The sequence below is a fragment of the Oncorhynchus masou genome, chromosome 18 (assembly GCF_036934945.1).
Source record: "Oncorhynchus masou masou isolate Uvic2021 chromosome 18, UVic_Omas_1.1, whole genome shotgun sequence".
In the NCBI taxonomy this organism is placed as follows: domain Eukaryota; kingdom Metazoa; phylum Chordata; class Actinopteri; order Salmoniformes; family Salmonidae; genus Oncorhynchus; species Oncorhynchus masou.
The window spans coordinates 69616348-69684115 of NC_088229.1; the positions used below are offsets into that span (position 1 = coordinate 69616348).

The window sequence follows — 67768 nt, forward strand, 5'->3', positions numbered from 1 at the left end:
GTGCTGCCAGTAATTTACTGTAATTCAGGACCACCCCACAGAATAAGGTACCATACTTTATTTTTGGAATCTAAAAACCTTTTCCTCTAAATGTACAGTCATTTACTGCCTACTAAGGTCACAAGTAATGTATTGTAATTCCATTCCACCCTTACAGAATATAGTAACACACTGTAATTTTGGAGAGCCAAAAACCTTTTTGGGGCTGCATGTTATTGTTGTGGCTCATTAACACATTTTGAGGTGTGCCTTGTAAGAGGCTATACTTGTTGCATCCATTAGTGAGAGTGCTGTACCAATTTAAGTGATATGTGGTAGTGGTTCCCTAACAAATACATGCAGATAGGGAGCAGATCAGAGTGGATGCAAGTCTCAAACCTTTAATGGTTGTGTTTTTAGTAGGGGCGGGAAACTTTCTGAAGGCTTCGGGGCTTTCACCAAATTGTGCTGACAAATTGTTAATTACTCAGAGCTTCGTTATTAGGTTCACAATGCCAATGTGACATTTGCTGTTCAGCAATACATAGCAGCATGTGATTATCAGATATGTGTTTATTTTCTCCACTGTTTTCAGAACTCTGTGGTGCAGCGCTACGTCGTTGGCTTCAGTAACCTCTTATCAGTTGGAATACCAGGTTCACATCATGCGTCCTGTTTTTGCATTCAAGTTAATTATTTTTCTTAAACCAAATCTTTTATTTAGCCATTATTTAGGATGCTTAAGACAGAAGTTTATACTATACTAAATAAAACAAATTATTTGAACAACAGTACAGAAAGTGTGGTTTCACATAAAACTATTTTCAAAATGATGTGCCTTCAACAGGATTTGACCCTCACATCCCTGAATGATTCATAGTTCCCTACACTACCTGCTAAGCTACCGGTCAAGTGTATTACCGGTCAAGTGCTGCTGCTCTAATTCTCTTTCTTTCTTTCTCTCGGAGGACCTGAGCCCTAGGACCATGCCCCAGGAATACCTGACACGATGACTCCTTGCTGTCCCCAGTCCACCTGGCTGTGCTGCTGCTCCAGTTTCAACTGTTCTGCCTTATTATTATTCGACCATGCTGGTCATTTATGAACATTTGAACATCTTGGCCATGTTCTGTTATAATCTCTACCCGGCACAGCCAGAAGAGGACTGGCCACCCCACATAGCCTGGTTCCTCTCTAGGTTTCTTCCTAGGTTTTGGCCTTTCTAGGGAGTTTTTCCTAACCACTGTGCTTCTACACCTGCATTGCTTGCTGTTTGGGGTTTTAGGCTGGGTTTCTGTACAGCACTTTGAGATATCAGCTGATGTACGAAGGGCTATATAAATACATTTGATTTGATTTTGATTTGAAAAAGTCAGGAATCTTCCCACTCGTCATGATTAGCTGAGATAATGGATGGGCTGGACATTCTGAGAGATGAGTTCAGATTGGTCTGCCATGGAGCACACTGTCTATAACATGAGATGCTCAGTATGTTTAGGTAATCCTTTCTAATGCAGCTATTTTTTAAGATATCATGAAGAACTGCACAAGTGTTGCTAAGGCTCTCCCCTTTTGGAGGATGATGGTGCCATAGTGACTCTGACTCTGAAAATGAATCAGACAATGAAATTCCTGATTTAGTTCAAAACATTTTCATTCAACCAGACATACAGTTTTCTGAAACGGTGATCAACAATGTTATTGTCACGAAAGAGTTTTGAAATCAGCGGAATGCCCGGTGGAAGCAGAGTATGAAAGCTAAGGAGATGGAGAAAATTATTCCGTATGATTGCAAATATGCGGAGGGAGTCCAAAAGTCAACAAACAGAAGACTGTTGAATTAAACATCTGTCTCTGGGTTTACATCTTCAAATTTATAATAGTGAAGAGAACAAAACGAAGAAAAAACACATATGGAATCATGTAGTAACCAAAAAAAGTGTTAAACAAATCAAAATATGTTTTATATTTGAGATTCTTCAAAGAAGCCACCCTTTGCCTTGATGACAGCCTTGAACATTCTTGGCATTCTGAGGTGGTCTCCTGAGGTAGTCTCCTGAGGTGGTCTCCTGAGGTGGTCTCATGAGGTGGTCTCCTGAGGTGGTCTCCTGAGGTGGTCTCCTGTGCGGTCTCCTGAGGCGGTCTCCTGAGGTGGTCTCCTGAGGTGGTCTCCTGAGGTGGTCTCCTGAGGTGGTCTCCTGAGGTGGTCTCATGAGGTGGTCTCATGAGGCGGTCTCATGAGGTGGTCTCCTGAGGCGGTCTCCTGAAGTGGTCTCCTGAGGTGGTCTCCTGAGGTGGTCTCATGAGGTGGTCTCCTGAGGTGGTCTCCTGAGGTGGTCTCCTGAGGTGGTCTCCTTAGGTGCATTTCAATAACAGGTGTGCCTTGTTAAAACGTCTATGGCTGCAGGGGGCAGTATTGAGTAGCTTGGATGAAAAGGTGCAAATTGTAAACGGCCAGCTCCTCAGTCTCAGTTGCTAATATCTTATTATTATTAGTAGTAGTAGTATTGGATAGAAAACACTCTAAAGTTTCCAAAACTGTCAAAATATTGTCTGTGAGTATAACAGAACTGATATTGCAGGCAAAACCCTGAGGAAAATCAAAGCAGGAAGTGGCTTCTATGTTGAAAACTCCATGTTCCATAGCCTCCCTTTGCTCCATTTAAAGGGATATGAACCAGATTCCTTTTCCTATCGCTTCCTCAAGGTATCAACAGCCTTCAGACATAGTTTCAGGCTTTTATTTTAAAAATGAGCCAGAACGATAACGTTGTGTCAAGTGGTCACATGAGTTTTGCTCACGCAACAGAGATTGGATAGGTAATGCTTTTCCCTCTCCTACTGTGAAAGACATTTGCGGTTGATATATTATTGATTATATATTTTAAAAACAACCTGATGATTGATTATAAAAAACGTTTGACATGTTTCTGTGGACATTATGGAAACTATTTGGAATTTGTCTGCGTTGTCGTGACCGCTCTTTCCTGTGGATTTCTGAACATAATGGGACAAACCAACGGAGGTATTTTGGATCTGAAAAATGTTTATGGAACAAAAGGAACATTTGTTGTGTAACTGGGAGTCTCGTGAGTTAAAACATCCGAAGATCATCAAGGTAAAGGATTAGTTTGATTGCTTTTCTGATTTTCGTGACCAATCTACCTAATGCTAAGTGTACTTAATGTTTTATCGTGAGATCGATAAACTTACACAAACACTTGGATTGCTTTCGCTGTAAAGTATAATTTCAAAATCTGACATGACAGGTGGATTAACTAAAACCTAAACTGTGTTTTCCTGTATTGCACTTGTGATTTCATGAATATAAATATTTATAGTAATATTTGTTGTATGTAGCGCTATGCTATTCAGCGGTTGTTGATGACACGTATCCCGATATTGGGATTGCAGCCATAACAAGTTTAAAGTTAACCTCTTGAAACTCCCCATCCCGGATCCGGGATTGTGACTAAGCCTCAGGCTCATTAGCATAACGCAAGGTTAACGATTTCTGAAAATCGCAAATAAAATTAAAATAATGCGTTTGCTCTCAAGCTTAGCCTTTTCTTAACAACACTGTCATCTCAGATTTTCAAAATATGCTTTTGAACCATAGAAATTGACTAATTTGTGTAAGAGTATGCTAAGCTAGCATAGCATTTTGTGTAGCATGTAGCACGCAACATTTTCACAAAAGCCAGATAACCAAATAAATAAAATCATTTACCTTTGAAGAGCTTCTGATGTTTTCAATGAGGAGACTCCCAGCCACATACCAGATGCGCAGTGTTTCCTGAAATCGTTCCGTTTTCTACATTGCGCCTGGCTACCGAAACGAACCGAAAATGCAGTCACCTACAACGTGAAACTTTTTCCGGATTAACTACATAATATCGACCGAAACATGGCAAACGTTGTTTGGAATCAATCCTCAAGGTGTTTTTTCACATATCTCTTCATTGACATGCAGTTCGTGGAAGCTTGCTTCTCTCTCTGTGCCCCATGGAAAAATACTGGCAGGTGACTTTTGCGCACCAATTTCGGCGCAGGACACCGGGCGGACACGTGGTAAATGTGGTCTCTTATGGTCAATCTTCCAATGATCTGCCTACAAATACGTCACAATGCTGCAGACACCTTGGGGAAACGACAGAAAGGGCAGACTCATTCCTCTTGCGTTCACAGCCATATAAGGAGATCATGAAAGACAGAGCCTCAAAAATCCTTGTCATTTCCTGGATGCCAAGTCATCTTGGTTTTGCCTGAAGCTCACGTTAAAGGGCACGCACAGAGAAGATATTTGTATTTCTGGACACGTCAGAGTGTTTTCTTTCGAACAGTAGCAATTATATGCATAGTCGAGCATCTTTTTGTGACAAAATATCTTGTTTAAAACGGGAACGTTTTTCTTCCAAAAATGAAATAGCGCCACCATAGGTGTAAGAGGTTAATTTGTGGAATTGATTTCCTTCTTAATCCATTTGAGACAATCAGTCGTGTTGTGACAAGGCAGGGGTGGTATACAGAACATAGCCCTATTTGGTAAAAGACAGAGTCCATGTTGTGGAAAGATCAGCTCAAACAAGAAAAAACAACAGTCCATCATTACTTTAAAACATGAAGGTCAGTCAATCCATTTCCAGAACTTTTAAAGTTTCTTTAAGTGCAGTCTCAAAAACCATCAGGTGATGATGATGATGAAACTGGTTCCAATGAGGACCGCTACAGGAAAGGACGACCCAGAGTTACCTCTGCTCATTAGAATTAATTAGAATTACCAGCCTCAGAAATTGCAGCCCAAATAAATACTTCACAGATTTCACGTAACAGACACATCTCAACATCAACTGTTCAGAGGAGACTGTGTGAATCAGGCCTTCATGGTCGAATTGCTGCAAAGAAACCACAACTAAAGAACACCAATAATAAGAAGAGACTTGCTTGGTCAAAGAAACAAGAGCAATGGAGATTAGACCAGTGGAAATCTGTCCTTTGGTCTGATGAGTCCAAATTTGAGATTTTTGGTTCAAGAGCTCAGCATATGTGGGAACTTCTTCAAGACTGTTGGAAAATATTGTGGGAGGTAAAAGAATCGCTGGCTCATTTACATATTTGAAGGTGTGCCTTGCAATGTTCAATCAAAAAACAGTTAGGGGGCCTCCCGGGTGGCGCAGTAGTTAAGGGCGCTGTACTGAAGCGCCAGCTGTGTCATCAGAGTCCCTGGGAGGTCCGTGGGCAACGCACAATTGGCCTAGCGTCTCATCGCTACAACTCCTGTACGGGCTCGGGAGGGATGTCCTTGTCTCATCGCGCACCAGCGACTCCTGTGGTGGGCCGGGCACAGTGTGCGCTAACCAAGGTTGCCAGGTGCACTGTGATTCCTCCGACACATTGGTGCGACTGGCTTCCGGGTTGGATGCGCGCTGTGTTAAGAAGCAGTGCGGCTTGGTTGGGTTGTGTATCGGAGGACGCATGACTTTCAACCTTCGTCTCTCCCGAGCCCGTACAGGAGTTGTAGCGATGAGACAAGATAGTAGCTACTACAACAATTGGATACCATGAAATTGGGGAGAAAACAGGGGGTAAAAAAATAAATAAAAAACAATTAGGCACTGAGCACATTTTTCATGTCTGCTGAGCGCAAGCTTGAACTTTGTTTCAATTCTGTGTAACTTCCAGCACGAATTTACTGTGAACACTGAGGCTGTGCCCATTTTAAGTTACAGTTTCAGATAGTGGGTAAGTAGGCTGCTATGTCTATTTGATCATAATGTCGGCCTACCAGAGTGGCCTACCAAAACAATGGGGAAAATCCATCCCATAACATTTCAACATGGAAATAGATGTTCTATCATTCAGCTTACAAAAAACGCCGCACTCACTTTTCAAAGATGTCTATAAATGTAATGTGTTATGCTCTTGTAGGACGCAATCACTCCCCCATTGCTGACTACAAATTATCTATAACTTGGCTAATAACTCACTAACTAGCAAAGGCTATGAACAATTGTTCAAACGTGGCTACATGGCTACATGCATCTATCGCTTTGATCTTAAACAAGCACATCTACTCACAACCGCCTACTGCAGCTCTGATTGGTTATGCCGTGCTGGAATGTGTATAGTATGGGCTGAGTTGTGTGTGTCAATCCAATAGAATCCTACTGCAATGTCTTCTGCCTACAACACAATTTCTTGCATAGTCAGTTTTGCATACTAAGTCTTGCAAAGTTTGTTTTCTCTCGATTTGTTGCATTGAAAGTGACTAATATTGCATTGATTCAATCACAATTCCCACAGTGAAGGGAAACATTGACCGTGTTAACTGTAGAAAGTTGAGTGAAGTTCAATCTAGTGCTTCTCTGTGCAGGCTGATATTTCTTCTGGCAGTCCTAGGGGAGCTGTGTACCTGCACACTTGCGCAGCTTAGAGTGAACATTGGTGCCTTGTATAGTAAGTGGCTATATTGTTTGCACGAGTTAGTGAGAGTCCTGTATCAATGTGAGTGATAGGTGTTAGTAGTTCCCTAACAATTAAATATATATAGGGAACAGATCAGAGTGATAGTGGATCTTAAACCTTTCATGGTTGAATATTTACCCATGTCCATATGATCTGTTCTGCCCTGTAATCTAAGCCAGTTTGGAATCTTTTCTTTGTATTTATTATGAATCCCCATTAGTTCCTGCCAAGGCAGCAGCTACTCTTCCTGGGGTTCATTAGTTCCTGCCAAGGCAGCAGCTACTCTTCTTGGGGTTCATTAGTTCCTGCCAAGGCAGCAGCTACTCTTCTTGGGGTTCATTAGTTCCTGCCAAGGCAGCAGCTACTCTTCCTGGGGTTCATTAGTTCCTGCCAAGGCAGCAGCTACTCTTCCTGGGGTTCATTAGTTCCTGCCAAAGCAGCAGCTACTCTTCTTGGGGTTCATTAGTTCCTGCCAAGGCAGCAGCTACTCTTCTTGGGGTTCATTAGTTCCTGCCAAGGCAGCAGCTACTCTTCTTGGGGTTCATTAGTTCCTGCCAAGGCAGCAGCTACTCTTCTTGGGGTTCATTAGTTCCTGCCAAGGCAGCAGCTACTCTTCTTGGGGTTCATTAGTTCCTGCCAAGGCAGCAGCTAAACTTCTTGGGGTTCATTAGTTCCTGCCAAGGCAGCAGCTAAACTTCTTGGGGTTCATTAGTTCCTGCCAAGGCAGCAGCTACACTTCTTGGGGTTCGTTAGTTGCTGCCAATGCAACAGCTACTCTTCTTGGGGTTCATTAGTTCCTGCCAAGGCAGCAGCTACTCTTCTTGGGGTCCAGCAACATTAAGGCAGTTATATACAGTTCAAAATATTACTTGACATTACATAACACTTTCACAACACATTAAGTGTGTTCCCTCGGGCCATTGCTTTATTACAACATATCGACGATACACAATCCATGTGTTCGTGTGTGTAGCATGCGTGTTTTATCATGTGCCTGTGTGTGTGTGTCTCTTCACAGTCCCCGTTGTTCCATAAGGAGTATTTTTTTAGCGATTTTTAAAATCTGATTTCTACTGCTTACATCAGTTACCTGATGTGGAATAGAGTTCCATGTAGTCATGTGTCACGCCCTGTTCTGTTTCACCTGTCTTTGTGACTGTCTCCACCCACCTCCAGGTGTCACCTGTTTTCCCATTGGGTACTTATTCCTGTGTTTCCTTTGTTTGTTGCTAGTCCGTCTTGTTGTGTCAAGTCAACCAGCGTGTTTTTCCGTGCTCCTGCTTTTTCCTTTTCTCTGATTTTGCTAGTCCTCCCAGTTTTGACCCTTGCCCTTCTTGACCCTGACCCTGACCCTTCTGCCTGCCCTGACCTTGAGCCTGCCTGCCACCCTGTACCTCCTGGACTCTGACCTTGTTATGATCTTTTGCCAGTCCACAACCATTCTCTTGCCTGCCCCTTGGATTATAATAAATATCAGAGACTCAAACCATCTGCCTCCCTTGTCTGCATCTGGGTCTCGCCCAGTGCCATTATAGTCATGGCTCTACGTAGTACTGTGCACCTCTCATAGTCTGTTCTGGACTTGGGGATTGTGAAGAGACCTCTGGTGACATGTCTTGTGGGGTGTGCATGGGTGTCTGAGCTGTGTGCTAGTAGTTTAAACAGACACCTTGGTGCATTCAGCATGTCAACACTTCTTACAAAAACATGTAGGTCTCTAGAAGTGCAAGTGATATAAAACACCTAGTATTTATTAATGTCATGTACTATGCAAATGACTACAACAAACCTGCTTGCTCTAATCCCTTGAAAATACAGTAAAATACTATATAAATAATTTTCTTGTGATTTAATATTCACTTTTACTGTGTTTCATTGCTCTGGCATTTAAGTTAACTTGAATATCTCAGTATTGTATTGGCACTATACAGAGATGGTCAGAGATTTATCATAAGATGTATATTTTGAAGACCAATGTATCCCAAACTACAGTAACATTTGACATGCTATGACGTGTTTTTTTTATTTGATCAACCTTGGTTGAATGCACTGACTGTAAAGTTGCTAAGGAGAAGTAAGTAAGTTGCCTTGCCTTTTGCAATCTGGAATGGATCATAGGAGCAGGAGCCCATCTCCTGTTTCTGTAGCATGAGGCAGCTTGATGTAATTACATCCCCCTGAACAGGATACTAGTCAATCACAGGGACTTATCACCAATCGATCTACTTAATGCTGAGTGCCAAGATGCACTGGGTCCCATGTTTACAGTCGGTTTCATTTTTACAGTCTTGGTATGACTCAGCCAACCTCCCAATATCAGGGCAGGAACTCTAACCACAAGGCCACAGTTGGACAAGAGTGACCACTAAATGACCTAAGAGTGATTGAGTGAGTGACAATCCTGTTTCCTTGTTAACTGGTTTGTATGCAGCATGTTATTCCCTCTCGTTCTCCCTCTCACTTCTCTCTCTCCCAATCTAACCTTTTTATAGTCTTTCACTCTCTCAGTCTCCATGTTACACTTCACATCCCTATTCTTTCTCCCTCTCACTTCTCTCTCTCCCAATATAACCTTTTTATAGTCTTTCACTCTCTCAGTCTCCATGTTACACTTCACATCCCTATTCTTTCTCCCTCTCACTTCTCTCTCTCCCAATCTAACCTTCTTATAGTCTTTCACTCTCTCAGTCTCCATGTTCCACTTCACATCCCTACTCTTTCTCTTTCTCCCTCTCACTTCTCTCTCTCCCAATCTAACCTTCTTATAGTCTTTCACTCTCTCAGTCTCCATGTTCCACTTCACATCCCTATTCTTTCTCCCTCTCACTTCTCTCTCTCCCAATCTAACCTTCTTATAGTCTTTCACTCTCTCAGTCTCCATGTTCCACTTCACATCCCTATTCTTTCTCCCTTTCACTTCTCTCTCTCCCAATCTAACCTTCTTATAGTCTTTCACTCTCTCAGTCTCCATGTTCCACTTCACATCCCTACTCTTTCTCTCTCTCACTTCTCTATCTCCCAATCTAACCTTCTTATAGTCTTTCACTCTCTGTCTCCATGTTCCACTTCACATCCCTACTCTTTCTCTTTCTCCCTCTCACTTCTCTCTCTCCCAATCTAACCTTCTTATAGTCTTTCACTCTCTCAGTCTCCATGTTCCACTTCACATCCCTACTCTTTTATTCCTCACACAACCACACTCTCTAGTTCAACCGTCCATCATCAAAGATTCACCTTATTTCTCTTTTTCTACCTATCCTTTCCACTTTCATCCCTTCTCTTGTTCTCGCTCTGCCTGTCTCCCTCTTTCTGCCTGTCTGTCTCTGTCTCCGTCTCTCTGCCTGTCTGTCTCTGTCTCCCTCGCTCTGCCTGTCTCCCTCTCTCTGCCTGTCTCTGTCTCCCTCGCTCTCTCTGCCTGTCTCCCTTTCTCTGCCTGTCTCTGTCTCCCTCGCTCTCTCTGCCTGTCTCACTCTCTCTGCCTGTCTCTGTCTCCCTCGCTCTCTCTGCCTGTCTCCCTCTCTCTGCCTGTCTAACTCTCTCTGCCTGTCTCTGTCTCCCTCGCTCTCTCTGCCTGTCTCCCTCTCTCTGCCTGTCTCTGTCTCCCTCCCTCTCTCTGCCTGTCTCTGTCTCCCTCGCTCTCTCTGCATGTCTCCCTCTCTCTGCCTGTCTCTGTCTCCCTCGCTCTCTCTGCCTGTCTCCCTCTCTCTGCCTGTCTAACTCTCTCTGCCTGTCTCTGTCTCCCTCGCTCTCTCTGCCTGTCTCCCTCTCTCTGCCTGTCTAACTCTCTCTGCCTGTCTCTGTCTCCCTCGCTCTCTCTGCCTGTCTCCCTCTCTCTGCCTGTCTAACTCTCTCTGCCTGTCTCTGTCTCCCTCGCTCTCTCTGCCTGTCTACCTCTCTCTGCCTGTCTCTGTCTCCCTCGCTCTCTCTGCCTGTCTCCCTCTCTCTGCCTGTCTAACTCTCTCTCTGCCTGTCTCTGTCTCCCTCCCTCTCTCTGCTTGTCTCGCTCTCTCTGCCTGTCTCGCTCTCTCTGTCTCCCTCGCTCTCTCTGCCTGTCTCGCTCTCTCTGCCTGTCTCGCTCTCTCTGCCTGTCTCCCTCTCTCTGCCTGTCTCCCTCTCTCTGCCTGTCTCCCTCTCTCTGCCTGTCTCCCTCTCTCTCTCTGCCTGTCTCCCTCTCTCTGCCTGTCTCGCTCTGCTTGTCTCCCTCTCTCTGCCTGTCTCCCTCTCTCTGCCTGTCTCGCTCTGCCTGTCTCCCTCTCTCTGCCTGTCTCCCTCTCTCTGCCTGTCTACCTCTCTCTGACTGTCTCCCTCTCTCTGCCTGTCTCGCTCTGCCTGTCTCCCTCTCTCTGCCTGTCTCCCTCTCTCTGCCTGTCTCGCTCTCTCTGCCTGTCTCGCTCTCTCTGTCTCTCTCTGTCTCCCTCGCTCTCTTCTTCTTCTTCTTTGTCTTCCTCTTCTTTTTCTTTGGGATTGGGTTGGCGTATCGAACCAACTATAAGGTGCACACACCTCACACCTACTGTACTGGAGTGTGTGGCCAGTCACTGCCTACCTACATTAAATGATCTTCATTACGTTACATTTTGTGATACAAAAATGTAAAGGAAATGGGAAAAGGGAAAACTAAAAAATAATAATTGCACCAACAACTAACCCAAGACCTATTTTAAACTATTTCATAAAAATAAAAGTCACCACCCCATTCTACTACTTTGACTCTAACTGATCTTCCACCAGGCCGGCGGCCTGGGAGGACGGGACTCTTCTGTTCATCAACCGTGTAACTCTTCTGCAGTAAAACATCTGTTTTCTGTGATTTACATTCTCTTTCTGCGGTACAGTTGATAACCATGGCAATGAATGCTAAGAAGCCAACCTTACTGAAACACCAATTCATATCACTCGGTACTACTCACAATAGACCCATAATCCTCTATTCACTGCCTCTGCATACGACACCTTCTATTCTACTCCAACCATTGTAATATCAACCCATCTCTCCTGCACAGAACACTTCTGATTCACAGGTTTTTCCCCATCGATACGACACATTCCTTCATCCCTTGTCCTCCTGCACATCTTGGAATCTCCCTCCTACACACTGCTGCAACATGACCTTAAGCTTGGCATCTGAAACACCTGAGTGGGTTAAGGCACAAAAGCTGTTACTTGATAACCAACATATGTTAACGTAACTTTATCAGGTAAAGTCTCTGCTTCAAAACTCAAAAGGATAGGCAATTTCTCCTCAGTTTCACCACACTTTCCCCGGGTCTGCATTGCACCAGACGACGGTCATCACAGGCGCAATTGTCCACTTCAGTTGCCTCACCTCATCACATAGTCCCACCCCAGTAACCACTCCTTTCAAAGCCGTCCTGCACCAGAGAGAAAAGTAAATCACAGATCTTGTCCTTAGTCAGGTGATGCAAAGCACCCGCTCCTTCTGGATGGAGGAAATACAGAAAATCATCACAAGTCCACTTCCTTCACCAACTTAACATTACCCAACTCCTTTCTCACCCACCCTGAAAGCACAAATGTATCAGCCAATAGACAAAGGGCCACGTTCTCCAAAAATGTCACTCCTACTAGGCCAGATTCATCTTTATTATGTCTGGAGCCATTCTTCCTCAACACACTCAGCTCTTCTCTTCCTGTCCATAACCACGTCTATCCGTACACCATGCTCTTGTTGTGCCTTCATCTGCTGTATTGTTTGCAGAGCACTCACTGATGGCATTTGTCCAAAACCCAACTTCTGTTCCTTAGCCCCCTTACGATACTGGCTATCTCTTCCCTCTCCATGCTTCCTTCACAACCGCCCTCCCACCTAGTCTATGATCTCTCCAAATCATTACACTTTACTGCTCAAAATGGTAGAGAAAAAGAACGGTTGTCACTAGTTACCACATCCACAAAGTCATAAACCTCTCTCTCTCTCTCAACTGGGAAGCCGTGGCTCGGCCACTGCCAGCTGCGAAGTATCCTGTGCTGCCGTTAATCGTACACACACACACACACACACACACACACACACACACACACACACACACACACACACACACACACACACACACACACACACACACACACACAAAAAAGCTCTCACAGTCTCACTTCAGATTCCGACGTTTGTCCATAAACATCAAATTTAAAAGGTTATGTTAAGAGTTAATGTTTCGGAGAGCATTAAAACAACAAAAAACTGTACCTAGCACTGCGCTGGAACAAGTGACATCGGAACCGGAGCTCCAGGCTTAAGCCCATCGTTCATCCCCGTCCACAATGCCCTATCAATTCATAAGCCTACTTGATGATAATATTGCTAACCGTTGTCCCTAGTGGCCAGTTAAGTAATTTTCCGACGTCTTGGGTACCTGGACGAACATCGAATTTCCTCTTGGATCTTGAGCGACCTGGCTGCACAAACAAACACAGAGATACACAGACACACACACGCACACGCACACGCACACGCACACACACACACACACACACACACACACACACACATCCAACTGTCAGGTTTTACAGGTTGGAAACGTTGAGCCATAAACCTGAATATCGAACAGAGCCAGTGGAATGTAACACACACGGCTGACTATAATTCTAGAAAGACTCACCTTCAACCTTCTTCAAGTATCCTTCAATTCTCCTTCAACTCTTCTTTCAACCTCTTCAATTCTCCTTCAGCTCTCTTCAACTCTCCTTCAAACCTCTTCAACTCCCCTTCAAATCTCTTCAAGCCTCTTCAACTCTCCTTCAAACCTCTTCAACTCTCCTTCAAGCCTCTTCAACTCTCCTTCAATCCTCGTCAACTCTCCTTCAACCTTCAACTCTCGAGCTTCCCTTGTCCCCTCTCCTTCAACCCTCTCCAACTCTCCATCTTCTCTTCTCCACTCTCCTTCAACCCTCTCCAACTCTCCTTCAACCCTCCCCAACTCTCCTTCAACCCTCTCCAAATCTCCTTCAACCCTCTCCAACTCTCCTTCAGCCCTCTACAACTCTCCTTCAACCCTCTCCAACTCTCCTTCAACCCTCTCCAACTCTCCTTCAACCCTCTCCAATGCCCCTTCAACCCTCTCCAACTCTCCTTCAACCCTCTCCAACTTTCCTTCAACCCTCTCCAACTCTCCTTCAACCCTCTCCAATGCTCCATCTTCTCTTGTCCACTCTCCTTCAACCCTCTCCAATGCTTCTTCAACCCTCTCCAACTCTCCTTCAACCCTCTCCAACTCTCCTTCAACCCTCTCCAACTCTCCTTCAACCCTCTCCAATGCTCCAGCTTCCCTTGTCCACTCTCCTTCAACCCTCTCCAACTCTCCAGCTTCCTTTGTCTACTCTCCTTCAACCCTCTCCAACTCTCCTTCAACCCTCTCCAACGCTCCAGCTTCCCTTGTCCACTCTCCTTCAACCCTCTCCAACTCTCCAGCTTCCCTTGTCTGCTCTCCTTCAACCCTCTCCAACTCTCCTTCAACCCTCTCCAACTCTCCTTCAACCCTCTCCAACTCTCCTTCAACCCTCCCCAACTCTCCTTCAACCCTCTCCAACTCTCCTTCAGCCCTCTCCAACTCTCCTTCAACCCTCTCCAACTCTCCTTCAACCCTCTCCAACCCTCCTTCAACCCTCTCCAACTCTCCTTCAACCCTCTCCAACTCTCCTTCAACCCTCTCCAATGCTCCATCTTCCCTTGTCCACTCTCCTTCAACCCTTTCCAACTCTCCTTCAACCCTCTCCAACTCTCCAGCTTCCCTTGTCTGCTCTCCTTCAACCCTCTCCAACTCTCCTTCAACCCTCCCCAACTCTCCTTCAACCCTCTCCAAATCTCCTTCAACCCTCTCCAACTCTCCTTCAGCCCTCTCCAACTCTCCTTCAACCCTCTCCAACTCTCCTTCAACCCTCTCCAACTCTCCTTCAACCCTCTCCAATGCCCCTTCAACCCTCTCCAACTCTCCTTCAACCCTCTCCAACTTTCCTTCAACCCTCGCCAACTCTCCTTCAACCCTCTCCAATGCTCCATCTTCTCTTGTCCACTCTCCTTCAACCCTCTCCAACTCTCCTTCAACCCTCTCCAATGCTTCTTCAACCCTCTCCAACTCTCCTTCAACCCTCTCCAACTCTCCTTCAACCCTCTCCAACTCTCCTTCAACCCTCTCCAATGCTCCAGCTTCCCTTGTCCACTCTCCTTCAACCCTCTCCAACTCTCCAGCTTCCCTTGTCTGCTCTCCTTCAACCCTCTCCAACTCTCCTTCAACCCTCTCCAACGCTCCAGCTTCCCTTGTCCACTCTCCTTCAACCCTCTCCAACTCTCCAGCTTCCCTTGTCTTCCCTTCAACCCTCTCCAACTCTCCTTCAACCCTCTCCAACTCTCCTTCAACCCTCTCCAACTCTCCTTCAACCCTCCCCAACTCTCCTTCAACCCTCTCCAACTCTCCTTCAGCCCTCTCCAACTCTCCTTCAACCCTCTCCAACTCTCCTTCAACCCTCTCCAACTCTCCTTCAACCCTCTCCAACTCTCCTTCAACCCTCTCCAACTCTCCTTCAACCCTCTCCAATGCTCCATCTTCCCTTGTCCACTCTCCTTCAACCCTTTCCAACTCTCCTTCAACCCTCTCCAACTCTCCAGCTTCCCTTGTCTGCTCTCCTTCAACCCTCTCCAACTCTCCTTCAACCCTCTCCAACGCTCCATCTTCTCTTCTCCACAATCAACCAAGCCAAGTTGTTACTCCAACCCACCACTAACACACCTGAATCAACTAATCTAGCTGGAAGACCATGATTACTGTTATTTGACCGAGACCTATTGCACTCCCTGCACTGCAATTAGAGCTGCATTAATGCTCTCATCACATCACACAGCTGCGGTCAAGTGAGGACTCGATCAGCCATTCAACAGCTAGGTATTCAGATCGGCCTTTTGCTCAGCTCTTAGACTAAAATAGACTGAAAGTGACTGAAAATAATTTTTCCAATCCCACGCGTATCCTTCAGATAGTGTTAAACCTCAGTGATTCATACACATAACGTAGAATGAGAGATCGCGTCTTAGAAACAATAGATGCGCCAGAAGGAAAGGAGGTCGTATTAATGTGTTCTTTGGTTCAATAGGTAAGATTTTTACTCTCTGACTTGACAGGGAAACATATCTAACTCTAATTTGTCTTCATCTGGGCTGATCGCCTCCTCCTGCTGTCTTTCATGCTACAGTTTACAGCATCCCGTGTTCGAGTCATCCAGTGTGTCTCGGCTGAAATGTTCCCTGTGGCCTTTATACTACACTCCCTTCTGCCTTCTGCCTTCTACCTACAGTGGATAACACAGTGACACATTTTGTTGTTGTTTTGGCTCTGTACTCCTGCACTTTGTATTTGAAATGATAAATGAGGTAAAGTTCAGCATGTCAACTTTACTTTGAGGGTATTTTAATCCATATGGTGAGAGGCTAGCATGTCTTGGGACTATGATATTTGTGTGTCACTCATCATTATTCACAATTAATTCAGAATTATCCATAAATACTTTACTTGTGACTACGTTAATAAACATACAGCTCCTTTCCCCTTGAGTTTTTCCACATTTTTGGTTACAGCCTTATTATAAAAATGTAACCTGCTGAGTGTAGGGGGCAGTATTTTGATGTTTGGATGAAAAACGTACCCAAATGAAACTGCCGATTTCTCAGGCCCCGAAACTAGAATATGCATATAATTGTCAGATTGGGATGGAAAACACTCTAACGTTTCCAAAACTGTAAAAATATTGTCTGTGAGTATAACAGAACTGATATTGCAGGCGAAAACCTGAAGAAAATCTATTCTATTTTGAAACCTCCCTGTTCCATTGCATGCCTTCCCTCCATTTAAAGGGATATCAACCATATTCCTATTACTATGGCTTCCACATGGTGTGAACAGTCTTTAGACATAGTTTCAGGCTTTTATTCTGAAAAATGAGTGAGAAAGATCACATCGGTCGCATCTACACTTCGGTCCGCAGGTAGTATAACTTTTCATTACATTTCATTATAGTACAACGGTTTGATTTGTCTAATCTTAGCAATTTCTTCTTAGCTAGCTACATAGCCGTCTTTGTATCAAAGATAATTGCGTAATTATCGTATTTCGTCGTCCTAACGTAGTCTACACTGCTTTCTGCCCTGCAGCTAGCTAACGTCCACTAGCACAGCAGCTAGCTAACGTCCACTAGCACTGTAGAAACTATTACACTCAACGACTCGATTAGTGTAGTGTTAGCTAGCTACATAGTTGTCTTTGCTGTCTTCGTATCCAAGGTAATTGTGTAGTTTAGAGTGTGTAGACTTAGAGTGATTATCTTAATTTACCGAGGTTAGCTAGCCAACTATTTGTCGTCCTTAACGTAGGAGTCACTGCTAGCTAGCTAGCCAACAGCTAGCCAACGTCTTCCGAATTGAACTTGAACAACCCGGTCAACATTCCGCCTCGCTCCACAGGTAGTATCACATTTTCATTTCACTTCATTACAGTCCAACGGTTTGATTTGTTTGATCGTAGCTAGCTAGCTACATAGCCGTCTTTGTATCTAAGACAATTGTGTAGTCTGGAGCGATTTTCTAGGTTAGCTAGCCAGCTATTGTCGTTCTTTTAACGTAACGTTACGTAATCAACACTGCTAGCTAGCCAGCTAGCCCCGAATAGCAGCACTGTAGAAACTATTACACTCGACGGAACGACTTGATTAGTGTAGTGTCAACAACGTAGCCACTGCCAGCTAGCCTACTCCAGCAGTACTGTATCATTTCAATCATTTTAGTCAATAAGATTCTTGCTACGTAAGCTTAACGTTCTGAACATTCGATAAGTGTAGTCCACTTGTCATTCCAATCTCCTTTGCATTAGCGTAGCCTCTTCTGTCGCCTGTCAACTATGTGTCTATCTATCCCTGTTCTCTCCTCTCTGCACAGACCATACAAACGCTCCACACCGCGTGGCCGCGGCCACCCTAATCTGGTGGTCCCAGCGCGCACGACCCACGTGGAGTTCCAGGTCTCCGGTAGCCTCTGGAACTGCCGATCTGCGGCCAACAAGGCAGAGTTCATCTCAGCCTATGCCTCCCTCCAGTCCCTCGACTTCTTGGCACTGACGGAAACATGGATCACCACAGACAACACTGCTACTCCTACTGCTCTCTCTTCGTCCGCCCACGTGTTCTCGCACACCCCGAGAGCTTCTGGTCAGCGGGGTGGTGGCACCGGGATCCTCATCTCTCCCAAGTGGTCATTCTCTCTCTCTCCCCTTACCCATCTGTCTATCGCCTCCTTTGAATTCCATGCTGTCACAGTTACCAGCCCTTTCAAGCTTAACATCCTTATCATTTATCGCCCTCCAGGTTCCCTCGGAGAGTTCATCAATGAGCTTGATGCCTTGATAAGCTCCTTTCCTGAGGACGGCTCACCTCTCACAGTCCTGGGCGACTTTAACCTCCCCACGTCTACCTTTGACTCATTCCTCTCTGCCTCCTTCTTTCCACTCCTCTCCTCTTTTGACCTCACCCTCTCACCTTCCCCCTACTCACAAGGCAGGCAATACGCTCGACCTCATCTTTACTAGATGCTGTTCTTCCACTAACCTCATTGCAACTCCCTTCCAAGTCTCCGACCACTACCTTGTATCCTTTTCCCTCTCGCTCTCATCCAACACTTCCCACACTGCCCCTACTCTGATGGTATCGCGCCGTCCCAACCTTCGCTCTCTCTCCCCGCTACTCTCTCCTCTTCCATCCTATCATCTCTACCCTCTGCTCATACCTTCTCCAACCTATCTCCTGATTCTGCCTCCTCAACCCTCCTCTCTTCCCTTTCTGCATCCTTTGACTCTCTATGTCCCCTATCCTCCAGGCCGGCTCGGTCCTCCTCCCGCTCCGTGGCTCGACGACTCATTGCGAGCTCACAGAACAGTGCTCCGGGCAGCCGAGCGGAAATGGAGGAAAACTCCCCCCTGCGGACCTGGCATCCTTTCACTCCCTCCTCTCTACATTTTCCTCCTCTGTCTCTGCTGCTAAAGCCACTTTCTTCCACTCTAAATTCCAAGCATCTGCCTCTAACCCTAGGAAGCTCTTTGCCACCTTCTCCTCCCTTCTGAATCCTCCTCCCCCTCCCCCCTCCTCCCTCTCTGCAGATGACTTCGTCAACCATTTTGAAAAGAAGGTCGACGACATCCGATCCTCGTTTGCTAAGTCAAACGACACCGCTGGTTCTGCTCACACTGCCCTACCCTGTGCTCTGACCTCTTTCTCCCTCTCTCTCCAGATGAAATCTCGCTTCTTGTGACGGCCGGCCGCCCAACAACCTGCCCGCTTGACCCTATCCTCCTCTCTTCTCCAGACCATTTCCGGAGACCTTCTCCCTTACCTCACCTCGCTCATCAACTCATCCCTGACCGCTGGCTACGTCCCTTCCGTCTTCAAGAGAGCGAGAGTTGCACCCCTTCTGAAAAAACCTACACTCGATCCCTCCGATGTCAACAACTACAGACCAGTATCCCTTCTTTCTTTTCTCTCCAAAACTCTTGAACGTGCCGTCCTTGGCCAGCTCTCCCGCTATCTCTCTCAGAATGACCTTCTTGATCCAAATCAGTCAGGTTTCAAGACTAGTCATTCAACTGAGACTGCACTTCTCTGTATCACGGAGGCGCTCCGCACTGCTAAAGCTAACTCTCTCTCCTCTGCTCTCATCCTTCTAGACCTATCGGCTGCCTTCGACACTGTGAACCATCAGATCCTCCTCTCCACCCACTCCGAGTTGGGCATCTCCGGTGCGGCCCACGCTTGGATTGCGTCCTACCTGACAGGTCGCTCCTACCAGGTGGCGTGGCGAGAATCTGTCTCCTCGCCACGCGCTCTCACCACTGGTGTCCCCCAGGGCTCTGTTCTAGGCCCTCTCCTATTCTCGCTATACACCAAGTCACTTGGCTCTGTCATAACCTCACATGGTCTCTCCTATCATTGCTATGCAGACGACACACAATTAATCTTCTCCTTTCCCCCTTCTGATGACCAGGTGGCGAATCGCATCTCTGCATGTCTGGCAGACATATCAGTGTGGATGACGGATCACCACCTCAAGCTGAACCTCGGCAAGACGGAGCTGCTCTTCCTCCCGGGGAAGGACTGCCCGTTCCATGATCTCGCCATCACGGTTGACAACTCCATTGTTTCCTCCTCCCAGAGCGCTAAGAACCTTGGCGTGATCCTGGACAACACCCTGTCGTTCTCAACTAACATCAAGGCGGTGGCCCGTTCCTGTAGGTTCATGCTCTACAACATCCGCAGAGTACGCCCCTGCCTCACACAGGAAGCGGCGCAGGTCCTAATCCAGGCACTTGTCATCTCCCGTCTGGATTACTGCAACTCGCTGTTGGCTGGGCTCCCTGCCTGTGCCATTAAACCCCTACAACTCATCCAGAACGCCGCAGCCCGTCTGGTGTTCAACCTTCCCAAGTTCTCTCACGTCACCCCGCTCCTCCGCTCTCTCCACTGGCTTCCAGTTGAAGCTCGCATCCGCTACAAGACCATGGTGCTTGCCTACGGAGCTGTGAGGGGAACGGCACCGCAGTACCTCCAGGCTCTGATCAGGCCCTACACCCAAACAAGGGCACTGCGTTCATCCACCTCTGGCCTGCTCGCCTCCCTACCACTGAGGAAGTACAGTTCCCGCTCAGCCCAGTCAAAACTGTTCGCTGCTCTGGCCCCCCAATGGTGGAACAAACTCCTCACGACGCCAGGACAGCGGAGTCAATCACCACCTTCCGGAGACACCTGAAACCCCACCTCTTCAAGGAATACCTAGGATAGGATAAAGCAATCCTTCTCACCCCCTCCCCCCTTAAATGATTTAGATGCACTATTGTAAAGTGGCTGTTCCACTGATGTCAGAAGGTGAATTCACCAATTTGTAAGTCGCTCTGGATAAGAGCGTCTGCTAAATGACTTAAATGTAACTGTAAATGTAAATCACATCGCGTCAGTGGATGGCTGGGTGCCAGCAGCGTTTTGCATGCGCCAACAGAGTGGAGCAGACATTTTCTCTCTCTCCTATTGTAGAAGCTACGGTCCGGTTGATTATTTATTGTAAAAATAACCTGAGGATTGATTATAAAAAACGTTTGACATGTTTCTACTAACTTTATGGATACCATTTGGCATTTTCGTCTGCCCCGTCATGACCACTCGAGCTTGTGGATTTCTGAACATAACGCGACCAACCAAATGGAGGAGTTTTGGATATAAAAATAATCTTTATGGAACAAAAGGAACATTTATTGTGTAACTGAGAGTCTCGTGAATGCAAACATCCGAAGATCATCAAAGGTAAGCGATTCATTTTATTGCTTTTCTGACTTTTGTGACCAATCTACTTTGCTGCTAGCTGTTTGTAATGTGTGCTGAGAGAGATGTCCTAACATAAACGCTTGGATACATTTTGCCAAAAAGCTTTTTTGAATTCTGACATACCAGTTGGATTAACAACAGGCTACGCTGTGTTTTGCTATATTGCACTTGTGATTTCATGAAAATTAAATATTTTTAGTAATTTAATTTGAATTTGGCTCTCTGCAATTCAGCGGATGTTGACGGAAATGATCCCGCTAACAGGATGGGTGCACCAAGAAGTTAATAGAATAATATTTTTCTTCATCAATCTATAAACAATACCCCATAATGACAAAGCTAATTTATTAATTATTCAGACCCTTTACTCAGTACTTTGTTGAAGTACCTTTGGCAGTGATTACAGCCTCAAGTCTTCTTGGGTATGACGCTACAAGCATGGCAGACCTGTATTTGAGGAGTTTCTCCCAGTCTTCTCTGCAGATATTCTCAAGCTCTGTCGGCTTGGATAGGGAGCGTTGCTGCACAGCTATTTTCAGGTCTCTCCAGAGATGTTAGATAGGGTTCAAGTCTGGGCTGTGGCTGGGCCACTCAAGGGCATTCAGAGACTTGTACCCAAGCAACTCCTGCATTGTCTTGGCTGTGTGCTAGGGTCATTTTCCTTTTGGAAGGTGAAAAATCGCCCCAGTTTAAGGTCCTGAGCGCTGTGGAGCAAGTTTTCATCAAGAACCTCTCTGTACTTTGCTCAGTTCATCGTTCCCTCGATCCTGAGTAGTCTCCCAGTCCCTGCCACTGAAAAACATCCCCTCAGCATGATGCTGCCACCACCATGCTTCACCGTAGGGATGGTGCCAGATTTCCTCCAGACGTGACGCTTGGCATTCATGCCAAACAGTTCAATCTTGGTTTCATCTGACCAGAGAATCTTGTTTCTCGTGGTCTGAGAGTCTGAGAGTGAAACCTTTTGGCAAACTCCAAGCAGGCCGTCATGTGCCTTTTACTGAGGAGTGGCTTCAATCTGACCACTCTATCATAAAGGACCGATTGGTGGAGTGCTGCAGAGATGGTTGTCCTTCTGGAAGGTTCTCCCATCTCTACAGAGGAACTCTGGAGCTCTATCAGAGTGACTATTGGGTTCTTGGTAACCTCCCTGAACAAGGCCCTTCTCCCCCGATGGCTCAGTTTGGCCGGGCAGCCAGCTCTAGGAAGAGTCAAGGGTGGTTCCAACCTTCTTCCATTTAAGAGTGATGCAGGCCACTGTGTTCTTGGGTACCTTCAATGCTGAAAAAATGTTTGGTATCCTTCCCCAGAACTGTGCCTTGACACAATCCTGTCTTGGAGCTCTATGGACAATTCCTTCAACCTCATGGTTTAGTTTTTGCTCTGACATGCACTGTTAACTGTGGGAACTTATATAGACAGGTGTGTGCCTTTCCAAATCATGACCAATCAATTGAATTTATTATATGTGGACTCCACTCAAGTTGTAGAAACATCTCAAGGATGACCGATGGAAACTGGATGCACCTGAGCTCAATTTTGAGTCTCATAGCAAAGAGACTGAATACTTATGTAAATAAGGTATTTTAATTTTAATAAAGCTGAAAAAATGTCTAAAACCTGTTTTCGCTTTGTCATTATGGAATATTGTGTGTAGATTGCTGAGGAGATATTCATTTTTTTAATCAATTTTAGAATAAGGCTGTAATGTAACAAATATGGAAAAAGTCAAGGGGTCTGAATTCACTGTATATATATACATATTTTATTTTTTTCTCTCACTAATACACTGACTGTAAATTGTTCTGGATAAGAGCTTCTGCTAAATTACCAAAATGTAAATGTGAAAAATTAACACTTGCAAAGCAGATGCCTGGGAAAAATTCGAATGACCTCCGCCCCAAAACAAGGCCAAATTTGATCAATAATACAATTAAAAAGTTTACTGCTGGGGCTACTGGAGGACAACACTTCCAGTAAGGTGCAGTAAAATGCAGAGCAGTGACATAGTACAGTAACCTAAAATGTACCTACTATACTGTAAGAAATAACGCTGTAATAGTGTTGATTTCTTTACTGTAATTACATGGTACAGGTGCAAGCAGGTTGGCTGCTAAGCAGTTTTGATAAATGCAAAGTGTTTCATATCCCTTGTACATCCAGAGGCCTAAATAAAGACTTCCATGCTGGTCGTGATTACAGGGCAAAACAGATCAAAAGACAACGGTTTAATATTCATTCTGATCTAACCAGTTTCTGGATGGGAGACCAGATGCTGCTGGAAGTGGCGTTTGGAGGGCCAGTAGGAGGCACTCTTTTCTCTGGTCTAAAAAAAAATATCCCAATGCCCCAGGGCAGTGATTGGGGACACTGCCCGGTGTAGGGTGCCGTCTTTCGGATGGGACGTTAAATGGGTGTCCGGACTCTCTGAAGTCATTAAAGATCCCATGGCACTTATCGTAAGGGTAGGGGTGTTAACCCTGGTGTCCTGGCTAAATTCCCAATCTGGCCCTCAAACCATCACGGTCACCTAATAATCCCCAGTTTACAATCGTTCCATTAATCCCCTGTAACTATTCCCCAGGTCGTTGCTGCAAATGAGAACGTGTTCTCAGTCATCTTACCTGGTAAAATAATGGATAAATAAAATAAATAAATAAAATATACATGTTATTAGGGTACTACTACCACATATCAGTTCAATTGGTACAGCATTATCACTAACAGGTGCAACAAATATAGCCACTTACAAAGCAGGCTTTAAAATGTGTTAATTAGCCAGCGAATCTTTCCTCTCACACAAAAATGTATAGTTAAATTGTATTGTAATAAAATGACAGAAATTGCTAACATTGAATATGTAATTATACATTAAATGTTACAGCATACCAATCAATATTTGGTGTTTAATATCAGTTGCACTTGTAAAGGCCTATACAAAGGCTTCTAAACTGTGTGCCATTACAGTGTGAAAGAGACCAAAAGGACATGGCTCAGCACTGGTGACTTTACGTTGGACTGAAGCTCAGAGGCATGCGTCAAAATTGCCGAAGCTGCTAACTTTGAAGCAGTGTGCTGATGTGTGTATCACTTTATCAGAAGTACATCATAAATGACATCTGAAACTTTGTTTGATCATGTACTTTTTCAAACCGTTTGTTGCAAAAATGCCAGATTGACTTTTCCTTGGTTTCCTGTGGTTTTTTCGATACAAAGCTATTTTCAAACACCTCTACTGGACACCGTACTTACAAATATAGTTAGGATTTTGTACTTGTTAATAATATCAAATCAAATCAAATGTATTTATATAGCCCTTCGTACATCAGCTGATATCTCAAAGTGCTGTACAGAAACCCAGCCTAAAACCCCAAACAGCAAGCAATGCAGGTGTAGAAGCACGGTGGTTAGGAAAAAATCCCTAGAAAGGCCAAAACCTAGGAAGAAACCTAGAGAGGAACCAGGCTATGTGGGGTGGCCAGTCCTCTTCTGGCTGTGCCGGGTAGAGATTATAACAGAACATGGCCAAGATGTTCAAATGTTCATAAATGACCAGCATGGACTGGGGACAGCAAGGAGTCATCGTGTCAGGTAGTCCTGGGGCATAAGGCAGAACAGTTGAAACTGGAAGATGCAGCAGCACTTGACATAATAAGGCAGAACAGTTGAAACTGGAGCACAGCACTTAATACACTTGACCGGTAGCTTAGCAGGTAGTGTAGGGAACTATGAATCATTCAGTGATGTGAGGGTCAAATCCTGTTGAAGGCACATCATTTTGAAAATAGTTTTATGTGAAACCACACTTTCTGTACTGTTGTTCAAATAATTTGTTTTATTTAGTATAGTATAAACTTCTGTCTTAAGCATCCTAAATAATGGCTAAATAAAAGATTCAGTTTAAGAAAAATAATCAACTTGAAGGCAAAAACAGGACGCATGATGTGAACCTGGTATTCCAACTGATAAGAGGTTACTGAAGCCAACGACGTAGCGCTGCACCACAGAGTTCTGAAAACAGTGGAGAAAATAAACACATAACTGATAATCACATAATGCTATGTATTGCTGAACAGCAAATGTCACATTGGCATTGTGAACCTAATAACGAAGCTCTGAGTAATTAACAATTTTTCAGCACAATTTGGTGAAAGCCCCGAAGCCTTCAGAAAGTTTCCCGCCCCTACTAAAAACACAACCATTAAAGGTTTGAGACTTGCATCCACTCTGATCTGCTCCCTATCTGCATGTATTTGTTAGGGAACCACTACCACATATCACTTAAATTGGTACAGCACTCTCACTAATGGATGCAACAAGTATAGCCTCTTACAAGGCACACCTCAAAATGTGTTAATGAGCCACAACAATAACATGCAGCCCCAAAAAGGTTTTTGGCTCTCCAAAATTACAGTGTGTTACTATATTCTGTAAGGGTGGTATGGAATTACAATACATTACTGGCGACCTTAGTAGGCAGTAAATGACTGTACATTTAGAGGAAAAGGTTTTTAGATTCCAAAAATAAAGTATGGTACCTTATTCTGTGGGGTGGTCTTGAATTACAGTAAATTACTGGCAGCACAGTAGCCATTAAGTTGCTGTAGATCAACAAGACAAATATATATATATATTTAATGTTATTGCATTGTATTCTGTGGGTACAACATTCTCAATAATGGTGCAACAAATATAGCTTCTTACAAGGCTTGTCTCAAAATACGTTAATGAGCCAGAGCCTCTTTTACTGTCCACAAAATTTTCCCACAATGCACTGTAATTCACAGTATGGTGCTGTAAATATACAGCAAAACAGGTAATACAGTACTTTACTGTCAAATTGTATTGTAAAATTACAGCAATACATTACGCCATTGAGCCCTCATAATGCTTCTCCTTCTGCTATTCTTCACACCCTCTCTTCCTCTCCTCTATGCCCCTAACTTCCCCTTCCTTACTCCACAGCTCCTCTCTTGAGATCTTGAGTCATCTCCTCTCTCTAACCCTGCAACCCTCTCTCTGTCCGTTCTTTGTCTCTCTCTCCTCCCATCGACCTGCGTCCATCCCCGCTATCCTACTGGTGACCCTAGCCAGCCACACTCCCTTACCCATCACAGGAACTGTCATTGCCCTTCAGCCAAAGATATTACACCAGGAGCAGAGGGGTTGAAGGGAGGGAGAGAAAAACCTCCTCCTTGGTAGCATTGACAGATGAGCATAGACTCAAGTCCTGTCCAGCTCTCATTGTCGATGTCGGTTTGTGTTTCCACAGCCTGTTCTTTTGGGGGGTTTCTTCCCTGCTTTCTCTACAAGCACAGAACCGTGTGAGTCCTACCTGCAGGTCGCTGTTCTGCTAAGACAATTAGACATCAACATTGCTGTCCTGAGCCGCACAACAGCTGGAAATGGGATGTAATCTGGAAACAAATTAATTAAGGACATTGAGACCAGGGAGTGAGATAGGAGAAAGCAAAAAAATATATACTATTTCTTAGAATACAAAACACATTAGTCTAAAACCAAACATTACTTTACTCTTGTTAATCAGAATGAATCTATCCCCTTATAGGATTTGCCCAACTGACAAGCAACATTTATCAAGTTCATCATTGCCAAGCGAGGGGACATCATAGTTACTCAGTAGGCTAGAAATACTGTATATATATTACAACCATCAGAGACAGCTGCTTGAGCCCCTAAAACTGCCCTGCCACTACCCTGATACTACCCTGATATTGCCCTGATACTACCCTGATACTACCCTGATACTACCCTGATACTACCCTGATACTACCCTGATATTGCCCTGATACTACCCTGATACTACCCTGATACTACCCTGATACTACCCTGATACTGCCCTGATACTACCCTGATACTACCCTGATACTACCCTGACATTGCCCTGCTACTAACCTGCCACTACCCTGATACTACCCTGATACTACCCTGATACTACCCTGATACTACCCTGATACCCTGATACCCTGATACTACCCTGATACTTGCCCTGATACTACCCTGATACTGCCCTGATACTACCCTGATACTACCCTGATACTACCCTGATACTACCCTGATATTGGCCTGATACTACCCTGATATTGCCCTGATACTACCCTGATACTACCCTGATACTACCCTGATACTACCCTGATATTGGCCTGATACTACCCTGATATTGCCCTGATACTACCCTGATACTACCCTGATATTGGCCTGATACTACCCTGATACTACCCTGATACTACCCTGATACTACCCTGATACTACCCTGATATTGCCCTGATACTACCCTGATACTACCCTGATACTACCCTGATAGTGCCCTGATACTAACCTGATATTGCCCTGATACTACCCTGATATTGCCCTGATACTACCCTGATACTACCCTGATATTGGCCTGATACTACCCTGATACTACCCTGATACTACCCTGATACTACCCTGATACTACCCTGATATTGCCCTGATACTACCCTGATACTACCCTGATACTACCCTGATACTACCCTGATATTGCCCTGATACTACCCTACCCTGATATTGGCCTGATACTACCCTGATACTACCCTGATACTTGTACTACCCTGATACTACCCTGATATACTGATACTACCCTGATACTACCCTGATACTACCCTGATATTGATATTGCCCTGATACTACCCTGATACTACCCTGATACTATACCCTGATATTGCCCTGCTACCCTGATACTACCCTGATATTGCCCTGATACTGACCCTGATACTACCCTGATACTACCCTGATATTACCCTGATACTACCCTGATACTACCCTGATACTACCCTGATACTACCCTGATATTGCCCTGATACTACCCTGATACCCTGATACTACCCTGATATTACCCTGATACTACCCTGATATTATGCCCTGATACCCTGATACTACCTGATACTACCCTGATATTGCCCTGATACTACCCTGATACTACCCTGATATTGCCCTGATACTACCCTGATACTGATATTGCCCTGATACTACCCTGATACTACCCTGATACTACCCTGATACTACCCTGATATTGGCCTGATACTACCCTGATATTGATACTACCCTGATATTGCCTGATACTATACCCCTGATATTGCCCTGACTACCTGATACTACCCTGATATTGGCCTGATACTACCCTGATATATTGCCCTACCCTGATACCCTGACCTGATACTACCCTGATATTGCCTGATACTACCCTGATACTACCCTGATATTGGCCTGATATACCCTGATACTACCCTGATATTGCCCTGATACTACCCTGATATTGGCCTGATACTACCCTGATATTGCCCTGATATATTGCTCTGCCACTACCCTGATATTGGCCTGATACTACCCTGATATTGCCTGATACTGACCCTGATATTGGCTACCCTGATATTGCCTGCCACTACCCTGATATTGCCCTACCCTGATACTACCCTGATACTACCCTCCCTGACTACCCTGATATTGCCCTGATACTACCCTGATATCCTGATATTGCTCTGCCACTACCCTGATACTGCCTGATACCCTACCCTGATATTGCCCTGCCACTAACCTGATATTGTGACATTTCCCGATACTGCCCTACATACTACCCTGATACTACCCTGATATTGCCTGACTACCCTGATACTACCCTAATACTATTGCCTGATACTGCCTGATATTGCCCAGATATTTTCCTACTACTACCCTGATATTGGACTGATATTGCCCTGCCACTACCCTGATATTGTCTAAAGATATTTTACCCTGATATTGCCCTGACTACCCTGCATGTATTGCCCACTGCCCTGATATTGCCCTGCCACTACCCTCATATTGCCCTGCCACTACACTGATATTGCCCTGCCACTATCCTGATTTGGCCGGCATATTGTGCAGATATTGCCTGGCCCTATCCTACTACTACCCTGATATTAACCTAATATTGCCCTGCCACTCCCCTGTTATTTTCCTGGTATTTCCCTGCCACCTCCCTGATATTGCCTTGAAATTGGCCTGATATTGCCCTGCCACTACTCAGATACTACCCTGATAATGTCTGTGGAGGAACAAAGAGGAAGGATTTAGGGGTTAAAGATCATTTATATTGACATGGAGGGCATAAGGTCTGTCTTCATGGTAAAAACAAGCTTCCCATGGTGTTTGTGAAAGAGTAGAATTCCACCAAGACACCTGTCATCTCTCTTGACTGGTTTGGGGTGTGTGTGTGTGTGTGTGTGTGTGTGTGTGTGTGTGTGTGTGTGTGTGTGTGTGTGTGTGTGTGTGTGTGTGTGTGTGTGTGTGTGTGTGTGTGTGTGTGTGTGTGTGTGTGTGTGTGTGTGTGTGTGTGTGTGTTTTAACTACGCATCCAGGCATACACACACACACACACATCCCAATGCACTCTGAGCAAAGTGAATGTGAAAACTGAAAGTGGAGAGAATGATTGATTATAGTCATATTCCTTGACTTTAGCAGAGACATTCTGTCCTTCATGCATCTGCTCTACTGCCATAACTCTAGTCCAATAAGTTCCTGTTTTCATCACCTTCAACTCTGGGATAGAATACTAAACACTTCACACTGCCAAAAACTCACACACACAGACTACGAGTGTCAGCCAACACAACTTACCAACATTACGTCCAGGAATACGACTTTCCCGAAGCGGATCCTCTGTTTCGACCACCAACCAGGACAATCGGATCCCAGTAGGCGACCCCAAACAATGGCGCCGCAAAAGGGGTAGACGGGGCGGTCTTCTGGTCAGGCTCTGTAGACGGGCACATTGCTCACCGCTCCCGAGTTCACTAGTAGCCAATGTCCAGTCTCTTGACAACAAGGTAGATATTGGAGAAAAAAATCTGTTTCACGGCAACATGGCTCACTCGAGATATGTTATCAGAGTCGGTACAGCCACTCGGTTTCTTCAAGCATCTCGCCGACAGAAAAAATCATCTCTCTGGTAAGGAGAAGTGCAGGGGTGTATGCCTTATGATTAACGAGTTGTGGTGTGATCATAACAACATACAGGAACTCAAGTCCTTTTGTTCATCTGACCTAGAATTCCTTACAATCAAATGCCAACCGCATTATCTACCAAGAGAATTCTCTTCGATTATAATCACAGACATGTATACCCCCCCCCCAAAGCAGACGCCCCGACAGCCCTGAATTAACTTCATTGGACTTGAAGTAAATTGGAAACCATATACCCTGAGGCTGCATGTATTGTAGCTGGGGATTTTAACAAAGCTAATCTGAAAACAAGGCTCCCTAAATTTTATCAGCATATCGAATGCACGACCCGGGCTGACAGCATTCTGGATCATTGCCACTCTAACTTCCACGACACCTTTCGGCAAATTTGACCACGACTCCGTTTTGTTGCTCCCCGCCTCGAGACAGAAACTAAAACAGGAAACGCCCGTGCTCAGGTCTGTTCAACGCTGGTCCGACCAATCGGATTCCACGCTTCAAGAGTGCTTCGATCACGTGGACTGGGATATGTTCCGGATAGCCTCAGACAACAACATTGATGTATGCGCTGATTCGGTGAGCGAGTTTATTAGCAAGTGCATCGGTGATGTTGCACCCATGGTGACTATTTAAACCTTCCCCAACCATAAACCATGGATTGGTGGCAGCATTCACGCAAAACTGAAAGCGCGAACCACTGCTTTTAATCAGGGCAAGGCGACCGGAAACATGACCGAATAGAAACAGTGTAGTTATTCCCTCCGCAAGGCAATCAAAGAAGCTAAGCATCAGTATAGAGACAAAGTGGAGTCGCAATTCAACGGCTCCACCTTACATATCACCTCCACCCTACCTGACACCCTAGAACCATTCCAATTTGCTTACCGCCCAAATAGGTCCACAGACGACGCAATCACAATCACACTGCACACTGCCCTAACCCATCTGGACAAGAGGAAAACCTGCGTAAGAATGCTGTTCATCGATTACAGCTTAGCATTTAACACCATAGTACCCTCCAAACTTATCATTAAGCTCGAGACCCTGGGTCTTGACCCCACCCTATGCAACTGGGTCCTGGACTTTCTGACGGGCCACACCCAGGTGGTGAAGGTAGGAAACAACATCTCCACCCCGCTGATCCTCAACACTGGGGCCCCACAAGGGTGCGTTCTCAGCCCTCTCCTGTACTCCCTGTTCACTGATGACTGCGTGGCCATGCACACCTCCAACTCAATCATCAAGTTTGCAGACGACACTACAGTGGTAGGCTTGATTACCAGCAACGACAAGACGGGCTACAGGGAGGAGATGAGGGCCCTCGGAGTGTGGTGTCAGGAAAATAACCTCACACTCAACATCAACAAAACAAAGGACATGATCATGGACTTCAGGAAATAGCAGAGAGAGCACCCCCCTATCCACATCGACAGGACAGTAGTGGAAACTTTTAAGTTCCTTGGCATACACATCACAGACAAACTGAAATTGTCCACCCACACAGACAGAGTGGTGAAGAAGGTGCAACAGCACCTCTTCAACCTCAGCAGGGTGAAGAAATTTGGCTTGTCACCGAAAACACTCACAAACTTATACAGATGCACAATTGAGAGCATCCTGTCGGGCTGTATCACCACCTGGTACAGCAACTGCCTACGCTCACAACTGTAAGGCTCTCCAGAGGGTAGTGAGGTCAAACTACCTGCCCTCCAGGACACCTACACCACCCGATGTCACAGGAAGGCCAAAAATGATCATCAAGAAGAACAATCACCTGAGCCACTGCCTGTTCACCCCGCTGGTGAGGTCAGTACAGGTGCACGAAAGCTGGGACCGAGAGACTGAAAAATAACCTCTATCACAAGGCCATCAGACTGTTTTTTTTTACCTTTATTTTACTAGGCAAGTCAGTTAAGAACAAATTCTTATTTTCAATGACAGCCTAGGAACATTGGGCTAGCTTCCTGTTCAGGGGCAGAATGACAGATTTTGTACCTTGTCAGCTCGGGGATTTGAACTTGCAACCTTTCGGTTACCAGTCCAATGCACTAACCACTAGGCTACACCGCCGCCCTGACTGTTAAACAGCCATCACTAACATTGAGTGGCTGCTGCCAACATACTGACTCAAATCTCTAGCCACTTAATGATAAAAAAATTGGATGTAATAAATGTGTCACTAGTCACTTTAAATAATAAAAAATAAAAAAACAATGCCACTTTATATAATGTTTACATACCCTACATTACTCATCTCATACTGTACTTTATACCATCTACTGCATCTTGCCTATTCCGCACGGCCATCGCTCATCCATATATGTACATGTTCATATTATTTTTCATTCCTTTACACTTGTGTGTATACTGTAAGTTAGTTGTTGTGCAATTGTTAGATTATTTGTTAGATAACACTGCATGGTCGGAACTAGAAGCACAAGCATTTCAACTACACTCGCATTAACATCTGCAAAACATGTGTATGTGACCAATACAATTTCATTTGATTTGATTTGATAGAACCAAATATCTTCTGCTGTCTGTCTCTCTGAGTATCTGGGTGTCCTGTCTCTCTCTCTCTCTGAGTCTCTAGATCTGCTGTCTGTTTCTCTGAGATTCTGGATGTCCTGTCTCTCTCTCTCTCTGAGTCTCTAGATCTGCTGTCTGTTTCTCTGAGTATCTGGATGTCCTGTCTCTCTCTCTCTCTGAGTCTCTAGATCTGCTGTCTGTTTCTCTGAGTATCTGGATGTCCTGTCTCTCTTTCTCTCTGAGTCTCTAGATCTGCTGTCTGTTTCTCTGAGTATCTGGATGTCCTGTCTCTCTCTCTCTCTCTCTGAGTCTCTAGATCTGCTGTCTGTTTCTCTGAGTATCTGGATGTCCTGTCTCTCTCTCTCTCTCTGAGTCTAGATCTGCTGTCTGTTTCTCTGAGTATCTGGATGTCCTGTCTCTCTCTCTGAGTCTCTAGATATGCTTTCTGTCTCTCTGAGTATCTGGATGTCCTGTCTCTCTCTCTGAGTCTCTAGATCTGCTGTCTGTCTCTCTGAGACAGCAGGGTGCGTTCTGAGCCCTCTCCTGTACTCCCTGTTCACCCACGACTGAGCGGCCACGCACGCCTCCAACTCAATCATCAAGTTTGCGGACGACACAACAGTGGTAGGCTTGATTACCAACAACGACGAGACGGCCTACAGGGAGGAGGTGAGGGCCCTCGGAGTGTGGTGTCAGGAAAATAACCTCACACTCAACGTCAACAAAACTAAGGAGATGATTGTGGACTTCAGGAAACAGCAGAGGGAACACCCCCCTATTCACATCGATGGAACTGTAGTGGAGAGAGTAGCAAGTTTTAAGTTCCTCGGCATACACATCACAGACAAACTGAATTGGTCCACTCACACAGACAGCATCGTGAAGAAGGCGCAGCAGCGCCTCTTCAACCTCAGGAGGCTGAAGAAATTCGGCTTGTCACCAAAAGCACTCACAAACTTCTACAGAGGCACAATCGAGAGCATCCTGGCGGGCTGTATCACCGCCTGGTAAGGCAACTGCTCCGCCCTCAACCGTAAGGCTCTCCAGAGGGTAGTGAGGTCTGCACAACGCATCATCGGGGGCAAACTACCTGCCCTCCAGGACACCTACACCACCCGATGTTACAGGAAGGCCATAAAGATCATCAAGGACATCTACCACCCGAGCCACTGCCTGTTCACCCCGCTATCATCCAGAAGGCGAGGTCAGTACAGGTGCATCAAAGCTGGGACCGAGAGACTGAAAAACAGCTTCTAGCTCAAGGCCATCAGACTGTTAAACAGCCACCACTAACATTGAGTGGCTGCTGCCTACACACTGACACTGACTCAACTCCAGCCACTTTAATAATGGGAATTGATGGGAAATGTTGTAAATATATCACTAGCCACTTTAAACAATGCTACCTTATATAATGTTACTTACCCTACATTATTCATCTCATATGCATACCTATATACTGTACTCTATATCATCGACTGCATCCTTATGTAATACATGTATCACTAGCCACTTTAACTATGCCACTTTGTTTACATACTCATCTCACATGTATATACTGTACTCGATACCATCTACTGTATCTTGCCTATGCTGCTCTGTACCATCACTCACTCATATATCCTTATGTACATATTCTTTATCCCCTTACACTGTGTATAAGACAGTAGATTAGGAATTGTTAGTTGGATTACTTGTTGGTTATTACTGCATTGTCGGAACTAGAAGCACAAGCATTTCGCTACACTCGCATTAACATTTGCTAACCATGTGTATGTGACAAATAAAATTTTATTTTATTTGATTTGATGTATCTGGATGTCCTGTCTCTCTCTCTCTCTGAGTCTCTAGATCTGCTGTCTGTTTCTCTGAGTATCTGGATGTCCTGTCTCTCTCTCTCTCTGAGTCTCTAGATCTGCTGTCTGTTTCTCTGAGTATCTGGATGTCCTGCCTCTCTCTCTCTCTGAGTCTCTAGATCTGCTGTCTGTCTCTCTGAGTATCTGGATGTCCTGTCTTTCTCTCTCTCTGAGTCTCTAGATCTGCTGTCTGTTTCTCTGAGTATCTGGATGTCCTGTCTCTCTCTCTCTCTGAGTCTCTAGATCTGCTGTCTGTTTCTCTGAGTCTCTGGGTGTCCTGTCTCTCTCTCTCTGAGTCTCTAGATCTGCTGTCTGTTTCTCTGAGTATCTGGATGTCCTGTCTCTCTCTCTCTCTGAGTCTCTAGATCTGCTGTCTGTTTCTCTGAGTATCTGGATGTCCTGTCTCTCTCTCTCTGAGTCTCTAGATCTGCTGTCTGTTTCTCTGAGTATCTGGATGTCCTGTCTCTCTCTCTCTCTGAGTCTCTAGATCTGCTGTCTGTCTCTCTGAGTATCTGGATGTCCTGTCTCTCTCTCTCTCTGAGTCTCTAGATCTGCTGTCTGTCTCTCTGAGTATCTGGGTGTCCTGTCTCTCTCTCTCTGAGTCTCTAGGTCTGCTGTCTGTTTCTCTGAGTATCTGGATGTCCTGCCTCTCTCTCTGAGTCTCTAGATATGCTTTCTGTCTCTCTGAGTCTTTTGGCATCCTGTCTCTCTCTCTCTCTCTCTCTCTGAGTCTCTAGAGCTGCTGTCTGTCTCTCTGAGTCTCTGGGTGTCCTGTCTCTCTCTCTCTGAGTCTCTGGGTGTCCTGTCTCTCTCTCTGAGTCTCTGGATGTCCTGTCTCTCTCTCTGAGTCTCTAGATCTGCTTTCTGTCTCTCCGAGTCTCTGGATGTCCTGTCTCTCTCTCTGAGTCTCTAGATCTGCTTTCTGTCTCTCTGAGTCTCTGGGTGTCTTGTCTCTCTCTCTGAGTCTCTAGATCTGCTTTCTGTCTCTCTGAGTCTCTGGATGCCCTGTCTCTCTCTCTGAGTCTCTAGATCTGCTTTCTGTCTCTCTGAGTCTCTGGGTGTCCTGTCTCTCTCTCTGAGTCTCTAGATCTTCTTTCTGTCTCTCTGAGTCTTTGGGTCAGACGAATCACTTTCCATGTCTGGTCTCGAGTAAGGACAGGTAATCATTACTTAACTCAGTACATTTTCTCAACCAAATAGAGGGTGAAAAAGTGGTACCTTAAGTGTTACATAACTCCATGTATGCATTTTCCTTCAACCTGATCGTTTTTAAGTATATACGCTATAATGCCACTTAACCCTTGTGTGGTGTTCTGGTCTGTGGGACCCATCTTTGATGTTTACTAAAATAAATAAAAAATCTACCAGAGACTCATTGGCACGCTGTGCACCCCCCTACACATTTATATTACATATGTTGTGTTCGGGTGCACTGGACCTGAGGGTAATACAATTGTGGAAATGTGTGTATGTGAAAACAAGTAAAAGTGAAACAGAAAGGTTTGCTGTGAGCCTTCACTCTGTCTTCCTCCTCTCTGGGCCTGCTGTTTTAACAAAGCACCAATAACCTGTCTGCCTGCCTGTCTCCCGCTTTTCTCCCACTCTACCCTTTTTAGTGAGTGAAACTACACAATGTATTGCTGGAACCTGCACAATGTTATCACAATACATTATTTCTATAAATTATTTCGCAACATTGTAAAAAGTGCAGTATTTTCCAAAACTCTACCCCAGCCAGGTGCAAATTGGGGGAGGGACACAACAAATAAATAGCATTGCATGTGTGTCCTTACCACAATCAATCAGTATGGCAAAAATAATCTCTGCTTAAAAAGGGCCTTATAAATATTTTTTTGCAGAGAGAGAGAAAAGCGAGTGTGGAAGGAGCATCTTCCTCTTTGGAAGACAAAGATTTTCAAGAATATGAAGATAATGTCTCTGTCAATTCGGAGTCTGACAATGAGTTGGAAGAAAGAGGATGAGATTGACCCTCACCCAGCCTGTCAGCAGCCAGCCCCAGTACCAGCCTGTCAGCAGCCAGCCCCAGTACCAGCCCATCAGCAGCCAGCCCCAGTACCAGCCCTTCAGCAGCCAGCCCCAGCACCAGGCCTTCAGCAGCCAGCCCCAGTACCAGCCCTTCAGCAGCCAGCCCCAGTACCAGCCCTTCAGCAGCCAGCCCCAGTACCAGCCTGTCAGCAGCCAGCCCCAGTACCAGCCCTTCAGCAGCCAGCCCCAGTACCAGCCCTTCAGCAGCCAGCCCCAGTACCAGGCCTTCAGCAGCCAGCCCCAGTACCAGCCCTTCAGCAGCCAGCCCCAGTACCAGCCCTTCAGCAGCCAGCCCCAGTACCAGCCCTTCAGCAGCCAGCCCCAGTACCAGCCCTTCAGCAGCCAGCCCCAGTACCAGCCCTTCAGCAGCCAGCCCCAGTACCAGCCCTTCAGCCAGCCCCAGTACCAGCCTGTCAGCAGCCAGCCCCAGTACCAGCCTGTCAGCAGCCAGCCCCAGTACCAGCCCTTCAGCAGCCACCCCAGTACCAGCCCTTCAGCAGCCAGCCCCAGTACCAGCCCTTCAGCAGCCAGCACCAGTACCAGCCTGTCAGCAGCCAGCCCCAGTACCAGCCCTTCAGCAGCCAGCCCCAGTACCAGCCCTTCAGCAGCCAGCCCCAGTACCAGCCCTTCAGCAGCCAGCCCCAGTACCAGCCCTTCAGCAGCCAGCCCCAGTACCAGCCCTTCAGCAGCCAGCCCCAGTACCAGCCCTTCAGCAGCCAGCCCCAGTACCAGCCCTTCAGCAGCCAGCCCCAGTACCAGGCCTTCAGCAGCCAGCCCCAGTACCAGCCCTTCAGCAGCCAGCCCCAGTACCAGCCCTTCAGCAGCCAGCCCCAGTACCAGGCCTTCAGCAGCCAGCCCCAGTACCAGCCTGTCAGCAGCCAGCCCCAGTACCAGCCCTTCAGCAGCCAGCCCCAGTACCAGCCCTTCAGCAGCCAGCCCCAGTACCAGCCCTTCAGCAGCCAGCCCCAGTACCAGCCCTTCAGCAGCCAGCCCCAGTACCAGCCCTTCAGCAGCCAGCCCCAGTACCAGCCCTTCAGCAGCCAGCCCCAGTACCAGCCCTTCAGCAGCCAGCCCCAGTACCAGCCTGTCAGCAGCCAGCCCCAGTACCAGCCCTTCAGCAGCCAGCTCCAGTACCAGCCCTTCAGCAGCCAGCCCCAGTACCAGCCCTTCAGCAGCCAGCTCCAGTACCAGGCCTTCAGCAGCCAGCCCCAGTACCAGCCCTTCAGCAGCCAGCCCCAGTACCAGCCTGTCAGCAGCCAGCCCCAGTACCAGCCCTTCAGCAGCCAGCCCCAGTACCAGCCCTTCAGCAGCCAGCCCCAGTACCAGCCCTTCAGCAGCCAGCCCCAGTACAAGCCCTTCAGCAGCCAGCCCCAGTACCAGCCCTTCAGCAGCCAGCCCCAGTACCAGCCTGTCAGCAGCCAGGCCCAGTACCAGCCCTTCAGCAGCCAGCCCCAGTACCAGCCTGTCAGCGTCCAGCCCCAGGACCAGGCCTTCAGCAGCCAGCCCCAGTACCAGCCCTTCAGCAGCCAGCCCCAGTACCAGCCCTTCAGCAGCCAGCACCAGTACCAGCCTGTCAGCAGCCAGCCCCAGTACCAGCCCTTCAGCAGCCAGCCCCAGTACCAGGCCTTCAGCAGCCAGCCCCAGTACCAGCCCTTCAGCAGCCAGCCCCAGTACCAGCCCTTCAGCAGCCAGCCCCAGTACCAGGCCTTCAGCAGCCAGCCCCAGTACCAGGCCTTCAGCAGCCAGCCCCAGTACCAGCCCTTCAGCAGCCAGCCCCAGTACCAGCCTGTCAGCAGCCAGCCCCAGTACCAGCCCTTCAGCAGCCAGCCCCAGTACCAGCCCTTCAGCAGCCAGCCCCAGTACCAGGCCTTCAGCAACCAGCCCCAGTACCAGCCCTTCAGCAGCCTGTATTTCCATAAAATACTGCATGTAAAATTTCTCCTTCCAATTTGTCAGTTCAATACAATAAACATTTTTTTTTAAATGAATTATTATTCCACCCATGTCTTGAATATAATTAATTTTGGTTTCCAAAAAAAAAGCTTTTTATTGATAATAGCGTTTTTATTGATAAATATGATCTATCAGAGGTAAATGGCAAATATTAATAATTTGAGTCAACATTTAAGAATGTTTACGTGAATTGTTATGGCTGCATTGTTTTAAAAACCAAATAATGTTGTGGATCAAACAGGCCCGTGAACATTGGGTGAATAACAAAAACATGAACACCACACAAGGGTTAATTTTACTGGTAAAAGGCCCACCTTGTCCCCGAACACAGAGAGAGAGAGAGAGAGAGAGACAGAGGTTGAGAAGAGAGGAAATTAATTGCCTTTTCAGGCAAATTACTCAGACCTTCGCACACACGCACACACGCACGCACACACGCACGCACGCACGCACACACACTTCTCTTAGAGCAGCAAACACTTCTGTGACAGTAACACTCATACTCAAAACACACATATACACACACACACACACGCACACACACACACACTTCTCTTAGAGCAGCAAACACTTCTGCCACAGTAACTCTCATACTCAAAACACACATATACACACACACACACGCACACACACACACTTCTCTTAGAGCAGCAAACACTTCTGTGACAGTAACACTCATACTCAAAACACACATATACACACACACACACACGCACACACACACACACTTCTCTTAGAGCAGCAAACACTTCTGCCACAGTAACTCTCATACTCAAAACACACATATACACACACACACACGCACACACACACACACTTCTCTTAGAGCAGCAAACACTTCTGTCACAGTAACACTCAGACTCAAAACACACATATACACACACACACACGCACACACACACACTTGTCTTAGAGCAGCAAACACTTCTGTCACAGTAACACTCATACTCAAAACACACATATACACACACACACACGCACACACACACACACACACACACACACACACACACACACACACACACACACACACACACACACACACACACACACACACACACACACACTTCTCTTAGAGCAGCAAACACTTCTGTCACAGTAACACTCATACTCAAAACACACATACGGGACTAAAAGCACTGATTCCAAACAGCTAAGAACTGCATACTAGCTAGAAACTGGTATACAATAGTTGGAAAAACAGTTGGAACCAATGCTTTCCAAATACACATACAAACATACAGTATAATCATCTGTGCACAACACCCAGAAACAAACACACACTTCTCACATCCATAATGACCTCAATATATAGGGAAAGTGTTCTTCCGATTAAAATATTTTTTTATAGGCTTTTTACACACGCTCACTTACACACATGTACACACACACACACACACACACACACACACACACACACACACACACACACACACACAACCCCCCACACACACACACACACACACACCACACACACACACATAACCACACATGTACACACACACACACACATAACCACACATGTACACACACACAACCCCCCCCACACACAAACACACACACAGTCACACACACGTATATACACATTTACACATAGTACATGATTGAAAGTACAGACACTCACAGGACAGAAATCAGCCCACGAGAACTAGAGCTTTGAACACTTTTATGTACAATCTAATGCATAGTCCTTCCATTATCACTTAGACTGGTGACATTACAACTATTTTGTTTGTACTTCAATCATGTTTGTACTTCAATAATTTTTGTTATGCTATTTTGGTAAAACTCTTTTGCAATTATCCAAAGCAATCAGAAGCAAGACTGCCACGCTCACTTACAAACAAACACACACACATACGCGTATGCAAACGCACACTCACGCACACACGCACGCTCACATACACACACACACACACGCACAAACTTGAACTGTATAAACACACTGATGCATATTTCACGCACCACACTTACATCACCAGCACCCTAAATGACATGATGGGACACACTTTAAGTCCTTTTCAGCGTGCAGTTTTTCATGCTCTTTTGGTCCACCCATAACTGTCTTCTTGGGAACACAGCCTTCAATCAGTCAGGCAGCTTTTTGGTGTTTATATTCTTCTTCTTCGTATTCTTCGTATTCTTCTTCTTCTTCTTTATATTCTTCTTCTTCTTCTTCTTCTTTATATTCTTCTTCTTCCTCTTCTTCTTTATATTCTTCTTCTTCTTCTTTGTATTCTTCTTCTTCTTCTTCTTCTTTATATTCTTCTTCTTCTTCTTCTTCTTCTTCTTTGTATTCTTCTTCTTCTTCTTCTTTATATTCTTCTTCTTCTTCTTTATATTCTTCTTCTTCTTCTTCTTCTTCTTTATATTATTCTTCTTCTTCTTCTTTGTATTCTTCTTCTTCTTTGTATTCTTCTTCTTCTTCTTTGTATTCTTCTTCTTCTTCTTCTTTGTATTCTTCTTCTTCTTCTTCTTTATACTCTTCTTCTTCTTCTTCTTTATATTCTTCTTTGTTTTCCTCCTTGTCCATCATCCCTTATCACCTCTTCTCATCATCTCTCTCTCTCTCTCAATTCATTTCAAAGGGCTTTATTGGCATGGCAAACATATGTTCACATTGTCAAAGCAAGTGAAAAAAACTCAAACACAACAACAACCAACAAAACTGAAATAAACAAAACAAACACAACAACAACTAACAAAACCAAAAATTAAGAAAACAAACACAACAACAACAAGCCATTCAAGATAATAACAACGTTAAAAATGTAATATAACATTTCAAATGTTACATAAGCTATGTTGGGTTGTGACAATGTGCAAATAGGACAATGTATGAATGACGAGGGGAAAATACATATATTTACATTGGTGTTTCTGACCCACTGGTTGACCTTTTCCTGTGTCGGTGTCACGTTCTGACCTTTATTTCCTTTGTTTTGTCTTTATTTCGTATGATCAGGGCGTGAGTTGGGGTGGGCAGTCTATGTTTGTTTTTCTATGTTTGGTTTCTGTTTCGGCCGAGTATGGTTCTCAATCAGAGGCAGGTGTCGTTAGTTGTCTCTGATTGAGAATCATACTTAGGTAGCCTGGGTTTCACTGTTGGTTTGTGGGTGTTTGCTTCCGTGTGAGTGTTTGTCGCCATACAGTACTGTTTCGTTTTTTGTAGATTTCACATTATCGTTCATTGTTTTTGTTTGTGTGTTCATTTGTCTTCATTAAAAACCATTATGGACACTTACCACGCTGCATCTTGGTCGATCCTTACTCCTCTTCAGACGAAGAGGAGATCTGCCGTTGCAGAAACACCCACCAACCAAGGACCAAGCAGCATGGCAGCAGGCAGCAGCAGCAGCAGCAGGAGAGGCAGCGATACCTGGAGAACTGGACTTGGGTGGAGATTCTGGACAGTAAAGGACCCTGGGAACAGCCAGGGGAATATCGCCGCACCAAAGCAGAGAGGCGGCATTATGAAGAGCTAGCACGGCAGAGCGGCTGGAAGCCCGAGAGGCAGCCCCAAAAATGTATGGGGGGACACACGGGGAGTGTGGTGAAGCCAGGTAGGAGACCTGCGCCAACTTCCCGTGCTTACCGGAGAGCGAGAGGGACCGGGCAGGGCATCGAGCCAGGTGCCATGAAGCCGGCTCTACGCATCTGTTCTCCAGTGCGTCTCCTCGGGCCAGCGTACATGGCACCAGCCTTACGCATGGTGTCCCCGGTTCGCCAGCTCAGCCCATTGTGGGCTAATCCACCTCGCCGCACTGGCCTGGCTACCGGGAGCATTCAACCAGGTAAGGTTGGGCAGGCTCGGTGCTCAAGAGCTCCAGTGCACCTGCATGGTCCGGTCTATCCAGTGCCACCTCCACGCACCAGCACTCCGGTGGCAGCCCCTCCGCACCAGGCTGTCTCTCCGTCTTCTGCCTACAGGTGCTCCCACCTGTCCAGCGCTGCCAAAGCCTTCCTCCTGTCCTGAGCTGCTAGAGTCTCCCATCTGTCCTGAACCGCCAGAGCCTTCCTCCTGTCCTGAGCCGCCAGAGTCTCCCGTCTGTCCTGAGCCGCCAGAGTCTCCGGTCTGTCCTGAGCCGCCAGAGTCTCCGGTCTGTCCTGAGCCGCCAGAGTCTCCGGTCTGTCCTGAGCCGCCAGAGTCTCCGGTCTGTCCTGAGCCGCCAGAGTCTCCGGTCTGTCCTGAGCCGCCAGAGTCTCCCGTCTGTCCTGAGCCACCAGAGTCTCCCGTCTGTCCTGAGCCGCCAGAGTCACCAGTCTGTCCTGACCTGTCAGAGCCACCAGTCTGTCCTGAGCCGCCAGAGCCGCCAGTCTGTCCTGAGCCGCCAGAGCCGCCAGTCTGTCCTGAGCCGCCAGAGCTGCCAGTCTGTCCTGAGCCTCCAGAGCCGCCAGCCAGCCAGGAGCCGCCAGAGCCACCAGCCTACCTGGAGCCACCAGAGCCGCCAGCCAGGCAGGAGCCCCAGAGCCGTCAGCCAGCCAGGAGCCGCCAGAGCCTTCAGCCAGCCAGGAGCTGCCAGAGTCGTCAGCCAGCCAGGAGCTGCCAGAGCCTTCAGCCAGCCAGGAGCTGCCAGAGCCGTCAGTCAGCCAGGCGATGCCAGAATCGCCCTTCACTCCGGCGCTGCCGAAGTCTCCCATCCCAATCTCCATTTGGGACCCATGGCTAGGGTCTGCAGTCGGAGGTCGTCGGCAAGGGTCGCCGCTTATAAGAGGCCACGGGGGCGGTTGAAGAGGCGGACAAAAACTGTGGTGAAGTGGGGTCCATGTCCCGCACCAGAGCCGCCACCGCGGACAGACGCCCACCCAGACCTTCCCCTATAGGTTCAGGTTTTGCGGCCGGAGTCCGCACCTTTGGGGGGGGTACTGTCACGTTCTGACCTTTATTTCCTCTGTTTTGTCTTTATTTACTATGGTCAGAGCGTGAGTTTGGGTGGGCAGTCTATGTTTGTTTATCTATGTTTGGTTTCTGTTTCGGCCTAGTATGGTTCTCAATCAGAGGCAGGTGTCGTTAGTTGTCTCTGATTGAGAATCATACTTAGGTAGCCTGGGTTTCACTGTTGGTTTGTGGGTGTTTGTTTCCGTGTGAGTGTTTGTCGCCACACGGTACTGTTTTGGTTTTTGTAGATTTCACGTTATTGTTTGTTTTTGTTCAAGTGTTCATTTGTCTTTATTAAAAACATTATGGACACTTACCACGCTGCATCTTGGTCCGATCCTTACTCCTCTTCAGACGAAGAGGAGATCTGCCGTTGCAGAAACACCCACAGTAAGTAAGCCACACATTTTGCTGCTGGGTTTGCACACTGCGATATTTCACCTACCAGATACAGGAGTTTGTGAAAAATGTGATTTGTTTTCGAATTCTTTGTGGGTTTTTGTAATCTGAGGGAAATATGTGTCTCTAGTATGGTCATACATTTGGCAGGAGGTTAGGAAGTGCAGCCCGGTTTCCACCTCATGTTGTTGGCCACATATCCTGTCTTCTCTTGAGAGCCAGGTCTGCCTATGGCGACCTCTCTCAAAAGCAAGGTTATGCTCACTGTACATAGTCAAGGATTTTCTTAGCTTTGGGTCAGTCACAGTAATCAGGTATTCTGACACTGTGTATTCTCTGTTTCGGGCCAAATAGCATTCTAGTTAACAAAGTTTTTTTAGTTGATTCTTTCCCATGTGTCAAGTAGTTTTGTTTTGTTTTCTTCATAATTTGGTTGGGTTTAATTGTGTTGCTGTCGTGAGGCTCTGTGGGGTCTGTTTGTGTTTGTGAACAGAGCCCCAGAACCAGCTGGCTGAGGGGACTCTTTCTAGGTTCATCTCTCTGTAGGTTAGGGCTTTGTGATGGAAGGTTTGGATATCGCTTTCCTTTAGGTGGATGTGGAATTTAACGGCTCTTTTCTGGATTTTGATCATTATTGGTTATAGTCCTAATTCTGCTCTGCATGCATAATTTGGGGGTCGTGCGTTGTACTCTGAGGATATTTTTTGCAGAATTCTGCATGCAGAGTATACATTGGGTTTTTGTCCCATTTTGTTAATTCTTGGTTGTTGAGCTCACAGAGGGCTATAGAAGGCAATATGTTCTATAACTGATTCAAGTAGTTTTAGCCAGATCCTAATTTGGATATTGAATTTGATGTTCATTTTGATGTCATAGAAGGCCCTTCTTGCCTTGTCTCTTAGATCATTTGCAGCCTTGTGGAAGTTACCTGTGGTGCTGATGTTTAGACCAATGTATGTGTAATTATTTGTGTGCTCTAGGGTAACTCTCTCTCTCTCTCTCTCTCTTTTTTTTTCAAAATCAAAATCCAGTCACAAATTCATTCAAGAATAAAATCTCTTCTCTTATCAGCCTTCACGACCATTTCATAATAGATTTGGAAGGATAATTAGAAGTCACAAATATTTCGCCAACGTTTAACAAAATACCTTGGGAATGAATGCATGCATGAAATAATTAGAGAAATTAACATTGTCTCCCACCCCTGTCAGCAAAGACAAAGGAAGAAAGAAGAGCCTCTATCCGTCCCATTTGCATGTCGTTTAACATTCATGAAGCTTCATTTATGTACTAAGCTTTTCTTTTAGAAACGTAATTCATGCCCAACAAAATACCCAAAATTTGAATTCATGAAAACAACCGTGTTTAAATAGATTCATATGCTTTCCCCTGGGCTTTTGTGTGTGTGTGTGTGTGTGTGTGTGTGTGTGTGTGTGTGTGTGTGTGTGTGTGTGTGTGTGTGTGTGTGTGTGTGTGTGTGTGTGTGTGTGTGTGTGTGTGTGTGTGTGTGTGTGTGTGTGTGTGTGTGCACACGCACACAGTCACACACACACACACAATAGAGTAAGATGGTAAGGTTTCTCTCCAGGGAGCCAGTCAGGTTTAGACAGCTTAGGGTGTAAATTGTGTTGCCAAATGCGATTGTTTATAGAATGTATGATCAGAAGTGTCTTTAGAAAATGTGTGAATAGATGGATGAACCAACTAATGGACTAAAAAAGGTGAATTTAAAAATGTCAGTTTAGTTTCATTTAGTTACACAAAGTCAATTACATATAGACAAAGAAACTGACTCCACATTTAACCTCACATGGTGAGGAAACCCACCGTTGACCCAACCACCATCCAGCCTGTGTCTCAGAGCGTGAGCCCATTGAACATCTTTAAAAAACTACTTATTATCCCTCCATTCTAGCCAGTTTAGCTCATAATCACTCTCTGACCCTTTGTATTTATATACTGTATAAGTGCTCACTCACTCCCCCCTCCGTAGGGCCCAGTCATGTTAATCCCTGACCCTACATAGTGACCCTGCTTTGATCATGTTTAACCGCCCTTATCCCCCTGTTATACGGCTATTAGGCAAAGACAGCACTTAACCCCAACTTGTAACTACCCTATCATTACCGTCAGCACGACTGTCCTCTGAGTCACATGATGGGACTGCACTCTGAAACATGATCATCTATAAACAACCCAATTTGGATTATTCGGTAACCCAGGGCTGCTTAAATGGTATACAGAACACGTTGGGTTATTCTGACCCAGCCGGATGGGTTGCGTGAATAACCCAGCACGTTGAGTGGTTGGGATTCCTCAAACATGAGCTGATTTAGTCATCAATTGGGTATTTTTTTATGTAAACCTAAGGATATCTTCAGGACTCGTGGTTTATTAGGGGTCTTTCAGCTAGCTCTTATTGGCCACCCGTGAGAGTAAATGTCATTCCTGTTCAGATGATGCAAATTCAAATGTTCTTTACATTTTGGTCATTTTACACATTTTTATTTTACTAGGCAAGTCAGTTAAGAACAAATTCTTATTTTCAATGACTGCCTAGGAACAGTGGGTTAACTGCCTGTTCAGGGGCAGAACGACAGATTTGTACCTTGTCAGCTCGGGGATTCGAACTGTACTGTATCACAGCAATGTGATTTACATACACTTTTTAAAACTTCGTTGGCGGTATGAAAATGTCAACCGTAACATGTAAGAACTATACAACAGAACAGATTAACAGGAAAGACATTTACTCTAATGGGTAGCTAAAAACAACTATCTGAACGCCACGTCCCTACGAGACTCCGACTCCAGTCTTCTAATCTGACCCGCTGGATCACATCTCAATAATCCAGCAGTTGTAAAAGAAACAACCCAACTAAGTGACCCAACACCTGCAAACCAGCAGTTGGGTCAACCAAACAACCCAGCATTTTTTAGAGTATGGGAATATTCTTTAATCACTAATGCTGCTTATTATTAAATAAATGATGGGATTGGGAATATTTCTGCATCCCTGATACTAATTCCAACCATCTGGTATTTTGTCTGCATAGTTTTGTAAGAAATGGCAACGCAACCTCCAAAGCAAAAGGAGTCGTTTGACATAACTGTAGGCAACAGAGATTATGGAGTGTGGTGCCCTCTTCTACGTGTGAAAAATGGTACGGTGTGTCTTTAAGAAATAGTTGAATCTTTCAGTAATGATGCTGTTACTACAGTTACTTTGTGGGGTGTCAAGAAAGGAGCACAGTCTGAGGGGAAGGGGGTAGAATTATGAAGAAAAAACACTTTTCTGCTCTTCTCTTTATTTACTTCTAATATACTGAACAAAAAGTATAAACGCGACATGCAGCAATTTCAAAGATTTTGCTGAGTTACAATTCATATAATGAAATCAGTCAACTGAAGTAAATAAATTAGGCCCAATGGTTACACATGGTCTGTGGTTGTGAGGCCGGTTGAAAGTACTGACAAATTCTCAAAAATGACGTTGGAGGCGGCCTATGGTATTATCATAAAATTATCTGGCAAAAGCTCTGGTGCACATTCCTGTAGTCAGCATGCCAATTGCACACTCCCTCAACTTGAGACATCTTTGGCATTGTTGTGTGACGACAACTGCACATTTTAGAGTGGAATTGTGTCCCCAGCACAAGGTGCACCTGTGTAATGATCACGCTGTTTAATCAGCTTCTTGATATGCCACACCTGTCAGGTGGATAGATTATCTTGACAAAGGATAAAATGCTCGCTGGAATCTTTTATTTCAGCTCATGAAACATGGGACCAACACTTTACATGTTGAGTTTATATTTTTTTGTTCAGTGCAAAATCTTTCAATAAGAGTAGCGCGACAAGGATTTGACCGCTGGGTACATGTTTATCCAGCTCCTCCCCTCTGCCGCCTCTGATGAATGTTCTTTTCTCTAATGACTCTATTTATCAACAAACCCTTTAAACGATTTCAGTTCACTTAATCGTCCGTGTTCACCTCTTCATTTATCACCAGCCCAGCAGATCAATAAGGGGAGTCGTAGCTCTGCCTCTCTAATATGGTACGGCTTGTTAGAGTGAGTGGGTGTGATGAAAAGTTATGTTGCACTGGTCTCCCGTCTTGTCATTGTAACTACAGGGAAGAACCACTTCTTATTGCCTAGACTGTAATTAACGGAACTGACATTTCATTTTGTTATTGTACAAACTTTTACTTCACCAAAGAGACAGAATTATTCTACAAGTAAGTGCTTGACAGGGTTGTTTGGCCGTACCTTGCCGAGATGCCTGTTACTTGCACACAAAGTCTTCACATACAACTAATACAAAGAGAATGTCAAGGGCATGTTCATAAAGGCTAAACACAATTTGCAGCACTAACCATATTACATTTTCTATGTCTAGACAAACCTTTCAATGAAGTGAGATTGTGAATGACCTGGCACACGTTTGCAAACTACGGTGGACAAAAAAAATATCCAGATTGCTAGTCACTTATAATTGACAACCAAAAGGGAATGCCAGAGTAAGCTGTCACTGTTTTGTATGGTAGCTTCTCACATTGTCATCCTCCCCACCCCCACCCCCTGGCAGTCTACACAGCTCTCAGAGGGAAAAGCATAGCAACTAGAATCCAATATATGGATGGTGTAGGATAAGAGAAAAAAAACATAACGCCAATCTTGGAGGAAAATTGAAGTTGAATAGAAAAATGTTGCTTTATTTTCTTCTTCAAACAGTATTTTGGTATCATGACATGATCAGAGGATGCAGACCTGAGCCACAGACATACAAAAAATGATTGATCAAAGTCATTGTTTGGCAAGAGCCAACTCCCCTGTGTCCTTGGTGTGAATCAGTCTCTGTTTAGAGGGGAAGGATGAACAAACCAGCAGCACTTCAGACTTCATCAAGGCCTGGATAAGAATATCCCCTGTCTAGAGTTGTAGTCTCACCAAGACAGACCACTGTGCTCTACACAGAGTTCTAGTTTCCATCTTCCTATATTGATTTGATTTCATATAGTCCTTTGAAAACAAGGCCTACTCAGCAGTAATGTAATCTGAGGAACGATGCCACAGTATTGGAAATACAAAAAAAGTTTGAGACAATATCCGGTACTCTGTTTTTGTTCAGCCATCCACCAAATCTTTTTGACATTCACTGCCATCCACCAAATCTTGCTGTGAATTTGACAGTAACTTACAGGCAGGTAACAGTCTGTATTTTAAATTACAGTACGACTACTGTAACATAAATACGACATAAAACATGGACTATGTAATGACAGTAAAATACAGTGAAATTGACTATTACACTGTAACAGAAGGTGCATGGTACTGTAATTGAAATGAACAAATGAATGGATGAAGGAAATTCATTGAAGGGTGAGGTTTGTATTTTAAAGAATTTTCAACATCAAATCAAAATCAAATTAAATGTTATTTGTCACATGCTTTGTAAACCAACAGGTGTAGACTAACAGAAATGCAAAGTTAAGATAACAAAATGTAATAAAGCACGTGTAAGTAGTGACATGAAGAATAAATACACAGTGAATAGTGAATAACAATAACAAGTAAAAGTAATGTGTCTATATACAGGGAGTAACAGCACTGAGTTGATGTGCAGGAGGACGAGGTAATACCATGTCTATATACAGGGTGTAACAGTACTGAGTTGATGTGCAGGGGTATGAAGTAATACCATGTCTATATACAGGGTGTAACAGTACTGAGTTGATGTGCAGGGGTATGAAGTAATACCATGTCTATATACAGGGAGTAACAATTTGATGGTAGTAATACCATGTATATATACAGGGTAAAGTAAGTTGATGTGCTAGGTCATATACAGGATGGATAATATGAAGTAATACAGTAGCAGCAGTACATTGATGTGATGAGTGTCTATATACAGGGAGTAACAGCACTGAGTTGATGTGCAGTGTCTATATACAGGGAGTGTGTTTGTGTGTGTCTATATACAGGGAGTCAGCACTGAGTTGATGTGTGTAATACCATGTCTATATACAGGGTGTAACAGTGAGTTGATGTGTATGTAATACCATGTCTATATACAGGGAGTAACAGTACTGAGTTGATGAGCAGGGGTGTGTCTATATACAGTGTACTGAGTTGATGTACAGTGTAATACCATGTCTATATACAGGGAGTAACAGTACTGAGTTGATGTGCAGGGGTATGAAGTAATACCATGTCTATATACAGGGTGTAACAGCACTGAGTTGATGTGCAGGGTATGAAGTAATACCATGTCTATATACAGGGAGTAACAGTACTGAGTTGATGTACAGGGGTATGAAGTAATACCATGTCTATATACAGGGTGTAACAGCACTGAGTTGATGTGCAGGGTATGGTAATACCATGTCTATATCAGTAAGTATTTGAGTGTTTGTCTATATACAGGGTAATGTACTGTTTGTACATAGAATCAGTTGATGTACAAGTATGAGTTAGTGTAAAAGTAACTAGGCAACAGGATCCCTTGCAGGTAGTCATGTGATTCAGTGCAAGAGAGTTGCAGGTTCATGTGATTAGCAGTCTTGTTAAGCAGTCTTATGGCTTGGGGATAGAAGCTCTTTAGGGTCATTTTGGTTCTGTGGTAGCAGAGAGAACATTCTATGGCTTGGCTGGAGTCATTGAACATTGTTTGGGCCTTCCTCTGACACCGCCTGATATAAAAGCCCTGGAAGGCAGTGAGCTTGGCCCAAGTTATGTATTGAGCTGTACACACTACCCTCTGTAGTGGTCAGATGCTTTGCAGTTGTCATACTAAGTGGCGACGCACCCAGTCAAGATGTTCTCAATGGTGCAGCTATAGAACTTTTTGAGGATCTGAGGGCCCATGCCAAATCTCTTCAGCCTCCTGAGAGGGAAGCTGCACTGTCGTGCCCTCTTTACAGCTGTGTAGGTGTGTGTAGACTATGTTAATTCCTTAGTGAGGTGGACACCAAGGAACTTCAAGCTCTCCACCCACACCACTACAACCCCATTAATGTCGATGGGGGCGTGCTAACCCTTCCGTTTCCTGTAGTCCGCCATCAGCTCCTTTGTCTTTCTTACATTGTGGGAGAGGTTGTTGTCCTGGCACCACACTGCCCGGTCTCTGGCCTCCTCCCTATTGGCTGTCTCATCATTGTCGGTGATCAGTCCTACTACCATTGTGTCGTCTACAAACTTGATGATGGTGTTGGAGTCATGCACAGCCACAGTCATGGGTGAACAGGGAGTACATGAGGGTACTAACAACACACCCCTGAAGTGCCCCCATGTTGAGGGTCACCGTGGAGGATGTGTTGCTGTCTACCCTCACCACCTGGGGGTAGCTCATCATGTTAACCTATTTAATGGTCTTATGCACATCGGCTACTGAGAGCGAGATCACAAAGCCGGAACAGATGGTGCTCTCATGCATGGTTCAGTGTTGCTTGTCTCGAAACAGGCATAAAAGGCATTTAGCTTTACTGAAATTAATTGATTGGTGCAAGGAGGTTGGGTGCTAGGTAAAGTGTCTATAAAGTGCCTTCGGAAAGTATTCAGACCCCTTGACTTTTTTAATAATTTTGCACGCCAAATTTTTCACTTTTTTATTTGTTAAAAAAGTTTGAAATATCCAATAAATGTCGTTCCACTTCATGATTGTGTCCCACTTGTTGTTGATTCTTCACAAAAAATACAGTTTCATATCTTTATGTTTGAAGCCTGAAATGTGGCAAAAGGTCGCAAAGTTCAAGGGGGCCGAATACTTTCGCAAGGCACTGTATTCCGACTCTTTGCTATGAGAATCGAAATTGAGCTCAGTTGCATCCTTTTTCCATAGATCCATCCTTGAAATGTTTCTACAACTTGATTGGAGTCCACCTGTGGTTAATTCAATTAATTGGAAATTATTTGGAAAGGCTCATACCTGTCTATATAAGGTCCCACAGTTGACAGTGCATGTCAGGGCAAAAACCAAGCCATGAAGATAAAGGAATTGTCCGTAGAGCTTTGAGACAGGTTTGTGTCAAGGAACAGATCTGGGGTAGGGTTCCAAAATATTTCTGCAGCATTCAAGGTCCCCAAGATCACAGTGGCCTCCATCATTCTTAAATGGAAGAAGTTTGGAACCCCCAAGAATCTTCCTAGAGCTGGCCACCCAGCCAAACTAAGCAATCAGGGGAGAAGGGCTTTGGTCAGGGAGGTGACCAAGAACCCGATGGTCACTACAACAGAGCTCCAGAGTTCCTATGTAGAGATGGGAGAACCTTTCAGAAGGACAACCATCTCTGCAGTACTCCACCAATTAGGCCTTTATGGTAGAGTGGCCAGACGGCAGCCCCTCCTCATTAAAAGGCACATGACAGGCCACTTGGGGTTTTCCAAAAGGCACCTAAAGACTCTCAGACCATGAGAAACAAGATTCTCTGGTCTGATGAAACCAATATTGAACTCTTTGGCCTGGATCCCAAGCGTCACATCTGGAGGAAACCTACGGTGAAGCATGGTGGTGGCCGCATCATGTCTGGAGGAAACCTGGCACCATCGCTACGGTGAAGCATTGTGGTGGCCGCATCATGTCTGGGGGAAACCTGGCACCATCCCTACGGTGAAGCATGGTGGTGGCCGCATCATGTCTGGAGGAAACACCATCCCTACGGTGAAGCATTGTGGTGGCCGCATCATGTCTGGGGGAAACCTGGCACCATCGCTACGGTGAAGCATTGTGGTGGCCGCATCATGTCTGGGGGAAACCTGGCACCATCCCTACGGTGAAGCATTGTGGTGGCCGCATCATGTCTGGGGGAAACCTGGCACCATCCCTACGGTGAAGCATGTTGGTGGCATTTTCAGCGGCAGGGACTGCGAGACAAGTCAGGATCGAGGCAAAAATGAACCAATCAAAGTACAGAGATGAAAACCTACCCCAGAATGCTCAGGATCTCAGACTGGGGTGATGGTTGACCTTCCAAAAGGGTAATGACCTTAAGCACACAGCCAAGACAACGCAGGAGTGGCTTTGGGACAAATCTCTGAATGTCCTTGGGTGGCCCAGCCAGAGTCCAGACTTGAACCCGATCGAACATCTCTGGAGAGACCTGAAATTGCTGTGCAGCAACGCTCCCCATCCAACCTGACAGAGCTTGAGAGGATCTGCAGAGAAGAATGGGAGAAACTCCCCAAATACAGGTGTGCCAAGCTTGTAGCGTCATACTCATGAAGACTTGTGGCTGTCATCGCTGCCAAAGGTGTTTCAAACAAAGTGCTGAGTAAAGGGTCTGAATACTTATGTAAATGTGATTTTTCATTTGCTTACTTTTAATAAATTAGCAAACATTTCTAAAAACTACTTTTTGCTTTGTCATTATTGTGTGTAGATTGATGGGGGGGGGAAAACAATTTAATCAATTTTAGAATAAGGCTGTAACGTAACAAAATGTGGAAAAAGTCAAGAGGTCTGAATACTTCCAAAGGGCAAAGTACCTTTATAGCATATTAATGAATATGTGGTGTTTCGTATCACTTTAACTAAAGGCCATAACAAAGGCTTTGAAACTGGTAGCAACTACAGGGCATAACAGAACAAAAGGACATGGAAAAATACTTCCTGCCACTCTGATCTGTCTCCATGTTTTAGTGATGGGACACTTTTTTACCATATAGGAGATCAATTGGTACAGTATTCTCCAATATTGCCTCATACAAGGCATGCCTCAAAATATCTTAATGAGCCAAAAACAACAAAACCATGCACCCACTTGTGGTTAAAAGGTTTTTGCCACTTAAACGTTGTTGTACTGTATTCTGTGGGGTGGAATTACAGTAACATTCAAAATACAGCAACATTTTCCCACAATGCATCATAATTGACAGTATGACGGAGTATTTTACTGTGTCACGTCCTGACCTTAGTTCCTTTTTTATGTCTATTTTTAGTTTGGTCAGGGCGTGAGTTGGGGTGGGCATTCTATGTGTTGTTCTATGTTTTCCGTTTCTGTGTTTGCACCTTATGGGACCGTTTCGATTTTCATTTCTTTCCTACACTTTGTTCTTTTGGTATTTTTCTTGTGTTCTGAGTTATTAAAGTTATCATGGACGCGTACCTCGCTGCATTTTGGTCCCATCCTTCCTATTCTTCATCAGAAGTGGAAGACAATCGTTACATACTGTTAATTAAACCCCCAAATGACTGTATATATTACAGTTTTCCGTTACAGTGAAGGGAATAAGGTGTCTTTTAGGACGCTGACAGAAATAGACAGCGCTAATGATGAATGACTAATCACATATTAAGAGAATGTTAAAGACACGATCATCAAAGGAGCACTTAGTTTAATCATGCAGATATGGAATAGGGACAGGATATGAAAGAGAAAATGAGGACTAATCCTGGTGGTATCTTTCGGTGGTACGGCATGTTTCATGGCAGGGGGGTAAAGTAGTGTGGTTCCATCAACCGTGTGACTGCATTAAAAGTTGATTTATTATTTCCCTGTTTTCTTTCACACAATGACTTTCACTTTTTTTTCGTGATCCACCAATTCACCAGAGGCAGGGAAAAAAATGTAAATTGAAAGAGGTAAACACCAAACTGACCTTGGATCAGTCCATGGGGGCATCTCCATCCTGAGGTATACTGTTAATACATATGTAAACTCCAGACTCCCTGTGGGGAGAAGAGTATTAGCGGTGGCGTTAATGTGATTTATGTGTCCCTGTGAACAGACTGTTCCCCCTAATGTGGCCTGTTAAAGTGATTACCTAGCACACCTGCTGACCAGGAAGTGGATCACTAAAGAGACAGACAGACAGACAGACAGACAGACAGACAGACAGACAGACAGACAGACAGACAGACAGACAGACAGACAGACAGACAGACAGACACACAGACACACACAGACAGACACACACAGAGAAAGACAGACACACACACACAGACACACACACAGACACACACAGACAGACACAGACACACACACAGACAGACACAGACAGACACAGACAGACAGACACAGACAGACACAGACAGACAGACACAGACAGACACAGACAGACAGACACAGACAGACACAGACAGACAGACACAGACACACACACAGACAGACAGACAGACACACAGACACACAGACAGACAGACAGACAGACAGACAGACAGACAGACAGACAGACAGACAGACAGACAGACAGACACACAGACACAGACAGACAGACAGACACACAGACAGACAGACACAGACAGACAGACAGACAGACAGACAGACAGACACACAGACACACAGACAGACAGACAGACACACACACAGACAGACACACACAGAGAAAGACAGACAGACACACACACACAGACACACACACAGACACACACAGACAGACACAGACACACACACAGACAGACACAGACAGACACAGACAGACAGACAGACAGACAGACAGACAGACAGACAGACAGACAGACAGACACAGACAGACACAGACAGACAGACACAGACACACACACAGACAGACAGACAGACACACAGACACACACAGACACACACAGACAGACAGACACAGACAGACAGACAGACAGACAGACAGACAGACAGACAGACAGACAGACAGACAGACAAAGTAAAACGTGACGAAGGACAATGAGGAACACGAAGAAGAAGAGATCATGGAAATCATTGAGGGTTGAATAAATAGATAAAGGAAAGTCAATTATTTGTATACTGAACTTCAGAGTACAAAAGGAATCAACCCACTGCAGGGCAAATTCACACACACACAGTACACTAGAGAAGGATGAAGGCACAACAAATAGCTTACCCACTGTGTTTAGCAACCACTGCTCACCCGCTGTTAAGTGACTAGCATTATGTAATGTAAGTCCCATGTATAATTATTAGTAAGCAACCACCTTCACTCAATTCCCACATCTAAGTATAGAATATACAGTACATTGTGTTCCCTGCTTCACAACGTATTGCACTTTGACGCCCTTAGAGGTTTTGACCCCTGGCTTAATAAGAGTGTTGCTCAGTCCCCCCTATCCTCCTTTCTAAGCTAAAAGTTCAGTCATTAAATGCTAGTTAGTTATTTCATCACACTGCAGAACTACTCATCACCCATTCAGACCAGCACATAGTGGAGTGATAGTAGAGCTCCTGTTATAGGCCCTGCTTGTTTTCCAGTCTTAACATGTTAAAGCCACCAGCGGGAGATAATAGCTAGAGGAGAGGAGGAGAAGAAAGTCTCCCATTTGATTAGGTGCCCTGAAGCAGCGTGTTTAGATGTGGGAGGTTGTGTTCTGTAAGAATGTATTTATGCTGAAGTTGTTGTTATTGACTCAGGAGGCTGTTGTGGAGAGAAGTCTGAACACGTTGGAGGTTCTTCACGAATCCACGTCTAATTGTCCACAGGAAATAGATGATTTGTCACCTCAATCATCCAGGCGAATATAAACACCTGTTACTGATTAAACTTATCATTTAGAAATTAGTTCTACATCATTTCACCCCTGTAGCTGTTCATTATGCAGGAGACGTAGAGTATGTCTTAATATATTAATTGATAAAACACTACGCTCTACTGAATCTGTACAAAAAGAGAAAGGGATGAAAAGTGGAGCGTCAGGGTGTGAATGTGGGGTGGAGAGATGGTGGTGGGTGATTCTATTACGGCTTTCTATGTGTGAAGGAGAGTCGGACTAAAATGCGACGTGTAGATTACGATCCATGTTTAATAAACTGAAGAAACACGAATCAAAATACAAACACTACAAAAACAATGAACGTAACGAAAACAGCCTAATACTGGTGCAAACTAATAGACGACAGACAAAAGGACACTAAGGACAATCACCCACGAAACACTCAAAGAATACGGCTGCCTAAATATGGTTCCCAATCAGAGACAACGATAAACACCTGCCTCTGATTGAGAACCACTTCAGACAGCCATAGACTTATCTAGAACACCCCACTAAGCTACAATCCCAATACCTGTGAAAAAACCCCAAGACAAAACACACCACATACAAAAACCCATGTCACACCCTGGCCTGACCAAATAAATGAAGAAAAACACAAAATACTTAGACCAGGGCATGACAAAACTCTTTAAGATAATCCTTAGCTCTGGCATCTTCCCCAATATTTGGAACCAAGGACTGATCACCCCAATCCACAAAAGTGGAGAGAAATTTGACCCCAATAACTACCGTGGGATATGCGTCAACTGCAACCTTTGGAAAATCCTCTGCATTATCATTACCTGCAGACTTGTACATTTCATTAGTGAAAACAACGTACTGAGCAAATGTCAAACTCTCTTTTTGCCAAATTACCGTGCGACAGACCACGTATTCACCCTGCACACTCTTTATCTTGTCCAGGTCCCAGCTGTAAATGAGAACTTGTTACCTGGTTAAATAAAGGTGAAATAAAAAAAATAAAATAAAAAATTGACAAACAAACAAAACACACATTTCTTTCCACAGGGCCGGAGGGTGAGACAGTGATGCAGCTTAAGCCCCACCCTCTTCATCATATTTATATCAACAAATTGGTGAGGGCACAAGAACAGTCTGCAGCACCCGGCCTCACCCTACCTGAATCTGAAGTGAAATGTCTACTGTTTGGTGCTTCTGTCCCCAACCAAGGAGGTCCTACAGCAGCACCTAAATATTTTGCACGGATTCTGACAGACCTGGGCCCTGACAGACCTGCGCCCTGACAGTAAATCTCAGTAAGACAATGAATGAAGAAATTGAGAATGTAGGGAGAGTGTCTCTGAGGAGTGACTGCCAGTATGAAGTGGCCTATGAAAGCAGCATCAACTTCTCCAGACAGAGGACATTACGCTCATCTACACCGCATGACCAAAAGTATGTGGACACCTGCTGGTCTAGCATCTCATTCCAAAATCATGTGCATTAATATGTTGGTCCCCCCCCCCGTTGCTGCTATAACAGCCTCCACTCTTCCTCCACTAGATGTTGGAACGTTGCTGCGAGGACTTGCTTCCGTTCAGCCACAAGAGCATTAGTGATGTTGGACACTTATGTTGGGCGATTAGGCCTGACTCACAGTCTGTGTTCCAATTCATCCCAAAAGTGTTCTATGGGATTGAATTCAGGGCTCTGTGCAGGCCAGTCAAGTTCTTCCACACCGATCTCGACAAACCATTTCTGTGTGGACCTGGCTTTGTGCACAGGGGAATTGTCATTCTGAAACAGGAAAGGGCCTTCTCCAGAAAAAGGAGTTGATGTATATATAGAGTGTGACTCTTTTCATTTATTTTTATAGCTTCCCCAAACTGTTGCCGCAGTGTTGGAAGCACAGAATAGTCTAGAATGTCATTTTATCCTATAGTTTTAAGATGTCCCTTCACTGGAACGAAGGGGCCAAGCCCGAACCATTAAAAACAGCCCCATTTCCCCCCTCCACCCAACTCTACAGTTGGCACTATGCATTGGGGCAGGTGGTGAAGTGTGATTAATCATTTCAAAAAACGCGTTCCCACTGCTCCAGAGTTCAATGGCGATGAGCTTTACACCACACCAGCTGCTCGGCCATGGAAAACCCATTTCATTACACTCCTGATGAACAGTTATTGTGCCGACGTTGCTTCCAGAGGCAGTTTGGTTACTCGGTATTGAGTGTTGCAAACCGAGTACAGAGGATTTCTACACGCTTCAGCACCCGGCGGTCCTGTTTTATGAGCCTGTGTGGCTCATAACCACATCGCGGCTGCTCCTACACGTTTCCACTTCACAATAACGGCACTTACAGTTGACCGGAGCAGCTCTAGCAGGGCAGAAATTTGACAAACTGACTTGTTGGAATGGTGGCATCCTATAAAGGTGCCCCGTTGAAAGTCACTGAGCTCTTCAGTAAGGCAATTCTACTGACAATGTTTGTCTATGGAGATTGCATGGCTGTGTGCTCAATTGTATACACCTGTCAGCAACAGTTGTGATGGAAATAGCTAAATCCACTAATTTGAAGGGGTGTCCCATACTTTTGTATATATAATGTATTATTCTGTCTATCACAGCTCACACTCCTCACGGAACACTCCTCACAGAACACTCCTCACAGAACACTCCTCACAGAACACTCCTCACAGAACACGCCTCACAAAGACGTTCTTTTTTTCTTGTGGTGGCTGTGATGTTGTGGTGGCGATGGCATACAGTTCCATGTTGACCAATTCTAGAGCAGCTTCCTCGGGCTCCAGGATCTCTCTCTCTCTCTCTCTCTCTCTCTCTCTCTCTCTCTCTCTCTCTCTCTCTCTGTCTCTCTCTCTCTCTCTCTCTCTCTCTCTCTCTCTCTGTCTCTCTCTGTCTCTCTCTCTCTCTCTCTCTGTCTCTCTCTCTCTGTCTCTCTGACTCTCTGTCTCTGTCTCTGTCTCTCTCTGTCTCTCTGACTCTCTCTGTTTCTCTCTGTTTCTCTCTCTCTGTATCTGTCTCTCTCTCTCTGTATCTGTCTCTCTCTCTCTCTGTGTCTCTCTCTCTTTCTCTCTCTCTCTTTCTCTCTCTGTCTCTCTCTGTCTCTCTCTCTTACTCTGTCTCTCTCTGTCTCTCTGTCTCTCTCTGTCTCTCTGACTCTCTCTGTTTCTCTCTCTGTGTCTCTGTTTCTCTCTCTCTGTTTCTGTTTCTCCCTCTCTGTCTCTCTCTCTCTCTCTCTGTTTTTCTCTCTTTCTCTCTCAATTAATTTATAATTCAATTCCTCTCTGCAGACAGAATAAAGGTCCTGTTCAACTGAGCCCACGAGGCAGAACAAGAGGACACCCTCCGTTATTCAGACGCCCACAGCCTACTTCAAGAAAAGGAGGTTGTGATGGTTTTCAGGAACCAGTTTGAATCAGAAAGGAGCAGCAGGCATGTCATGTACTTGCGTTGATTTATTTCATTACATACCCACACCCGGTTTCCATATGTTGCCTTGAAGAATAAAAACGTTTTTATTGTTAGAAGCAGGCGAGAAACTTCCAGAAAGCCTCAGAGGTGAGAGAATGAGGGACATGCCCTTCAGTACAGGACAACCACTTGATTTTCAGATTATAAAACCTGGAAGGCAGCCATGCTGTGTACCTCAAACTGTCTGAACCAGCATGCTCTCTGGTTACTGCTAATGATCTACACTATCTACACACACACACACACACACACACACACACACACACACACACACACACACACACACACACAGGAAGGTACATTTACTCTGAGTGTGCTATCCGTAAATCTGACATATTAGTTCCATTAAGCTGATTCTATCCCCCTCACTCCCTCCCCCTCCCTCACTCCCCCTCCCTCTCTGTCTCTCACTCCCCCTCCCACACTCTCCTGCTCCATCCATTCCTTCCTCCCTCTCTCCTGCTCCATCCATTCCTTCCTCCCCCTCCCTCTCCTGCCCATCCATTCCCCCCTCCTCCCCCTCCCTCCTCCCCCTCCCCCTCCCTCCCTGCTCCATCCATTCCTTCCTCCCCCCCCTCCCTTCCTCCCTCTGTCTCCCCCTCCCCCTCCCTCTCCTGCTCCATCCATTCCTTCCTCCCCCTCCCTCCCTTCCTCCCTCTGTCTCTCACTCCCCCTCCCCCTCCCTCTCCTGCTCCATCCATTCCTTCCTCCCCCTCCCTCCCTTCCTCCCTCTGTCTCTCACTCCCCCTCCCCCCTCCCTCTCCTGCTCCATCCATTCCTTCCTCCCCCTCCCTCTCTGTCTCTCTCTCCCCCTCCCTCCTCCCCCCCCCTCTCCCTCCCTCCTCCCCCTCCCTCACTCCCCCGCTCCATCCATTCCTTCCTCCCCCTCCTTCTCTCCCTCAATCCATCCATCCCTCCCTCCCTCTCTCCTCCCTCCATCCCTCCCTCTCTCTCTCCCTTCATCCCTCCCTCTCCCTCCTTCTCTCCCCCACCGTCCCTCTCCCCCCTCCCTCCCTCCCTCTCTCCTCCCTCCATCCCTCCCTCTCTCTCTCCCTTCATCCCTCCCTCTCCCTCCTTCTCTCCCCCACCGTCCCTCTCTCCCCCTTCCCTCCATCCACTCCCCTCCCCCTCCCTCCCTGTCCTTTTGTCCAATTAATTACCTGTATTATGAAGATCATTTAGGTCGCCTAGTAAACTCCCATATTGCATATTAATGGTGGCTGTGTACTTTTGGAAAAATAGCTTATGACCTTAGGAAAAGCATAGAGTGAAAACAAATATATTAGTTAGATGTAAATCCCATCGCCAAGACATCCACATTCACAGGCTTCATATCCATCACGACTTCAGAGTGGAGGGAAGATATTGTAGTGGACAGTAATATTTGACATGTGTAATATACAGTATATATATGATATTGTAGTGGACAGTAATATTTGACATGTGTAATATACAGTATATATATGATATTGTAGTGGACAGTAATATTTGACATGTGTAATATACAGTATATATATGATATTGTAGTGGACAGTAATATTTGACATGTGTAATATACAGTATATATATGATATCGTAGTGGACAGTAATATTTGACATGTGTAATATACAGTATATATATGATATTGTAGTGGACAGTAATATTTGACATGTGTAATATACAGTATATATATGATATTGTAGTGGACAGTAATATTTGACATGTGTAATATACAGTATATATATGATATTGTAGTGGACAGTAATATTTGACATGTGTAATATACAGTATATATATGATATTGTAGTGGACAGTAATATTTGATATGTGTAATATACAGTATATATATGATATTGTAGTGGACAGTAATATTTGACATGTGTAATATATATATATATTACAAATACCTCACATTCAACTTGTAATAAGGCTGAGTAATTCGCCTATTAAAACCTTTATCTGACTCCATAAAGATCATTTGAATATAGTATATAAACAAGCATTAGGCAATGAGTTGATGTCGACTGGCAAGAACTGGTCTGAGAATTGTCTATATCAAAGGCAGGTATTTAATTAACATTGTACCATGAATGGATTCACACACAAAATAAAAACTCTACATTATAGTCATTCAGAGGTCACCCTGTACAGATACGAGGTACCACAGAGATAATACTTCCATATGCACCAGAGTTATCCCTCAGACTTCAAACATGAACTCTATAGCATTATTCCATTACTCATTCAGTAGTCAGTATCTGGATACTGTAACAAAGATACATGTCGGCCCCTCAGAGGGGGGAAGAGCTGACTCGTCCTTGGCCATTGTGCTTTGTTTCTGGACCACTTGCCATGCAGCTCTATGTGACAGGACACATAAATTAGAGCCGAGTGTTACGGTTTTCTTGAGTTGAAGGAGAGGCGGACCAAAATGCAGCGTGGTTACTTGTATACATCTTTAATAGAGCTGAAACCACAAACAGTATACAAAAACATTAACCGTGAAAAAAAAAACTAAACAGCCTATCAGATGCAAACAAACACAGAGACAGGAACAATCACCCACAAAACCCAACACCAAACAGGCTATCTAAATATGGTTCCCAATCAGAGACAATGACTAACACCTGCCTCTGATTGAGAACCATATCAGGCCAAACATAGAAACAGACAAACTAGACATGTAACATAGAATGCCCACTCAGATCACACCCTGACCAAACAAAACATAGAAACATACAAAGCAAACTATGGTCAGGGTGTGACACCGAGCCTATAGTGTCACGTACCTGACAAACTATACACCAACCTGAGTATTCACTTCAAGCCTTTTAGCCAAAAACGTCAAAGAACTCAAACACACTAACTCTGTCTGACACCGACGTCTAGATGAATGAATCCTGTACTGCTATTGGTTGGTTGAATTTGCACATATCAACAAGGCGTCATGCCATTGGTTACGCTTGCAAGATAAAGGGAGATGGTTAACCTTAAATTGTCCCAGTCTGATAGTGACAAGAAAGCGGTGGGTCACGTTCTGAAATACTGTATTCTATTTACAATTAACTATTGTTATATTTACAATGTGTACATGTACTAATGTTGAATATAGAGTAAACCAAACATTAGCAACACCTTCCTAAAAATTGAGTTGCACCCCCCTTTAATATGTTGTATACTCAGTGTATATGTGTGTGTTACCTGTCAGATATTGGGGGCAACCTGGGATGAGCTTTTGTATGTTAATGTATGGTATTGGTCCCATTGTGTCCCTGCTAATTCACTACTATTTCCATGACAACAGACACATCACGAATCTACAGCAATCAACATATTGTTGTCCTGGCTATCTATGAACTTCATTGTGTCTTATGCATTTTGTACTATTTTTGTCATTGTTATAATGTTTGATTACAAAATATCCAGTATGGTATTGACATACAACCGACGAATCATGAATCAAGTTTCATGTTTTAATAATGTTATGTACAAAAGGACCTTTTGGACCTTTTGCCTTTTTTCGCAAGATCCATGCAGTAATCAATAACAATGCAATAGTAAAAAATAACCTAAGGTAGAAGTTAAACACACAAGAAATAAAAACAAGGGACAAGAAGAACACATAATGAGCGCTATACACGGTCAGTTCCAGTACCATAGTTACAATGTGCAGGGATACTGGAGTAGGAGGTAGATATGTATAGGGGGAAGGGGTACTGGAGTGATGGAGGTAGATATGTATAGGGGGAAGGGGTACTGGAGTGATGGAGGTAGATATGTATAGGGGGAAGGGGACAGGGATACTGGAGGGATGGAGGGAGATATGTATAGGGGGAAGGAGACAGGGATACTGGAGGGATGGAGGTAGATATGTATAGGGGGAAGGGGTACTGGAGTGATGGAGGTAGATATGTATAGGGGGAAGGGGAAGGGGTACTGGAGTGATGGAGGTAGATATGTATAGGGGGAAGGGGACAGGGATACTGGAGGATGGAGGTAGATATGTATAGGGGGAAGGAGACAGGGATACTGGAGTGATGGAGGGAGATATGTATAGGGGGAAGGTGACAGGGATACTGGAGTGATGGAGGTAGATGTGTATATGGGGGAAGGGGACAGGGATACTGGAGTGATGGAGGGAGATATGTATAAGGGGAAGGTGACAGGGATACTGGAGTGATGGAGGTAGATGTGTATATGGGGACAGGGATACTGGAGTGATGGAGGTAGATATGTATAGGGGGAAGGTGACAGGGATACTGGAGTGATGCAGGTAGATATGTATAGGGGGAAGGTGACAGGGATACTGGAGTGATGGAGGTAGATATGTATAGGGGGAAGGTGACAGGGATACTGGAGTGATGGAGGTAGATATGTATAGGGGGAAGGGGACAGGGATACTGGAGTGATGGAGGTAGATATGTATAGGGGGAAGGTGACAGGGATACTGGAGTGATGGAGGTAGATATGTATAGGGGGAAGGGGACAGGGATACTGGAGTGATGGAGGTAGATATGTATAGGGGGAAGGTGACAGGGATACTGGAGTGATGGAGGTAGATATGTATAGGGGGAAGATGACAGGGATACTGGAGTGATGGAGGTAGATATGTATAGGGGGAAGATGACAGGGATACTGGAGTGATGGAGGTAGATATGTATAGGGGGAAGGGGACAGGGATACTGGAGTGATGGAGGTAGATGTGTATAAGGGGACAGGGATACTGGAGTGATGGAGGTAGATATGTATAGGGGGAAGGGGACAGGGATACTGGAGTGATGGAGGTAGATATGTATAGGGGGACAGGGAAACTGGAGTGATGGAGGTAGATATGTATAGGGGGAAGATGACAGGGATACTGGAGTGATGGAGGTAGATATGTATAGGGGGACAGGGAAACTGGAGTGATGGAGGTAGATATGTATAGGGGGAAGATGACAGGGATACTGGAGTGATGAAGGTGGATATGTATAGGGGGAAGGGGACAGGGATACTGGAGTGATGGAGGTAGATATGTATAGGGGGAAGATGACAGGGATACTGGAGTGATGGAGGTAGATATGTATAGGGGGAAGGGGACAGGGATACTGGAGTGATGGAGGTAGATATGTATAGGGGGAAGGGGACAGGGATACTGGAGTGATGGAGGTAGATATGTATAGGGGGAAGATGACAGGGATACTGGAATGATGGAGGTAGATATGTATAGGGGGAAGGGGACAGGGATACTGGAGGGATGGAGGTTGATATGTATAGGGGGAAGGGGACAGGGATACTGGAGTGATGGAGGTAGATATGTATAGGGGGAAGGGGACAGGGATACTGGAGTGATGGAGGTAGATATGTATAGGGGGAAGGGGACAGGGATACTGGAGTGATGGAGGTAGATATGTATAGGGGGAAGATGACAGGGATACTGGAATGATGGAGGTAGATATGTATAGGGGGAAGGGGACAGGGATACTGGAGGGATGGAGGTAGATATGTATAGGGGGAAGGGGACAGGGATACTGGAGGGATGGAGGTAGATATGTATAGGGGGAAGGGGACAGGGATACTGGAGTGATGGAGGTAGATATGTATAGGGGGAAGGGGACAGGGATACTGGAGTGATGGAGGTAGATATGTATAGGGGAAGGGGACAGGGATACTGGAGTGATGGAGGTAGATATGTACAGGGGAAGGGGACAGGGATATTGGAGTGATGGAGGTAGATATGTACAGGGGAAGGGGACAGGGATACTGGAGTGATGGAGGTAGATATGTATAGGGGGAAGGAGACAGGGATACTGGAGTGATGGAGGTAGATATGTATAGGGGGAAGGGGACAGGGATACTGGAGTGATGGAGGTAGATATGTATAGGGGAAAGATGACTAGGCATCAGGATATATGATAAAAAGAGTAGTAGTAGCAGCAGCGTGTGTGTGTGTGTGTGTGTGTGTGTGTGTGTGTGTGTGTGTGTGTGTATACACTTGAGGGACCTGGATGAGAACACAGAGGAGGGTAAAGAATCCTCTGCCACAGAACAGAGTACAGCTCACTGCTCCTCACTGTCCCTGTACAACAGCCAGTGTACACCTTATATTTCAGAGTATTTTATACATATTTACCGTTTAGATGTTTAATGACGTTATCTCTCTAGTCCCCCTATTTGAAGGTTAACTCTAAAAAATGCTGGGTTGTTTTGGTTACCCAAATGCTGGGCTGCAGGCATTGGGTCAGTTAGTTGGGTGTTTTCTTTCAAAACTGCTCTGTTATTGATGATGGGTGCTGGGTTATTGATGATGGGTGCTGGGTTATTGATGATGGGTGATGGGATTGGAAACTGGTCCTTTCTTTTTGGTCCTGCATGTTATTGAGATATGACCCAGTGTGTCAGATCAGTTGATTGGAGGTGTAGTTTAGTATGAACGTGGCTTTCAGATAGCTATTTTTAGCGACCCATGAGAGTAAATGTCATTCCGGTTCATCTGCTCTTTTATCACATGTTAAGGTCAAAACATACACATTTTTGTGGCATCAATGAGGCTTACAGAAGCGTGCCAATATATCCTCCAAACACCGACTTCGAAGGCATTATCACTTTAAAACAACGGGTTAGCAACATTTTTTATTCATTTATTCATACTATTTCATCCTTCTAGAAGATATAGTCCCGACACTAGCATTTGTGTGTGAGTGTCATAAGTATTTGGACCAATTCAGTTATACGTGTAATGAAGTGAGAAAAGTGAGAAAGTTACAGAGGTATGAATATCATGTCCCCAAAAATGATATTCTCCCCTGTTATTGTAATGGTGAGAGGTTAGCATGTCTTGGAGGTATGATATAAAATGCTAACCTGCCCTGTTATTGGAATGGTGAGAGGTTAGCATGTCTTGGGGGTATGATATAAAATGCTAACCTCCCCTGTTATTGTAATGGTGAGAGGTTAGCATGTCTTGGGGGTATGATATAAAATGCTAACCTCCCCTGTTATTGGAATGGTGAAAGGTTAGCCTGTCTTGGGGGTATGATATAAAATGCTAACCTCCCCTGTTATTGTAATGGTGAGAGGTTAGCATGTCTTGGGGGTATGATATAAAATGCTAACCTCCCCTGTTATTGTAATGGTGAGAGGTTAGCATGTCTTGGGGCATATGATATAAAATGCTAACCTCCCCTGTTATTGTAATGGTGAGAGGTTAGCCTGTCTTGGGGGTATGATATAAAATGCTAACCTCCCCTGTTATTGGAATGGTGAGAGGTTAGCCTGTCTTGGGGGTATGATATAAAATGCTAACCTCCCCTGTTATTGGAATGGTGAGAGGTTAGCATGTCATGGGGGAATGATATAAAATGCTAACCTCCCCTGTTATTGGAATGGTGAGAGGTTAGCATGTCTTGGGGGTATGATATAAAATGCTAATCTCCCCTGTTATTGTAATGGTGAGAGGTTAGCATGTCTTGGGGGTATGATATAAAATGCTAACCTCCCCTGTTATTGTAATGGTGAGAGGTTAGCATGTCTTGGGGGTATGATATAAAATGCTAACCTCCCCTGTTATTGTAATGGTGAGAGGTTAGCATGTCTTAGGGGTATGATATAAAATGCTAACTTCCCCTGTTATTGTAATGGTGAGAGGTTAGCCTGTCTTGGGGGTATGATATAAAATGCTAACCTCCCCTGTTATTGGAATGGTGAGAGGTTAGCCTGTCTTGGGGGTATGATATAAAATGCTAACCTCCCCTGTTATTGGAATGGTGAGAGGTTAGCCTGTCTTGGGGGTATGATATAAAATGCTAACCTCCCCTGTTATTGGAATGGTGAGAGGTTAGCATGTCTTGGGGTATGATATAAAATGCTAACCTCCCCTGTTATTGTAATGGTGAGAGGTTAGCATGTCTTGGGGGTATGATATAAAATGCTAACCTCCCCTGTTATTGTAATGGTGAGAGGTTAGCATGTCTTGGGGGTATGATATAAAATGCTAACCTCCCCTGTTATTGGAATGGTGAGAGGTTAGCATGTCTTGGGGGTATGATATAAAATGCTAACCTCCCCTGTTATTGGAATGGTGAGAGGTTAGCATGTCTTGGGCGTATGATATAAAATGCTAACCTCCCCTGTTATTGGAATGGTGAGAGGTTAGCATGTCTTAGGGGTATGATATAAAATGCTAACTTCCCCTGTTATTGTAATGGTGAGAGGTTAGCCTGTCTTGGGGTATGATATAAAATGCTAACCTCCCCTGTTATTGGAATGGTGAGAGGTTAGCATGTCTTGGGGGTATGATATAAAATGCTAACCTCCCCTGTTATTGTAATGGTGAGAGGTTAGCATGTCTTGGGGGTATGATATAAAATGCTAACCTCCCCTGTTATTGGAATGGTGAGAGGTTAGCATGTCTTGGGGGTATGATATAAAATGCTAACCTCCCCT

At 45.1% G+C, this 67768-nt stretch overlaps 1 protein-coding gene across 1 annotated transcript; it reads left to right on the top strand.

Moving 5' to 3' along the window:
* Positions 1-31543: 31543 nt before the first annotated feature.
* Positions 31544-41594, top strand: LOC135559418 (uncharacterized). The gene is made up of 5 exons (XM_064993569.1): positions 31544-31594; positions 36645-36841; positions 37262-37489; positions 37559-37867; positions 41459-41594. Exons 1-5 carry the CDS (start codon positions 31544-31546, stop codon positions 41592-41594), a joined length of 921 nt encoding a protein of 306 aa, XP_064849641.1.
* Positions 41595-67768: the final 26174 nt, after the last annotated feature.

Excerpts from the sequence above, each read along its gene's own strand:
- LOC135559418 (XM_064993569.1), top strand. The coding sequence starts at position 31,544 with ATGATCATCAAGAAGAACAATCACCTGAGCCACTGCCTGTTCACCCCG. Across the intron at positions 36,842-37,261 it reads CCCTTCAGCAGCCAGCCCCA|CAGCCAGCCCCAGTACCAGC; the intron begins GTACCAGCCCTT and ends CCAGCCCTTCAG. Across the intron at positions 37,868-41,458 it reads GCCTTCAGCAGCCAGCCCCA|ACGAAGAGGAGATCTGCCGT; the intron begins GTACCAGCCCTT and ends ACTCCTCTTCAG.